Source organism: Symphalangus syndactylus, chromosome 1 (assembly GCF_028878055.3).
Source record: "Symphalangus syndactylus isolate Jambi chromosome 1, NHGRI_mSymSyn1-v2.1_pri, whole genome shotgun sequence".
NCBI lineage: Eukaryota > Metazoa > Chordata > Mammalia > Primates > Hylobatidae > Symphalangus > Symphalangus syndactylus.
Window position 1 is genome coordinate 61,999,458 of NC_072423.2, and position 72,089 is coordinate 62,071,546.

At 41.4% G+C, this 72,089-nt stretch overlaps 2 protein-coding genes and 1 long non-coding RNA gene across 3 annotated transcripts in view; all 3 read right to left on the bottom strand.

The window, feature by feature from the left end:
* Positions 1-22,760: 22,760 nt before the first annotated feature.
* LOC129489652 (uncharacterized) lies at positions 22,761-55,753 on the bottom strand. The gene is made up of 3 exons (XR_008660066.2): positions 55,672-55,753; positions 24,841-25,200; positions 22,761-24,626 (listed from the first exon to the last, which is right to left on the bottom strand). It is a non-coding gene; the product is annotated as an uncharacterized lncRNA (long non-coding RNA).
* A 10,954-nt stretch (positions 55,754-66,707) lies between these two features.
* On the bottom strand, positions 66,708-69,752 carry LOC129459271 (serine/threonine-protein kinase N2-like). Its single transcript, XM_063614221.1, is given in 5 exon segments — positions 66,708-67,811; positions 67,814-68,332; positions 68,471-68,961; positions 68,963-69,659; positions 69,662-69,752. Coding segments are annotated over 5 exon segments (2,805 nt in total). The 3' UTR covers positions 66,708-66,804.
* A 1,548-nt stretch (positions 69,753-71,300) lies between these two features.
* Positions 71,301-72,089, bottom strand: part of LOC129459276 (serine/threonine-protein kinase N2-like) — a 3,313-nt gene continuing 2,524 nt past the window's right edge. The window contains 1 exon segment of the mRNA XM_063614267.1: positions 71,301-72,089. This exon segment is cut by the window's right edge and continues 315 nt beyond it. Within this exon segment, the coding sequence (XP_063470337.1) occupies positions 71,398-72,089 (692 nt within the window). The 3' untranslated portion in view covers positions 71,301-71,397.

Below are 72,089 nucleotides of genomic sequence, written 5' to 3' on the forward strand. Positions count from 1 at the left end.
TGCACTCCAGCATGGGTGACAAAGCAAGACTTCACCTCAAAAAAATCACAAAAGGGAACATTACAGATGTACCTGTTCAATAAGCAACCATCTAGAACCTTCTCTTGGTGCTCCCTTTGTCCCTCACTGCACTGCTTACTCCACACTAGCAAGGTGAGCACCACCCATTCTTTGCACGGTGCTTGACACACAGGAGGCCCTCTACAGACCTATCAAACTCTGTAACCATGTGAATGAATGGTTTACCCCTGAGGTTAAGAGTTCAGAAGTTCTGGCCAGAGCAATCAGGCAGGAGAAGGAAATAAAGGGTATTCAATTAGGAAAAGAGGAAGTCAAATTGTCCCTGTTTGCAGATGACATGATTGTATATCTAGAAAACCCCATTGTCTCAGCCCAAAATCTCCTTAAGCTGATTAGCAACTTCAGCAAAGTCTCAGGATACAAAATTAATGTACAAAAATCACAAGCATTCTTGTACACCAATAACAGACAAACAGAGAGCCAAATCATGAGTGAACTCCCATTCACAATTGCTTCAAAGAGAATAAAATACCTAGGAATCCAACTTACAAGGGATGTGAAGGACCTCTTCAAGGAGAACTACAAACCACTGCTCAATGAAATAAAAGAGGATACAAACAAATGGAAGAACATTCCATGCTCATGGGTTGGAAGAATCAATATCGTGAAAATGGCCATACTGCCCAAGGTAATTTATAGATTCAATGCCATCCCCATCAAGCTACCAATGACTTTCTTCACAGAATTGGAAAAAACTACTTTAAAGTTCATATGGAACCAAAAAAGAGCCCGCATCGCCAAGTCAATCCTAAGCCAAAAGAACAAAGCTGGAGGCATCACGCTACCTGACTTTAAACTATACTACAAGGCTACAGTAACCAAAACAGCATGGTACTGGTACCACAACAGAGACATAGATCAATGGAACAGAACAGAGCCCTCAGAAATGATGCCGCATAGCTACAACTATCTGATCTTTGACAAACCTGACAAAAACAAGAAATGGGGAAAGGATTCCCTATTTAATAAATGGTGCTGGGAAAACTGGCTAGCCATATGTAGAAAGCTGCAACTGGATCCCTTCCTTACACCTTATACAAAAATTAATTCAAGATGGATTAAAGACTTATATGTTAGACCTAAAACCATTAAAATCCTACAAGAAAACCTAGGCAATACCATTCAGGACATAGGTGTGGGCAAGGACTTCATGTCTAAAACACCAAAAGCAATGGCAACAAAAGCCAAAATTGACAAATGGGATCTCATTAAACTAAAGAGCTTCTGCACAGCAAAAGAAACTATCATCAGAGTGAACAGGCAACCTACACAATGGGAGAAAATTTTTGCAACCTACTCATCTGACAAAGGGCTAATATCCAGAATCTACAATGAACTCAAACAAATTTACAAGAAAAAAACAAACAACCCCATCAAAAAGTGGGCAGAGGACATGAACAGACACTTCTCAAAAGAAGACATTTATGCAGCCAAAAAACACATGAAGAAATGCTCCTCATCACTGGCCATCAGAGAAATGCAAATCAAAACCACAGTGAGATACCATCTCACACCAGTTAGAATGGCCATCATTAAAAAATCAGGAAACAACAGGTGCTGGAGAGGATGTGGAGAAATAGGAACACTTTTACACTGTTGGTGGGACTGTAAACTAGTTCAACCATTGTGGAAGTCAGTGTGGCGATTCCTCAGGGATCTAGAACTAGAAATACCATTTGACCCAGCAATCCCATTACTGGGTATATACCCAAAGGACTATAAATCATGCTGCTATAAAGACACATGCACACGTATGTTTATTGCGGCACTATTCACAATAGCAAAGAGTTGGAACCAACCCAAATGTCCAACAACGATAGACTGGATTAAGAAAATGTGGCACATATACACCATGGAATACTATGCAGCCATAAAAAATGATGAGCTCGTGTCCTTTGTAGGGACATGGATGAAACTGGAAAACATCATTCTCAGTAAACTATCGCAAGGACAAAAAACCAAACATCGCATGTTCTCACTCATAGGTGGGAATTGAACAATGAGAACTCATGGACACAGGAAGGGGAACATCACGCTCCGGGGACGGTTGTGGGGTGGGGGGAGGGGGGAGGGACAGCATTAGGAGATACACCTAATGCTAAATGACGAGTTAATGGGTGCAGGAAATCAACATGGCACATGGATACATATGTAACAAACCTGCGCATTGTGCACATGTACCCTAAAACCCTAAAGTATAATAATAAAAAAAAAAAAGAGTTCAGCAGGTCAGTGGCTGAGCCCAGATTGATAACCTCATTTTCTAGTCCTCAGCACCTTTCACAACAAAACAGCCAAAGACAGCAGCCTGCCTGTCAATATTCATTCTGCAAAATTTTTCATAAATGCGGCTTACTAAGACCTCAGAGAATTCTTTTGAGATAAACTCAGGCTACAGGGGACACTTGCTAAGAAGCAATGCTTAATGTGTTATTGAGAGGATATGTAATCATCTCTGGCACACAGCACAGGTTGAGAGAAACTGCAGTTTTCCCTCACCACAAAAACCTTTCTGAGTGCTTTGGGAACTGACCCTACTCTGTTCTCTGAGGCCAGGAAAAAACATCTCTCCAAAGTCACATTTCCTCGCACCCTGCAGATGTTACACTTCCGAAGAGTTGGACAGTCAAAAGGATCTAAATATATTTCCCCTATTTTTTTATTGATACATGATAGATGTATACATTTTGGGGGTACATGTGATAATACGTTCATACAATTTGTTAAGATAAAATCAGTGTAATTGAGATATCTACCACCTTAAATATTTGTCTTTTCTTTACGCTAGAAACATTTGAATTATCCTATCTATTTTAAAATATACAATAGAGTATCGCAAACTATGGCCACCTACTGACCTATTGAACACTAGATCTTAATTTTCTCTATTCTTAACTGGTAAAGTGATAAGCTACTTCTTGGGTCATCAAGCCACCTTCCTCTAGGGTCATACTTTGAGTTACTCATCCATTTGTGCCTTTCCTACAGTATCAACTTTATATTAATAAAGAGTCCCAGTACATGTGATAAGAGGGGAAAGATGGTCCACAACCCATGACATAGCAACACAGATGTGATCTCCTCTCACCTCAACCCTCCGAAGCTCACCAATTTTAACAAGACAAACTTCTAACTCATTGGCTAAGGAGTGAGTATCCAAAAAACCGGCATAATCAGATCACAGGCTACCTTTCCAATCTCATCTTCCCTCATTCTCGCTATGCCCCGGCCTCATACCTTGTAGTTTCCCAAGCTCAGAGACTTTCATTCTCAGTGCTCCCTCTGGTAGGATGACTCTGAGAAACTTCCCTTCCTGCCAAGCTCCTACTCACCCTCCCAGGCCAAGACCTGATATCATTCTCACTAGGAAATCTTCTACCAAGCCAGAAATAATCACTCATGTGTCCCAGGAAACCATCATGGCGTAAGGTTGAATTATAATTACCTGAGCATGACTTTTCTCTCCGTAATAAATTATAAGCTTTTTGAGGGCAGGGACCATGTCATATTTGTTCTTGCATCCACAGTGCCTAGCACGGTAATGCAGGAGCTCCTTATATTCTCGTCAAATGACCTTGTTGAGTGTCTACTAGTCGCCTGACACAAAACGGTTGTAATCTGATGTAAAACTTAGAGTAATCAGAAGAACTAACAAGATCACCTTATAACCATGGGAAAATGGCACTCATGAGGAGAAAAATCGAGGGCAATACCTTCTGAGACTGGCAAGAAGAGACGATTCCCAGATCAAATGTGAAGCCTGAGAAATGTAGTCCTGGATCTCATTGAGAACATTTCTTTCTGCCCTGATTCTCTGATTCATTAGTCGATTTGGTTTCCAAAGTAAACTTTCCTTCAGGGGAGACAGTGGGTGGTATGAGCCAATTCTTTTGATTACCTAGTGCTGTGTAACAAACTACCCCAAAACATAGAAGCTTAGAAAATAACTATTTTACTTGCTCACAATTCTGTGGGACAGGAATTCAGACAAGGATAGGCTGAATAGTCCTGCTCCCTGTGGCATTGGCTGGTGGCCCAACTGGGCTAGAAGTTCCAACAAGGCTTCATGTACCTGCCTGACACCTCAGTGTTCCCTGGTGGCCAGTTTATCTCTCACTCTCTCCACATAGCTAGCTTGGGCTTCCTCACAGCATACTAATCTCAGGCTAATCACACATCTTGCATAGATGCTGGCTTCCAAGAGGGCATGTCCCAAGCCGTGAAAATGGAAGCTGCAGCTCTTTTGAGGCCCCAGCCTCAGAAGACTGGCAGAGACTTCTACCACATTCTACAGGTCAAAACAGGTGCCAGAGCCATTCTGGACTCAAGAGGAAGAGAATTAGCCTTCATCTTTCAATGGAATGAAGGTTAAGAAATTTGTAGTCATTTTTAATCCACCACACTCATTTTTCCTGGGACCTGATAAACTTTGGATAAACCAAATATCAAAGGTCTAAGCCTACCAAGATGAGAGTATAAATCTTCACAATCAGACCATTCTTTAGCATAAATAAATTACTCATCACTATAATACATAATAGGTATACTTAACTTGGCACTTAGTATGTGTTCCTGAAACATGTCTATACTTCAGCATTTTGAGAAATGAATCACATTTTAAATGCATCAAAGGAGTTGGCTAAAGGAAATCTATTCTTCTGCAGGAATTTCTTTGCTTGTTTCCAAACTGATTCCAATTCTGCTTATCTCTATTTATTTCACTAAAGACTATTCAATAAATGTGATACTGAATATATTCCTAAATACCTCATTAAATAAGATGTAATTTTATAAATTGTAAGCATTTCACATAAGTTCGCAAAGAAGTAAAAAAAAATACTGCCAGAATTACCACAGATACACTAATATTTTTGCTGAGACTCTCCCAGAGTTTGGAATTTTTACAGTTACTTTTGAAAAATTCTGATAAAATCAGAGATGTGACTTGTGGCCAAAACATCTTTTTAATCAAAGCCTCAAGCATTTACTTGGCAGAATCTTATGGTTTTGAGAGAGGTACTTTGGGAATGATTGATAAGAACTGTCACTTAATCTTTGCTCTCTGGCTAGACAACAGCTAGATATCCAGTGTGAAATTGTTAAGGCCTGAGAGCTATGTAATATAGGGTTAATTAACGTAGACAGGATGAGAAAAGACTATAAGGTTTCCAGGTCAAGTTCAATTTTCTCAAAAGATTCAACCCAGTTTTTCTCAGTAGCTGTGAGATATGTCTCAATTTTTTGTGAAGTTAATTAGTGAATGAATGCTTGAATGAATATATCACTTGCCCTTTTCCTCAATATGCTCTCAAGAAACCCACAGACATACTGGAGGACCCATTAAAATACATAGGACAGTGACAACAGGAATGAGAAAGAGGAAACAGATTTCAAAAAATGTATTTGGAGGACCAAATGAAGATGTGATGATCCAGTTAGATGTGACAGGTGAGGGAGAAGAAACACGTGGCTTTTGAGTCTGGGTGTCTGGGCAGATGATGGTGACATCAAGTGAACTAAGAATAATATTGAGGGTTCCAGTGTTGAGTGGTAGGAAGGATCACTCAGCAGGAATGTAGAGGACTTCTGGGGATCCATGGGAGATGCCCTGCAGGCAGCTGGTATATTTTTCTGATGCTTGGGGAGAGGTCAGAGTTAGAAAATCCGATTTGGGACATGGTGCTGATGCCCTGAAAATGTACGTGATTGTCCAGAGTGTGTGTGAGAGAGAAAGACACATAGCAGAGTGAGCCCCATGGGGCACCAACACTTACCTGGCAGGTAGAGGGGACAGAGAAAGAATAATCAAAAGTATACAAGAAACATGCAGAGTGACGTAGTGCAGGATTCAAAGAACCAGAGTCTCTAAACGGAGGGAATGACCAACCCAGTATTCCTATTAAACCCACATGTGAAATCTACATTGAATGACACTCATTCAAGGAATGAGTCTTCTCAGCATTGGAATATACACAAGCACTCATGGTCCAGGCAGTTCGAAAGACCTCAATTTACATGGCTCAATCTGCCAATTAATTAGCTTTATGACTTAGAGCTAGTCCCTTCACTTTTCTTCACCTCAGCTTTCTTATCTGAAAAATGGGGATAATGTTCATTAAGCCCCTTCCTTCGGCTTCATAGGTTTTTGGATTTTGATGAGAAAACGCATGTGAAAGCCAGCCCATTGGGAACTAAAAAGCATGTATGGATATAAAGTTATTTCTTAACTTTGGTAGGCAGATTAATGATTGTTCATAAATGCTTGAAACTAACAGTATATGAGAATAACATAAATAACTCTGCATTGATGAAGCTCTTTAAACCATGAAGACTGAACAACAACAAAGTGTTCTATGTTCTGGGAACTCGTAAGTCCCCTTCTAGCAGCAGCAGTACTGAGCTGGGATTCAGAGTCCTCCACTCAGCCCTTTGTCACCACCTTGTGCCTGTCTCCTTTGTCCACATGCCACAATTGATTGTTACTATTTGATGCTAGGTCCACTTCCCTTCCAAACTGTGAGCTCCTTAAAGGCAGACAATGCCCTATCTATTGCTCTTCTATTTTTATCTGTAGCCCCCAGAACAATGTTTGGAACACAAAAGGGGCTTCATATGTATTCACTGAAAGAGTAAATTAATAGTAACCTCAGATTGTCATTTCACCTTACCCCCATTATAAGAAAACAAAGTGAGATTACATTTGCTCTAAGTCCTTAACATTAATATTTTCTTCAGTCATATTAAACAATACCAAGAAATATTTGACATGTTATTTGGAATAGATAATTAGGAATACACATAGAGATGAAAGTTTCAAGTATTTGCAATCATTTGAATGGGTTCAAAACTCTTAAAGGGTGGCATTAGAATGATGTGATTTCAAGCATTTCTCACCAGAGGAACAGTTGCCTCCATGCACAACAGAAAATGGTAACAGCTTGGGCAGCAGATGGCTCCAGTCTAGAAAAGCTTTTTGCCCTTATGTCTCTCTATTTTGCTGGTTGTCCCTGAGCTCACCTGCATGCGTCAACCCCACCTCACGCTACTATCAAGTAAAAGATACTAGTTGGTTCTTACTCCCAGATAAAATATGCTAAGAACCTTAAGAACAGGGTGACTGCTGTAGAGGTGACTCTGGCCCCTCAGGATGGTGCATTTTTAATCTGGAGCAGCTGCAGCCTATGACTGACCACTGAGCTGCTGGAGGTGTTGCTGAAGGTCACAGGAGGACAAGCACTATTCATCATTTCACTATGGTTATTATCTGTAGGGACTTGTTATAATTGTTGCAAAACATAATTGTGCTGATTGATTTCTTCCACCTTATACTCACTGCTCATCTATATTTAAAAATACATTTCAGGTGTTTTTCCCCCAATATTATTTACCACCCTCAGAAATGTGAAAATAAGTGGCCCAAATTCAAAAATCAAATGTCACTTAAGAAATGAATAAGATCAGGGAGTAGCAGGCATGACTTTCAAATAGCCAACCCTGTGAGTCATTAGTCTGGGTTAGTGGCCAAATTCTGATGCTCCTCACTTTTTTTTTTAATCACTTGCTCATAAGTTAGACCCAAGATATGCCTCTAGATGGCCAAATAGGAAGTGTCTCTGTTCTAGGAATCTCAGGAACAGCTGGAGTACTAGAAAGTTCACATTTCAGCCACCTGTTTTGATATAGGTTGTGATAAGCTCCAATGCCAGCATTCACAATGGTGGGGCCACTCTCCATCAGTCCTCCTTTGGCTCCATGCTGGGTCTTGCTGGTGTCTCAGAGGTGATTTCAGCCTTCAGTGCAGAGTTATGCTCTACACTTCCATCACTGATCTGGTAAGCTATCAGCACACGATGTTTGTCATTTCTGCTTCAGCTATTCTATTTAAGTGCTAACCCTACCATTCAACTCTCCATTCTTGAGGGTTCCTTAAGAATCAACAAAAACAACCCAAAAGACAACTTTAGTTATTCATTTAAAGCACCCTGTTTTCCAGAAATGATTCAATCTCACAGAAAAAAACAAAAATAACTTTTAAAAAAGTATAACTTCATCAGTGCCATGGAAATAATCATACAGAAAAACATAATTCCACAGAGCTATGTTAGACCAAATAGAAAATTGCAGAAAGGATAGAGGACTGGCCTGGTTTCTGCACTGTTGCTGTAAGAAACTTGGCATCCTTGCCTAGAAAGGCCTCCAATTTAACACCTAAAAATACTTTTTATTTGAAAGACTCTCAATGTAAGATTTGTAGTTCACCCCAAAACACCAAAAGGGAACAGGACACTAACTCTTCAATAATGTTGCTACTAAATCTTAAATGGGCCTTCAAAAAGCTATCTTCTTAAGAAGGTAATCAGTGAAACTTCCTAATTCAGAGCACATCACAGAAGTAAAAGCTTAATCTCAGTATGACAATTAGATCCTTGGATTTGCTGAGCTCCTTTAATTCATTCTATTATCCAATAGGTTTCAGGTTACGTTTTGTCAGAGCACAGCTTTTCCTTATACTGATGACTTTTTTAAGGCGTATTTTTATGTCACTTTTAGATGTCACTTATAGAGCATGTTATTTAACTCGTTGCCTTGATTTCTTTTCCAGGAGTTACTGGATATTGACAGTGAACCAGCTGCTATGCTGAGTTCCTCATATGCTATCTTGCCAATCCTGATGACCACAACCCCGCACGGGCATCATGAGATTTCAGCAATGTTCAAGTTCAAGGTCACACAACAAGTATCAGACCTGTATTCAAACCTACCTCTGTGTGCCTGTAAAATCATTCCTTCTCTGGATATTCCTCCCTAAAGTTAAATGTCGTCTTCTCAATGTGAAATGTCTCCCCTTCCCCCCAACCTTCTAGTCAAGATGGAAGTGAGGACCTATTCCACCACAATTCTTTGGGCTATACTTCAAGTTATCTGCTTCAAGAGCTCCCTGCAAACTCATTTCCTCCTGTGCACTGATCACACTCACAGAACAATATATGACTGGTGGAGCCCAAGTTTCAGGTGGGCAGTAATCAGTGAGGAAGATGAGCTTACTTGCAACCTTTTCCCAGAAGTAGAAGGTGAAGCGTAGTGTTGCAGAGGAGAAACAGGAGAAAAGCGTTCATTGCCAGTGCCCCCAGGGAGCAGGTAGCCCCTGCTGGGTGCTGGAAAAGCCCAGGGGGGCAGCTCCCTCTGTGTTATGGAGCCAGGAAGTTTCCCCTGCATCTACCTTTTGCTCTCTTCCTCCCCTCCACACACAGTGTGAGGGCTTACTGCAGGGTAAAGTTAATGCAAAATGTGTCCTCTGACAGATCATATTTCCTAAACCAAAAAATCAATATGCATTGTTCTCACGACAGTAAATAATATTTGAAATTGAAATAGACTTGGAAAATCTGAGAATAAGGTCTCCCTACAATTATTGTTGCTTTCTGTGAACTGCTTGTTACTTGCAACCAATACACCTATAAATAAATATGTATCTAATTAATCTTCCCTAAATTTTATTTTATTAAAAAAGTAAACCCTATTTGTATATATACACAGACTACATTATTTGTTCTTCCTTACCAAGGCTGTCAATGTTAAAGTATATTAAAGAGGATTTACTTGTAAACATTATATCAATTAATGACACGCATTGCCTAATAAATATAAGGTACACTCTTACAAAGCATAGCCTAAGTCTTTCAGAAAAAATACCTACTTATTTATGATTATTAGTCAAAAAACACATTATCAACTCTATCTTTATGGCACATGGCATATTCTCATACCTTGACTCAAGATGACATTTGGGTGAAAATTCTTAAATATAATGTGATTACTCAGTCATCAATTGAAAACAATTTACAGTTCTTCTTGTCAATTATAATTATTGGTTTGCTTAAGCAGAGATATCAATCTGTTTCACTCTCTGCTTTGGAAAGTAAGAAATGCAAGTCTAAATTTCACAAGTATGTGAATCACACAAATAGAACATTTTACTCACACTGCCCAAAGTGGGTTCAATAGTTTAGCCCAAAAGGTTCCATGAACTTTTTCTTGTTCTATTTTCTTCCATGACAAAGATCCATGGATTACAGCATGATATGTCAGAACTAATTGGGATCTTAAAGACCTTCTCATTGTATTTAATTGCTTTATCAGCACCTGTCTTCTGATGGTGTTGATTTTTCAAAGACAATATTCTTGTTATACACTGTTTCAAATAGTGGTTGTATCAGTTAAGATGCTTTCGGTTCCAAGTAATAGAAACCCCAACTGAAAGTGGCTTAAACAATGAAAGAACTGTGTTACCTGATGTAGCAAGAAGTCTGAAGGTGGCCAGTTCCCAAGAGCAGGGTGCTTTGCATCTTTCCATTCTGCTGTGCTCAGCAGGTTGATAAAGCTTTCGTCTGTATTTGTAAGTTGGCTATAGCAATTCCAGATGGTACATGCAGATGCCACATCCAGCAAAGAGGAAGTATTCCTCCCAGGCTTCCCTTTATGGATTTCAAGAGAAACATTTCCTAGAGGCTTCCCGTGCACATCCCACAATTGTCTTACTGTAATCAATATTTGCCTCTAGGGCTAGGGAGGGGTCTCTGAAGCTCCTACAAACTCAGTTTCTAAACAAATTCAGTACCCTACTAAGAAGAAAGAAGGAACTGGTTGATTTGGAATAAGTAGTCAATAGTTTCTGCCACAGGAGTCTCCCAAAATAATCTGTCTTGCCCTATTCACCTTAGTATTAGTACGAGTTTATTATCTGTTCAATCCCCTTAACATTTTCACCTCCACAAATTGCACATGCTTCCACATTTCTGGGAAGTCTACCAAAATTTTCAACATACTTCCCTTTTCTATCCTGAGCCAATTTTCTCCTAGGGATTTAAAGAGTAACTAAATACAGAATCATGTGTTATGTGTGTAGGCCTACCCAGGAATCATGCCTCCACCATCATTCAATTCTGGAAGAAAATCTACCCAATTTTCACTTTCAGCAAGCAAACACGTCGACACACCCACACACTACCAGTCCTGTCTGGGAACGATGGAGGAGTGACCCATCCCCACCTTTCCCAACTACAACTTTCTTCAGAATATATGTACTCACGAAGCAGTGCAGATTAGCCATATTGCTCTTCACATCATTTGGATGCTCACAGATCTTCACCAAAGAAAACTAGAAAAGCAAAATGCCTCAATTGTGATTCTTAGCCAACCAGACTATTTAGCGGCTGAATCAGGTGTGCCTCATTCTAACATTCTCCCTCCTCCCCTATGTCTGATTTACTTCAGTCCTGGGGCACTTGGGCCAACACTTATTCTCCTAGTTAAGAAGTGAGTCTGCTCTAAGATTTCCAGCTTTTTTTCATTGTTGTTCTTCTTCTGTCTTGGCCCACAAATACAGGATTTGGCTGGTGAGATCGTTATTGGTAGCCAGGTGGTCTTCAAAGGAAAAAACCAGATCGCAGGGAGTGTTGTCATAATCTATAATTTATAAACCCTGTCACTGTGTTAATTGCCATTAGAAATTCATTATTGTCACCACCACCAGCATTCGCTGATGAGCCATAGGTCAGAGCTCTCTCCAGCTGCCAGAAGAGTAAAATGTGCCAAGACTGTGGTGGGGTTTAGCAGTGGGGAGAGCAAAGGGAATGGGTTGGGGGGAGGTCAAGAGACACTCCCAGGTGCCAGGGCTTGAACCTCATTGGCCCTTTCCCTGTGACTGTTTACACATGAGTGTGCCAAGATTGCATACACCTTGGGAAATTTCCACCTAAACTTGAACAGAGAGGCCCACAAAAGAATGATGGAGAGTACCATTATAGCAAGATTGTATGGACAGCCTCATCCTGAGGGGTCCAGATCACCTGCCTGCACCCAATGTTGATCATGTGGAACTCGTACACAGGAGCCCCATCAAATGTACAGGAATGTTCGATGATTCTGCTTGCAGGCATTTGTCCGCCTTTTCAAAGCTTTTCTATTTTCATATCCACACAGCCACAGCTACACCAGAGGGCACTTGAACCCCACTTTTACTGCAGACCAAGTCATTGACTCAGGTATTGGTGGTGCTTTTGGAAGGGGGGCAAGGAATGGGGAAGTGGAGGAGGGTAAAGGGAGGGGTATATTTAACATCTTCGATAAACCCATCGGTATTTGAGGAAGCTTCCAAGTCAGACTTTGGGGACCAAAACCTTAATTATACAATATAGTTGTTGTTAATGGAACGTGTACATTTCAACCCAGCACGATTGGTGGTGTTTAATGCCAGCATGACATATTTCCCAAATTGTGGTCTTTATTTGTATAAATAGGGAAGAAGCAAAAATTGCATCAGCTCTCTGCATAATGAAGAGGGAGGGAAGTGCAGCCTGTGCTGTGGTGGCCAGATGCTCTTTTATCTCTTTTCAAATCAACATGCAGAGCTGGTGGCCCTCAAATAGAAAGCGTCTTTCCTAAGGGATGGCAGAACTGTATATTTGGAATGATAACATTCCATAAATAAATTAAAAAGATTATTAAGAACGCTGTGTAAATCTCCCAGTCAAACACCCCTTCAAGCAACCATCATCAGTAATTCAGTTTGGTCCCTTAATCCCACTGTATACAAATACACAGCATAAATACAGTATTTAACAAGCACCAGAGAGAAAGCAGCGCTCTTGCAATAAAGACTCATTTAGGAAGAATGAACATGCCTTGCCCCCAGTCTTGCTGCCCCCCCCGCCAGGATTCGGTTCTTGATTTGACTCTCCCACCTGGATGAGATGTCCAGCTCACATGACTGAATCCCAGGCATAACCCCCTATTTAAATAAAACCTAAAAATATTAACTTGGGTCCCACATCCTTTTTGTTCCACTTCAGGGAATTCACAGGGTATCCATTAGAAACAATATCACATTTACAAGGCTCCACGGGCTTCCTTAAGCCTTGATGCTCCAACAGGTTACACAGGCTAAGAGGTGGGGATGAGTGCAGATCCGAAGTGGGTGGGTGAGGATCTCCCAGCCTCTCAGCCCTGGCACGGGGACTTGCTTTCCCCCAGGCTGTCTGGTTCTGTTTATTCTCTGCCTGCTTTCCCTGTGTCTCTCGTTGTTTCTCTCTAAATGTCCATCTTTCCCTCTCTGTCCCTCTCCCCCTCCCTCCTTTCCTCTCTGTCTTTGTAACTCTCCCTCAATTTTACTCATTTTAGTGGTTCACTGTTTGGAGCTAGGACCTTGGTCAGCATGAGCATTGCACTCACAGAGAGGGTGACACGTTTCCTGATGGTGAGTACAGGCTAAACATGATGCCCTGGCTTTTGTTGCTGGCTTCTGGAGAATTGTTACAACCTGCAATCTCCAGGCACGGGGCTACAAACAGGCCAGTGCTCAGCTGTTTCCTCAGCTGAGTTACTAGCCCAGATACAAGCACTTTGAGTATCTAGTTAAATGAATGCCGTACTTTTTCCTTTCTTCCTCAGCCTGAAAGAGAGAAATAAGATGGCCCAGGTGACTCCAGGGCACTCTGCCCATTAAGCATCTTCTATGTGAGTGAGAGGCCATTTCTCCAGCTGTCCATTGCAGCATTCCACAACCCAGGCTGCTGCTGTCCATGCTGATTGGTGTTTGAGAGGGCAGAATGGACCCCTGATTCACTTCCCATCAGGAACACTTGCCACCAGAAAACCCCCTCAATCTACTCTCCCCTTCCCCTCTAAGATCTTCTATTTCAGGGTCCTCCCCCTGCCAGATTGAAAGACGACAGACTGAGGACAAGCCCTGGGGGGATGGAGAATCTAAGGCTCCATGTTCCGACTCTGCAAGCCCCACCTCAGCTCAACTCAATACCTTAGACCTTCAGCTCACAGGTGATGGGGCCAATGTGATTCCATATGTGTCCAGTTTCTTAACCATGATCTAATACCTGATTTTTCAACTGTTAGCAAAAGTTGCCTTTTAGAAGCATCTTATTCTTACTATTTTTATGATCTTCTTTGTTATATCCAAATTTCAAATCAAATATGGTGGAAAATGAACTATATTAATATGCTAGGGCTGCCACAACAAAATATCACCAACTGCGTGGCGCTTAAACAACAGAAATTTATTTTCTCACAGTTGTGGAAGCTAGAAGTTCAAGATCAAGGTGTAGGCAAATTGGTTACTCCTGAAGCCTCTCTCCTTGGTTTGCAGATCTCTGCTTTCTTGCTGTATCCTTACAGGGACTTTCTTCTATATATGCATGTCCTGGTGTCTCCATGTCCAAGTTTCCTCTTCTTATAAGGACACTGATCAGATTGGGTTGGGGGTGAAGGTATAGGACACAATTCAGCTGCAACAGAAACTTTCATATTTCAGATAGCATCTAAATTCTTGCCAAGCTCAGCCTAAAAAGAAATGGAAGGCCTGTTTCTAATCCACCGTTGATGCATTGTATAACAATGACATTTAATGAACATTGCAGTGATAAAAGAAAAAAATAAATTGCAGTTACAAATCAATTTCTAATAAATCTCTTAAGGATTTTCAAAATTCAGCTGCTCAGAAGCAAGATTTTCTTCCCTAGTTAAAAAGAGGGAGAGAGAGGAGTTTTATCTGTGATGTCTTTTGTTTTGTTTGTTTGGAGGAGGGAGTTATCATGATTGTTTTGGTCTTACAATATTTTCTGCTTGGCACTTTCTTGACTGCAAAGCCTTTTGCTATTGTTTATATTTATCACATTCTTTTAATAAGCATTGCTCCTGTCCAGTTCTCTACAGGACACTTGTGAAAACTTGGAAAATATTAATTGCTAACAGTCCGCTTGCAAGTTGAACAGGCAGATAAGGAGGAAAAGCCTTACTTGTTTGACAAGCTTTCCATGAAACATAACCCCAGGTTTGTTTCTTCACTAATTTTTCCCTTTAATAAGTGTGATGGGGTAGTTTGGAGTGAGTCAGAGCATTGTGGTTAAATAGGAAAAAATGCTGCTTCGGATCTCAATTACATTGCACAAAAGCTATCCCAGAGGTCTGTCTCCCGCTCCCCTATGTCTGATGCTTCAGCAGCTGCTCAAGGAGAGACAATTCCCTGAGGTGCCTCTGGCCCTGGTGCTGTTGAGCCAGTGCAGGGGAGGCCAGGAGACCCCACAGCTGGGTGAGGCTTCTCCCTTTGAGGCAGCCTCCAAGACTTAAAGGAATTCTTGTTTACTACAAACTGGCTATGAACTACAGCCCCTGATGTTTTCTATGTCTGGGCCTCAGTGTGTGATTTCAGAAAGCCATGTAAAAAAAACAAGAGACCTTAGGTCAGATATGGTAAATAGAATATACATGTTTATCTGTTCTCCCGCCTGAATCCTGACTGAAATGACAATAAAAGAATTAAAAAGATGTAAACCCACAAGTCAGCAAGAACGGGAGAGGTAATAGCTGTGGGTAAGAAATGTCAGATTTGTGGAGCATGGAAGGGATGGGGAAATGGTAATTACCTCAGCAGTGGAGAAGAGGCTGTAATGGAAGAACACACAAGTTCACCCACAGAACCCTTGACAGACTGGACATCTGCATACCATAAGTTCCGTGGAAGCTGGCAGGAGGCCTGGGCTTGGAGCAGAGGTACTGACTAAAAGTCTGTATTTGTACACAGTATGTATCTGCTTCTTCCCTCACTCCACCCCAGCTCACCAAACACTAGCTCTTTCCCTCTGGCCTCTCCCAACCCATTCCCTGCTCCATCCTTTCCAGGCAGGTAAACATGTCTTCTTTACAGAACTTCAACCAGAGAATCTTCATGTTCTGGTAACAACAGGGTGTGAGGCTGAAAACAAGGCACTAGATGGAAGTCTGTCTTCCAAGTGCCCTTTCTGTCTCTGCTTCCAGAACACGAGTGCCCAGATGTATACCTTCCAGGCATGAAAATGAAGGATAATTCTCCAAAAAGACTGACTGGCCCTAGGGACAAGATTCACAGAGACTCCATCTGAAACGTTCTTCATCAATCAAGTAAGCCCACTCATCTCCTGATAATGCTTACTGAGGGGCAAGCCACCCCATGCACATAAAGTCTCCTCTTAGCTTTTTAGTGTACCACTTCTTAATCATAAATAAACATTTAAGGATCACCAGACATTTGTAGAAGACCTCAACTATTAAAAAAGAGAACTAAACAAATAAACTTTTTTTGGAGGGCTGAGAAGACATAGAGACAATAGAGGGAGCAGAAAAATAAACAACAAAAACAAACAAACAACCCTATAGATATTATTATCATCAGAAAGTTTTGAGAAAGTGTTGCATTCATGAGACAAGAATAAGATGCAATGAAAAAGTATAATCAGAGTGAAAAAAGGAACTAACCAAGATAAAAAATGTTCAATAGAACACTTGGAAGATAAGGTTGAGTAACTCTCCTTGAAAAGCCAAAGAAAAAGATGAGAATGAAGAAAAAGAAAATTAGGGGACCAAGCCAATGTATCCAACATCTGAAATTCCAAGAAGGGAAAGAGGAGATAATTATGGGGTGGAAATAATCTAATAAGTGGTTTAATTTTCCAGAACTGAAAGACATGAGTTTCCAGAGAAGGCCCAGCATCATGTATTTAAAACAACAACCAAAAATCTACCTAAACAAATATTATGAAATTTCAGAATATCAGAAATAGGACAGATTGTAAGTTGACAGAGAAGAAAACCTGTCACAAAGGATAAGAAATAAAAATGGCATCATGCCTCTTACTAGCAACACTGAGGCCAGATGACAATATAACAATTGATATTCTGAGAAAAAAAGCATGTTCAGTTTACATCTATACCAAGACACACTCTTAATCAAGTATGAGGGTAGAACAATGAACTTTCAGATAAACACAGACTAAGGAAATATACCTCTTATGCACCCTTTCTCAAGACTAACTGGAGTCAGTGTTTCCCTAAAATGTTTAATCAGCTAACAAGGTGCTATGATGTGGATATTTGACCCTCCAAATGTCATGTTGAAAATTGATCCCCATTGGTAGAGGTAGGGCCTGGTGGGAGGTATGGGTTGTGGAGGTGGATCCCTCATGAATGGCTTGGTGCCATTCTCGCAGGAATGAGTGAGTTCTCACTCTTAGTTCTCATGAAAATTCGTTGTTGAAAAGAGCCTGGCACCTCCTCCCCATTGCTCTTTCTTCCCTTCGCCATGTAATGCCTGCTCCCCTTCATCTTCCACCATGACTGGAAGCTTCCTGAGGTCCTCACCAGAAGCAGATGCTGGCACCATGCTTCTTGTACAGCCTGCAGAACTGTGAACCAAATAAACCTCTTTTCTTTATAAATCACTCAGCCTCAGGTATTCCTGTATAGCAATACAAATGGACAAAGACAAATAAAACAAAATTGGAATCCAGGAAAGGAGAGAGTGGAAAACAAACCCCAGAATAACATAGGAGAGGAATCCCAAAACAACTGTTCAATGAGCCTGAAGAGAAACCAGTGCAGACTCTAGGAGTTTGGAGAACTCTAGGAGGAAAGCCTCCAACCTGGGAGTAGGGGCCAGGTGGGAGAATGCTAGATTATTTAATATCTCGAACTTGGGGAAAACTGTTTGAGAAGTATTTACACAGCTGTCAGAAGATGCAAGGAAAATTAGTGATAGGTTCATAGAACACTAAGCAAATGGAAAAAAAAAGACAGTTATTAACTTCTGGGAAAAACATTGTATAATAGACTAGATGTAAATATAGTACTTGTTTGGCTCAGTAGTAAATGATATTTACATATCCACAATAATGTAAACCCTGAATATGGGCTATAAATATGAAAATGTTCTATAAATATGTTGAGAGGAAAGAGAGAGGGGAAGGGAATAATTAGAGAAGAGCTTTACAAGTATAATACAGAGTAAATAGATAATATCTAAAACAGATAAATCATGCATTAGCAACATTAGCAAATTATTTATGAATGTGCAGGTACATAAGAAAAAAACTAAGAGAGCTAGAAGTAGCTGGCAATGAATGGAGAGAAAATGGGATGCAGAAAAGTGGAACAAGGGTGCTGCTGGGTTTGATTTTAAACCTTTAACTGATGAATTGAATCACTGAATTTGTGTTGGAGGAGATTGTTCGTTCGTTTGTTTTAGAGACAGGATCTTGCTCTGCCACCCAGGCTTGAGTGCAGTGGCATCATCCTAGCTCACTTCAGTCTCAAACTCCTGGGCCCAAGCAGTCTCCTGGGCCTTGGCCTCCCAAATCACTGGAATTAAAAGCATGAGCCACCAAACCTGGCCAAATTGTTAAAATTATGTCCACATAGATGACTTTCATAACTATACAAATAATACTAAATAAATGAATATAAAGAAATAGATAAGAGAGAATGAGAAAGACAGCAGAATGGACAGGAGGTAAGGTTTGAAGGAATAAGCAGGAAGCCTGCTGTCGACACCAGAAACCATGAAGGGAGACCCAGGCTGAGCCAGGCACGGGTGCTGTTTTGCCAGAAATGCAAGACGAGCATTGGGGAATCAGGCAGAAAGAAATAGAAGATGGGCATCGGGGAATCAAGCAGAAAGAAATTGCTTTTTAGATTATGTAGGAAAGATTCTGGCTTGGACTGAGAGAAAAATAACATTGGAACTAAGGAAAATGTACTGACTCCTAGGAGAGTCTGGCAGAAATGAATCTGCAACGGTCATGAGCCAGCCTTGCATTGCCTAACTGCAGGGGACACTATCCCCATCAAACTCCACGTGACCCATGCTCCCTGGAGTTATGCATGTGGACGCACCAGCCCTGTGGGTGGACATAGGGATCCAGGATCTAAATTTTACTTCTTAAACTATACCTCAACTCTTTCAAATTATATTTGTTCTCTGTAACTACCTGACTGTATGAAACTATCTAATAATTCTTAAGACTTTCAGCAATGAAGATATGTTGCCCATAAGAAAGATATTACTGCCTTAGTCTTAGGAAAATATGCTCTAGGAGAAATAATAAAATGACAGGCCCCCAAGTGAAGTTCTTTTTTTTTTTTTTTTTTTTTTAGACAGGCTCTCACTCTGTTGCCCAGGCTGGAATGCAGTGGCATGATCACAGCTCACCACAGCCTTGAACTCCTGAATTCCTGGGCTCAAGTAATCCTCCTACCTCAGCCTCCCAAGTAGCTAGGACTACAGGTATGCACCACCGTGCCCAGATAATATTTTGTTTTTTTCTGTTGCTGTTGTTGTTTTGTAGAGACAGGGTCTCTCTTAGTTGCCCAGGCTGGTCTTGAACTCCTGGCTTCAAGGGATCCTCCCACTCTGCCTCCCAAAGTGTTGGGATTACAGGCATGAGCTTCTTGACTCAGTAAGAGGAAGTTCTTACGCCCTCAAGTGGTAGCAGAAGTGATAGCAAAGCAGACAGCTGGGCTTGGAATGGGGTCTCACAGCCATTCCCTAACAAAAGTGAGAGATCTCAGGCAGATCACTTCCCTAACCTTACCTAAGTGTCAAGACATTTACTGAGATGAGGAGTTGCACTAAACATGGAGTAGGGCCCATTCCAGCTCTGAACACTTAGCTATGTCTAAATCACACTACTAGAGGAGCAGCAGCTGCCTCGTGGACAGAAGTCCTCAGCCACCGCCACTCCATCAGGTTCCCCCACAGGGTTAGGTACCATTTCACAACAGTTCAGGTTCTGCCCAAAGGGCTTCTTCCTCTTTATGCCACAAAAGCCACTCTACTGAATGTTCAACCTGTATCTCGAGTCAGGTCTAATCAGATTTCCTTTTGTGTGTATTTTCTTCTGATTTTAATGAATTCGTGGTGAAGAACTAGACAAAATCCTCTACTGGCTCCTTCTGGAACAGGTGTTTGGTGGCAGAGGTCATCATGTGGCATCCTTTGGCGTGTCCCTTCTGGTTGTTCCATTTGAGTTGGAAGGTGGCTACAGAGACTTAGCAAAAGACAAAGTCAGGATATAAGACAATCTTCTATATAGTTGCCAAAAGACGTGCTAGGTGGTGAAAACATAAAACACACAGGGTTTGTAAGTTGGCCTTAAACTCAAGCTGTAGTCCTTTTGGTCCACACACCACCCACTGAGTTTATGGAAGCCCACTAAGTATCAAAGCAGTGCCCCAGCTGACAAGCAGTGTTGTCATTTCCACTTTCTTGGGCTAGGGTCATCAAGATTACTGCAATCTAATTCTGAGTCTTCTTTTCAGCCTTTTCTACTTCACACACTACACAAAAAGGCCACTCCCTGAGCATGCTTTATCATTTCTCATTTTCACCCTTTTTCTCAAATTCCAAATCTCTGGACTGTTTCTCCTTTACTCTATATTTGGAGTCCTTTGCACCTTTCTAAATTCAGACCCTGACCCCCACCCTAGCACACTTACCCCAAACCTCACTGGCTGAAGGGTTTCCTTGCCCACCAAGCTTCGAGACATTTATCCCCTTTAGGACTCCACAGCATAGACAAACCTTCATAGCCCTGCTTCCACCATCTTGAATATTACTTAATGATTCCTCTCTCTCTGCTAATCTCACCAGATTATAAGTGCCTTAAAGGCAGGATATACATCTTGTACTTCACAGTCCCTCCCACAGCAATTGGCCCACACCTCAATAATACTCCTTTAATATTATTACTGAATAAGAAGTGTTTCAATAGGAGACACCTCTCATAGGTCACAATGGACATGAATAACATGTCCATTTCTTCAACTCTAGGATCATTTTTACTCAACAAAACTTGTCACTCAAGTTTAATGACCTTCACTACCAGAAGCCCAGAGTTCTAGAGTTAACCGCATCCTACTTGACCCTGGTGTGGTATTGGCCAACAAAGAGGAAGCAGGACAAAGAACACACAATGGAGCTTGGTGCTCAACAACCTGGGATCTGGGGCCAGACTCCACTTTGAAACTTTGGGCAAGTTATTTCACCTGTTTCGGCTTTCATTTCTTCCTCTGTAAAATTATTCTCTCTCCCCAAAAATAACTCTTTGGTGGACCTTAACCTCTTTTATTACTCCATTCCATTTTAAATTCTTCCTTTAAGAGAGAGCTCTGCACAGGACTTTGAATGACAATCGAAGAGATGGATCCAAGCCTCAGTTGGGCTGATGAGACAATTTTCTTGGCCTCCCCATTTGCAAGCTCTGTATGAATGGTTTTGGTTGTTTGGCATAATAAAAATACTTCTAATAACAAATATGAGGTTCTCACAGGAAATTAAGAGTGTGATGGTTGAAGAGGTTGAAGATAGCTTTTCTTTCACCAAATGTTTCTGGTCAGCTTCTGCTCACTCCATGGGGAGGAAGAGTGGTACACAGGCTACTACTCCTGAGAGAAACCTATCTCTTGATCATCAGTGGGGGTTGAGATTTATGCATTTGAGTATCTTTTTTCTCATGAGGCTTTCACATTGTACAACTCTTTTTTTTTTTTTTGAGACGGAATTTCACTCTCGTTGCCCAGGCTGGAGTGCAATGGCACGATCTCAGCTCACCACAACCTCTGCCTCCTGGTTTCAAGCTATTATCCTGCCTTGGCCTCCCAATAGCTAGGATTACAGGAATGCACCACCATGCCTGGCTAATTTTGTATTTTTAGTTGAGACGGGGTTTCTCCATGTTGGTCAGGCTGAACAACTCTTTTCTGCCGGGCCTAAGAGTTATGTACTGAATGACCTTCCCCCAGGGCCTGTGAGCTGCCCTGCACTCTTGGTACTCAGTCAGAGAGACAGGAGGCTGCTGAAGTCTGCGACCAGCCTGTCTGCTGGCTAGAGCCCTGTCAGCAGGGCCCACTTTGACTGACTTCCATATCCGTGTAAGGCAAGAGGAATGACAGAATAGCTGCGCACTCAAAAATCACAGTGTTTGTCCGAGTCTTAAGAACCATTTGCTATCATAATGATCACCCAGTTATTTGTTCAACTGTCCTAGGGAGAAGCTTATATTTGGGAGATTGTGGAGAAGGAAAGAGTGAGAGAGGGAGAGATTCTCTTTCACACACACACACAAAGTGAGAGAGGAGACAGTGAAAGAGGAAAGAGAAAAAAAGGGAGAGAGAGATGAGAATTTGAACAACTAGAGTGGAGATTAAACAGAATTCACCCTCAGAAGCCTCACACACCGGTGACAAGCCATGCAGGGACCATCGTGTGGAAGGGCTTTGATGGCTTTATCCTCCAGCCCAAGAGCAGAGCTAGAGCTGCAGGGCCGGGTGTGCAGCAGCTGCACTCTGCCTCTACCTGCTGCAACCGAGATTTGTCCTTAAAGTGCCCACGAGGCGACGTTTTCATGAGCTGTCTCGGCAATTGATAAGTTGTTGGTTGGGAAGTGGAGACACTCACAGGTTCAGACCTGAAGCCTGGTCCTTAAAATGAATTGGAAGCATCTGGCTGTTTTGCTGTCTGTAGGTAATGATGCAGCCGCGTCACACACCCAGATGTGATTCTACATTTCTGCAGCTGTTCTGGTGGGAGTTTCAACACCCAAAACATCTGCTGCTGGGACTCTGTGGTACAATTCTCACTCCATCTCTCCGGATTCTTATTCTTTTCCCAGAAAATGTACTTTCTTTCCGCTCAGTATTTTTTCTATTTTTCAGAGGAGTTATTCCCAGCAAAGGGATACCCACCAAATTCAATTTCACGTGGAAGAGAAATTCATATCATCTTCAAAATTCACAGGCAAACTGAGGGGGTATGATGCTAATTCATTTTATGAGGTTTGATGAGATAGAACATTAGAACCAGGCAAAGAATTCATAGTTTATTGCACATTTAGAAGAAATGGCTTTAATAAAGTCACTTCCGTATGTTAAACAAAATAGGCATCATGTTTAACATTAACTTCTGTATGTTAAACATAAACAGAACATCTTTAAATTAAAAAATGTTTATCTCCGGGATATCTGTCAGCATCATCAAACTGCATACATAAAGCTCTCTCAGTACTGCATATTTAGTCAATAAAATACGCTCGTAAAGCATGAATTCCTCAAACATTTTAGGTGATAATGTAAAGTCACATAATAGCTTTAAAGATCAACAAGAAATATCAAGAGTCATAAAATATTTATCCATTTTGACCCTGTAATTTCTAGGAATTTATCCTAAAGAAATTATATATAGAAAAGGCTTATTTATAAAGATACTTATCATGGGATTAATTACAGTGAAAAATGGATTTGCTCTATTGTCCCAAAATACAGAAATAGTTAATACAGTGTCTCTACTTCCATAGGACACATGGAAAGTCAATAAGAGGGACTGAATTGTTCCAGCTGTTTGGGCAGCAATTAAAAAGATATTTAGGAAGCTAATCATAACATGGGGAAATACTTCTGACATAGATTAAGTGAAAAAGCAACATGTAAAGTTGTTGGTACATTATGCTTAGAATCATATCAAAACTCAGTATTTGAAAATGACCCAAAGTAATTGCTCCAAAACAATCATTGTGTTTGAGCAGTAGAATTATGAGCAATTTTCTCCTTTATTTTCGTAATTATTTATGAAATGGTTATATTGCTTGAATCAATACAAAGACAAAGCAAAGTGAGTTCTTACAGTATGGCCAAGACACAGAATCTGCCAAGGCAAGGGAGTCTGGAGAAAAAGCAAGACCACTTAAATCTGAGCCATGTCTTCAAACACAATCTAGAGCAAGCTGACTTCAGACAGAGGCCCTTTCCCCACTACAACCGCAGCTGCCTATTTTCTCCAGCATTTTAAGGAACCCAAAGTGAAATTAACCCAAGATTCTGACTTTCACCTGACAGAGCTGGAAATACAGTGACCAACTATGAGAAAACCAACCCAGCTTCAGATGAAGGCTCAAGAATAACTACATATGGGGAAACTTATTTTCCTTCATTTCAGTGATCAAAAAAACTTGGAACGCAGTTCCTCTCTTTGGTTCCACCAAGTAACTTTTCCAAGCTCACAAAACTTGGGAAGGGTGAATATAGTACTTGTGTCTCACCGCACCCAAATGCCTTTGCCAACTTCTATTAAACTCGGAGGGGAAAACAGACAAGTGAATATTGCTTCGGGCTGACTTTTTTTTAAACACTCCTCTCAAATTTTAAAATAATACAATTGATTTTTTTAATATCCAAAAATAGACCACTATTTCGTAGAATTTTGGAGGACAGTTTTCCTTTAGAAGTGAAAAGGGATGATTGAGGGATAGGAAACTGATTAATCTCAGGATTTCACAAGGAAATGCCGACCCAGCATCGGGCCCTCACACACACCATTATAATTCTTTGATTTCCTGTCACTGCAGACAGTTTAAAAAGTGAAAGTAAATAGGAGACATGGAAAATCAATGTGAGGTGCTGAATTGTTCCAGCTGCTGCAGCTCTGTTAATTACATCATATTTTTATGGAGACACTCGGCTCAGACGTGCCAAGTGACCGCATCTGGAAGCATTGCCTGCCATCCTGTTGGGGGAAACTCTTCTCCCCAGGCATCTCAGTTAACTGCAAAAGGACAAGCTACCCAGGAAAGCAGCTTGTACAGCCCAACTCTCTGAGGCAAAATCCGGATGATCAGCTTGTCTTCCGTTACCATAGCAATGAGGTGCTGGGCACTGGAGAGGGGCCACGCCTGTGCAGGAAGTGGGTTAGTCGGCACACCTAAGGAAAATGAAAGTCTATTCTACTCGGATGGCCAGGCCTGGGTGGGCTAAGTGGGAGAGAACCGAGAAGAGACCGCAGGGAGCAGGCAGAGAGGAACAGTGAGAGCAAAAGGACGGGGCTTAAAGTGCCAGGCCCGGGGGAGCCACAGTGGGCTTCCAAGACAAAGTCCTTTGAGCACCTACCTCCTTGCCAGGACAGTAAACTGAAGCTCTCGGCACTAGCACAGACTTCGCAGACTGTTTCAATAAAGGCTGTTCTTCATTTCCTTGTAATTTACATGCTTCCGAAGTGCTTCCTAGTTTCTCTTCCTCCTCTCCATCTCATTTCCTTGCCTTTTTCTTTCCTCACATTCTTCCAGAAGTTTCCAAGGCCCCACTTTCTTTCCAGCTTTATGGGTGCTAGGGCCAGCTTCTTCATCCAGGCATCTCTATCTCGGCACAATTCATTCTCCTTTTCTCTCTCTGTTTTTCTCTCTGCAGCACCTCCTTCCTTCATCTATCTCTGGCTATTTTTTTTCTCATTGTAGCTTCTTGCACAAGTAGCTAGATGAAAGAAAAATCCAGTGTTACCAAAGATGCTCTGAGACATTCCTTAATGTCCAGTCCCTGCTGCGCACCTTATCCTTAGTGATGGGGTCTTAGGCGCAGTCTTGGCCCAAGCCTCTGATTTTCCAAATCCTGCATTCCTCAGAAAGCATCTAAGGGCTCTATACATATTTTGTTTTAATTTCATTATTTAAATATGTATTTCGAATGTATGACACCTATCTCCTATTCTCTAACCCCCCACCTGAAAAAAAACTTACACATTTTTAGTGTAAATTAAATGTACATTATATTTAAATGTCAACGCATGAAATGCGTACATACATAAATTTAACACATGTGGAAGTGCATTCCATTTTTAATATAAATTCAATATAAATTGTATGTTTTTAAAACTTACAACCTTTAGCACATTGTGACTTGTGCCTATCAAGTAAATCATTTTGTACATATCTGGGAATAAAGGTTCTTATAGTTTCTAAGAACTGTCTCCTTGACTAGGAATGTGGTACGGCTGCACTGATATTTGGATAAATTCTGGCCTGTGCCTGGCGGTTCAAGTAAAATTGCCTAAAAGCACACCTTACAGCACACGAGTGAAGGGCTTGATCCAATGCCAGCAAGGGTTCCTGCCTCTGCTTGGGGCTTTCTTTTCCTGTAGGGTAATCGCATTCGTGCAATAGTAAGCTAGGTTGTACCATGTCAGAGATTATTTAAACTCTTGTTTCAATGTCCTGGTTGCTTTCTGCAGTGATCTTTCAATGAGAGGAATTTGAACATTTACTAAATATCGTGAGTGATCCAACCTTAAAATATAAATTTCCTGTCACTCCTAATCCAGGAGTCCAGGTCATTTTGTCTAAAAGAATCTCCTAAAATTGCAAAGCCAGCTGCCAACAAACTTGTAATCTACAGCATTTATCTGAGCAAATTTGCTGATTCCAGATGATCTAAGGCTGAACTGTTATCTGTAGCCACCAATTTCTAATTTTTGTGTTCATTCCAACAGCTTCATCTATATAATTTATCATTATAAAGATAATTGTTATATATTTGAAATAAAATGTATATTAATACATTATTTAATTGGCTTTATCAACTGGAATTTCCACTTAGATTTCATTTGAAAAGAAATGCTTTGCCACCAAAAAAAAAAACAAAAACAAAAGTTGAGAACTACTGGCTTCACCACTGTCCCCCGGCCCCCTCCTCCTCTCCATCTCCCCCACTTCTGCTTTTGGCCCCAGGGGACCCATTGGCTATATTCTGCCTCCCCACCAACTGTCCTTGCTCTTCCAGGCTGTCCTCTGCTCCTTTGCCTCCTCCTTTCCAACTTGATCCATGAATCTTTCCATAGAAGTCTGGCCATCATCTCTAAGCTGTCTGCTCTAGTGTGATAAACAGACTCACACTAAGGGAGTCATTTCTAAAAATGATTTGAGGGGTTACAACTGCATGGTGGGAGGTGGGGGTGGCAGACTGACATCTTACTCTGAACTCCTTAAGTCTTGTGAGTTGATGTAAAAAGGCGAATCACCCACAGTGAAATTTTAGGCACTTTGACATTCAGAATAATCTATCAGAGGCAACCCATGGTCCATCTCATACTCTTTCAAAGTGTTTCCCAAACTATCAACTGAGCACACTAGTATCAGAACCACCTGTGAAGTGCTTACTAAAAAGGCAGATTCCTGGTATCTAGGCTGAACTCTTTGGAGGCTAAGACCTAAAGCTGCCTTTTTAGCCAGCTCCTCAAATAACTCTGCATGTTGAAGTTCAAGGGTCCCTGCTGCCACCGTCTGCACGTGGACGTCAAAGGCAGGGGCTGAGTGGGGACGCTGCCTCTGCCTCCATGGGAAGATACAGACTAAATGGCAAGCCAGGGAAGAGAAGTACACAGCAAGTTGAGGACCACATGGAGACAGGACATAATACCTAGTGAGCATCCTGAAAACGAAAAGAAAAATAATGCAAGTTCCCTTGTCTCCAGCTCCAAATTAATTGGTCAGCAGTGGCAGAGCAGAAACAGATGGGGGACGTCTGAACCACAAGGCAGCCCAGCTCCCAGCACGTCCTGGAGGAAACAGCAGCAGGAAGGGGAGGGCCGTGCACGGCAGTGCTTGGAGGCAAAGCCACAGGCCATGGGGGCCCGGTGGAGGCACCAAGCCCTTCTCCCTCCGATCTGCCTACGTGGAAGGTGTTTGTTGCTGGATGCACTGCCTTTTCAGCACTTCTCCAGGGCAGGTCCAGAATTCCTGGAAGGCCCAGGCAGAAAGCACTTGAGCAGAACAAGCAGAGTCCCACTTCCTCAGGCTGTCGTTTGTACCTCTGTTCTTCCTTAATAAAAATCCACCATGCACTCCAAAAGAGTAACTAGGACACTTCGTTTTTATTCCACATGCATCTCATTTGTCTTCAGTAGGTTATTCCATAATCTCATCATTATTGCTATGGCCCTCAGAGGACAGCTGACTTGCATTAATCAGGCGAGCCCCTCATCGCTCACCAGATTCTTTACACTTTTACCATGCCCTGGGGCATCCTAACTTACTTGAAAAATTAATAAACCTCCCCCCTCTTATCTTACCTTATTAATGTCTGTCTTTGTAACCCATTATCCCCGCATATCATCAGAGATCACTGGAGGGTGCGGTGAACACCAGCTTGCTCCCCTAATTCTATTCCTGAAACTGGAACACCCCTCTCCCTGAATGGCCAGAAAGAAAATGGCCTTCGTGGGCCAGCAGGGTGTTTGTTTACCAGCTCAGATGGCACTGTGGACCACAGGCAGGAGAATTCTTAGGCTTCCACTAAAGGCTATTAAGGCCCATTAAGTTGTTCTCTCCTCCTCCACATCCCTCTCCCCCTCTCTTGTGCACCCTAGTAAATCTGACTCATTAGCTTTAGATGTTTTGAAATAGTGGTACATTAATCACTTGTGTTTGCACACTGTTTATGTGGGTTGTTGGTCATGGTCTGTAGTTATACTGGCTGTCTCCCTTGCTTACTTAAAGGTACAATCCAGTTGAAAATAAAGATTCTTGCAGGTTTGCTCATTACACACAGTGTCGGCAGCTGGTGAGTGTCTTTTGCAATTCATCAGAGGCCTCCCAGACCACCTGCTCTCGGCATCCTGCAAACAGCTGGCTCTGGGTAAGTACCATAAGCTATTACCTTATACAACAAATAAATAAATCAAGGGATGGATGGGTAGACAAATAAATAAATAAGTTGAATTTTCAGCCCTGAATCATTGCTTCTGGAAGGAAAAAGTCCATTTTTAAAAAGGGAAAAAAATATATCTAGCCCAAACCTTTGGGGTTCCATTTATAGGAAAAAAAATAGGGGGGAGTTGAAGCTCCCAAAACTTTGAGTGGAAATATTTTGTCATTTGGGTCACAAGGCAGTCAAGAAAAGAGCTCTATGACAGGCTGGCAATTTGGCTTGGTACAGAACATGAGAAGGGGTGGGGGATTGAGTTTAATTGCCTGCTGGATTTTTTTTTTTTTTTCTTTTTTTCCAGAAAAAGCCACAGGGAGGCTTTGTGGAGCTTGAGCTAAGGCCACCAGATGTCCCAGGATTAAGAAGCCAATCCCAGTTTCCAAGGTCGTCACCACTTTAGTTTTTTGTAACGTTTGCCTCAATTTTTAACCCTGAAATGACCCTCTTTGTGGCCATGCCCTACTCCAGTCCCTGAAGAAAAGCTAGAGATGGTGGGAGCAGGAGCCGAAAGCTGGGCACTGGTAAGAAGGAAGGACAAGGTTAGAGAGGAGACACATTGCAGGTCAGCCACATTGTGGCTAACCTTGACAATACAGAAACCAAAAACCAGGTGAGCGTCTGGGAACGGGTGTCATGTTGAGAGGTTTCCAAAGTTTATCACAGGCAGCCAGAAACTTCTCTGAGGTCTACTGAGAAAGTTCTTATGATTTGAAGCTGATCCTGGATCACCCAACACAACTACGATCCCCGTGAAGGAAAAAGTTATTCACGATACTTGTTAAAGAATGGCGAGGCAAACTCTATTCAAAGGGGCTACTCCGGTGGGTTTTTGTAGTAGAGAAGAGAAATTGGGCTCAACTCAGAATACAAGGAAAAGAGGGAATTTACAGGCAAGGAGGTCAAGGGGCAGGCTGGGAAGCAGTCCATGGGAAATTACTAAGAGGAAACCTCAGGGTTGGATGTGGTGGCTCACACTTGTAATCCCAGCACTTTGGGAGGCCAGGGCAGGCAGATCACTTAGGGTCAGGAGTTCGAGACAAGCCTGGCCAGCATGGCAAAACCTCGTCTCTACTAAAAATACAAAAATTAGCCAGGTATGGCTACATGGCATGCCACTACAAGCACACACCTCCAGACCTCGAAGGAGGAGTCAGGAGGCTGAGGCAGGAGAATCGCTTAAACCCGGGAGGTGGAGGTTGTGGTGGCGGAGGTCACGCCACCACTGCACTCCAGCTGGGGCACCAGAGCAAGACTCTGTCTCAAAAAAAAAAATAATAAAAGGGGGAAACCTCAAGGGTAAGGGGGACCCTGCCTAAACTGACCTAACAGGATTCTTGCTGACAGCAGGCCAGGGTGGCCAGACATCACCTGAGGAGCTGGTGGGTGGAGGATGAAGAACCCCATCAGATGTCAAGGGTGATCAGGTATCATAGATACGACAGTCTGTCTAAACTGACTTAACAGGGTTCCTGCTAAAACTGGACAATGCATGGAATTCAGTGAATATGAAAGTCCAAAGGTCAGGGCCTAGTTGGATTCAGGGCCTAGTTGATTAGAGTTTAGTCCACAAGAGAATCTTTGTCATCCCCCAGAATGATTTAGTGTGGTCTCCATGAATTGATCAAAATTTGGCTGTATCTTTTTACCTTGTCCTTGTAAAACTGGAAGGGAATTCTCGCATACGATGGGTACCTAACTGACTCACTGTTTATGAGCTTCGTCAATCAAATGCCTGAATGAAGCTCTTAGAAATTGTTATTTTTATCTTATGGCTGGTTAAAATCTGAAAAATTCTGCAGCTTTATTTTTGCCCCCCTTTTTAGTGTGTTTTTAGTGTGTTTTTAAAGAGTGTTTGTGGATTGAATTAATGTAGAAAAATGTTTTGCATTTTAACACATCGAAAAGTTGGAAAATAAAAAATCAATATTCCTAAATTTTTCTTACTTTGATTCTTCAAGAACCTTGCTATTAAGAATCTAGCTACTTTGTGAGGCTGAGGAGCAGTAGCATCAGCAGCAACTGAGGGACTTGTCAGAAATACAGACTCCTAGAATCAGAATCTACATTTTAACATTTCTGATCCCCAGGTGACTTGTTTGCACATTAAAGGTTGACAAGCTTCTCACCCTCTTCTGTGCCCTTGATTCTTTTAGATCAACTGTATCTGGTGTAGATTGCTACCACCCACATCAATACTAAGGGTGATCATAAGAATTTGAATAAGCAATTGCAGATGGAGAAATTTCCTCACCAGTTCTTTGGAGAAGCAGCACAATGTGGTAGGAAAGAACGATGGAGTCAAAAATCTAGGTTGACTTTGACTCTGCAACTTAGTAGAATCCTGACTTTGGGCTGTCACTCCAGTGAGGCTTAATTCCCTCACTTGACAACAGAGAGAACAGCAACTCCGATACCTCCCTTCAAGGCAATTCCAGAAATAAAGGAGTTCCTTTATGTGGAATCATATACTAAGCTCTAAACGTATTACACATGTACAATTAAGTTGTAGTAGTAATAGGAGTAAGTGATAAGGGTCTTGGAGCTGGATCACTCACCAATTGCATGAGAATGGAGACCCACCCTGGTGGAAGGTGGAGAAGAGGTAGGCCCTGGCATGCTGCAGTGCTGCCACTGTTCACATTTTCCCTGATGGAAGTGGATGCAACCACTGGTGAGATATCTCTGGCCCTTGAGAAGAATGTGGGATATGTAAAATAAAAGGAATTCCTCCAGACGATTGATTGATTGAAGAGAGATTATAATCAGGACGGTCATTCAACAATTCAAGCAAACTTGTGAAAGCCAGAGGGCCTTCCGGGCAACATTTAAGGAAATGCTGATCTCAGGTAGCCAGTGGATGTACAGAGAGAATGATCAGGCTCACAGATAGCAGAGCTTCAGAGAAAGCTGAATTCTCATCCTAGAAGGTTTCCTATGCTGAGATCAAGCTCTAATAGGGAAACCATAGGACCCTGAGACTTGGAATGGGGATATCTGAGTAACGCCATTGAGAATTTCAGCTCCCAGATTCTCCTGAGGCCTTTGGGTCTGCAAAAGAGGCCCACCCCACTTTGGTAGAAATAGTGCCCTGCAATTTGCGTTGAAGCAAGTGTCTATATTAGTGTGTCGAGTCCCCAAGACCACTCCAAGTTTGATTATTTGCTAGAAGGACTCACAAGTCTCAGAATACAGTCATATTCACAGCTGGTGATTTATCGCAGCAAAGGATACAAAGCAAAATCAGCAAAGGGAAAAGGCACATGGAGTGAAATCCCAGGGAAACCAGGCATAAGCTTCCAAGAGTTCTCTCCCAGAGGAGTCACACAGGACGCACCAAATTCTCTCAGCAATGAGTTGTGACAACACGTGGAAAATGTTGCCAATCAGAGAAGCTCACTAGAGACTCAGCACCCAAAGTTTTAACTGGGGGCTGATCATGTAGGCAGTCTCCACCTGGCAAGTACCAATATTCCAGACTCCCACAAATAAACCACATTGTTTTAGTATAAACTATGTTGTTTGCACAGACAATTTAGGCACAGTGAGCCACTCTTACCATTCCAGGAATGGTAGGAACCCTCCCAAAACCCAAGTTACAATACTAGTCAAAGGCTGACCTTATCAGCAGGCCTTTCAAAGAGTAACAGCCAGGCCTGCTATGTTAACTGTTTTCTACAATATCAGTTATAATTTTTAAATTTTATTTTATTATTATTAATATTATTTTGCTCTGTTGACCAGGCTGGAATGCAGTGGCACAGTCATAGCTTACTGTAACCCAAACTCCTGGGCTCAAGGTATCCTCCCACCTCAGCCTCCTGAGTAGCTGTGGGAGGTATGTGCCACCACACCTGGCTAATTTTTATTTGTTTTGTTGTTGTTGTTGAGATGGGGTCTATATTACCCAGGCTGGTCTCTAACTCCTACCTTCAAGTGATCCTCTCACCTTGGCCTCCCAAAGAGCTGGGATTACAAGCACGAGCCACCCTACCCAGCCTTATAAATTTTATGTAACAAGTCACCCCCAGGACTTAGTGGCTTAAAACAACAAACATCTATTTGCTCACAATTCTGTGAGTTAGCATTTGTGGCTGGGATGAACTGAAATGGTTTGTCTGTGCCTTGTATGCTGTTGTGGGATCCTCTCCTGAGCTTGCAGTCAGTCAGTCATCTGACTAGGATTGAACTGTCCCCACAAATCTCCTCACACATCTGGCAGTGGGTTGGTGGGCTGTAATGCAGGACCACTAATTTCTCCTACATGTGGCCTCTCTACATGGCAAAGTTCACAGCATGGCTGTTGGGCTCCATGAAGAAGACAATAAAAGTTGCATGGCTTTTTGAGGTGTCAGTTTGTAAGTATCACAATATCACTTCCCAGTCTCCTCTGTCAGTCAGAGCAAGTTACATGATCAGCCCAGGTTCAACAAGGCAGAGAGATAGACTCTACCTCTTGATGGGGGGCATGGCAAAGAGGTACAAGCGGACTTTGGTGCCACATTTTCCAAATTATCACAGTGCTTGTGCCAGTCATCAATTTATTGCCCCTCAGTTCCAATCCATCCTCCTCTGCTCTGCTTTGTGATCCTAGAGCTAGCGCTTGTAATCATTCCTTTCTTTTCTGGTGGTATAATATCTTTATCAACAAAGGGCACTGGGGTGACACTGCAAGGTCACAGCCAGAGGAAGGAGATTCTCATACTGGTTCCATGGGGCCATTTTTCTTTGTCCTGGCTGCCAGCATATCAGCATGCAGGAGGCCTGGTAATGCTCACCTTACCAGCTCTTGTGGACCAATTCCAGCCTCCCTGCACCCTCCAGCAATTTTCTGCACCACCCAGTGGGCTGTTTCCTGCAGACCAGCTCCATCTGTGCCTTCTACTAAGTTTCTTCTTCACCAACACACTGTGCGTTCCCATGGCAACCACACCCTCTCCAAGGGAGTTTGGACCTCAGCCTCAACGGAGGAAGATGGAGAAGATATCTTTTCTAAGTTCCTGGTCTCTCCCTCAGCTCTGGCAATGGTAGCTGCTTTCCACATGTGCTATTTTTATCTTCCTTAGACCCCTCTTTTATGCCTTTTTGTAGTTAAATATATTTTACTACTTAATACTTCTTAGGTTAAATTTTCTCTGTTCAAATTACTGTGTGATTTCTGTCTCCTGATTGGACCCTGATTCATGCCATGCCTTAAAAAATAATGTTTGCCTCCCCCTACTCCTGCAGCTCCTCTTAAGCAACAGAAAAATAACAAGGTTAAATTTCAGCACACCCTAACCAGAGATGTACTGGGCTTGCTAAGAGGCCAGGGACTGTATACCAAAGAAGCTGTAAGCTCTGGCTAATATGTGCCAGCAGAAGTTGGGAAAGTGTGCGTGAGAATAGATGCTGACAGGTGGGACTGTAGGACACAAAGTTAGACAAAGGAGAATTAATCAGTGTGGGAACATTCTCCCATGATACTCAAGTCTAGGCAAATACTCCAGAGAGAGTACTAATACACTGCAAGGATGGCTCTCAAAAGCGTTTGGCCCAATGAATTAGAAATACCAAAACCGATATGACAAATGGTCTGAAAGGGGCATTTAAAGCTCAGAGAAGTGGGTATGCTAAAGAGGATATACCAGTTAAGTCTAGAGAGCCCCCAACCAGCCAGAAATGTGCCAGAGGAGGACCCCAAGGACAATCTTTTACAAAAGGGGTAAGAAATACATTCATGACAATCAAAGGTGTTGCACAAATTATCCAACTAAAAGAAATTTAGAACAGATGATCAAGAGCCTGCAAACATCTGCCTGAATAAGAAGTCATGATTGTTTAACAAGCTTCTGAACTTGAGCCAGTTCTCAGTTCGAGAATGACTGAAGAAAAAGCCAGGTCCCCATGATAAAAAACCGTGCAATACCACAGAAGTGTATTTAGTAGTAATTCTCCAAGTTCTTTCCCAAAGAGATCAACAGCCATTTCCTCAGATAACTGTCCAGTGGAAAAATGGGAACACCCAAAACTTACAAGGATTTAAGTGTAAGTTGACTTCGATTCCCAGGGACCCAAAGCACCATTATACCCCTCCATCTGAATAGAGAAATATGGGGACCAGTCATGACCCATGTCCAGTTCACTAAGGCTACACTGGGTCCATTAATCCAGCCAGTGATCATTTCCCTGTACTGTGCTCAAAACTTACAAGAATTATTGGAGCCAGGGTCTGAATTGACTGTGATATCCAGGGACACAAAGCTCCATTGTGATTCCCATTATAATAGGGTGAGGTGAAGGCTAATAATGACCCAGCTCCAACCTCCCGATGGGTCCAGTGGGTTCATGGATCCATCCAGTGATCATTTCCCTGTGCCCAAATGTGTAATTGAAATGGATATACATGATAAATGACAGAACTCTTACATCAGGTTCTTGATCTGTGGTGCAAAAGCTATTGAAGTGTGGAAAGCCAAAAGAAGCCACTGAAATGTCCCCACTGTCCCCTATCCAAGGCAATAAATAAAGACAATACTATATCCTAGGGGAAATGGCAAAATTTAGCACCCTCTTCAAAATTCTGAAGAATGCAAAACTGGTGATGGCCATGATAGCCTCATTTTATTCACCACTCTAGCCCCTACAAAAACTCTATTGATTATTCACTAGGAGGACTCACAAGACTCAGAATACAGTCACACTCACAGCTGTGATTTATTGCAGCAAAACAAAGCAAAATCAGCAAAGGGAAAAGCACATGGAGCAGAATCATGATACATGATAAATGACAGTGGACTACCACCAATGACGTGCTGGTAAACATTTAACAATGGGCTCTCCAGGGGTCAAGGGATGATTGCTACACAGCATTTGCCAATTTCCAGAGTATAATGCTCCCACTATAGGTTTAACAACCAGCTCACAAGGTTCCTGAAAATTGAACACTTGGCTCTTACAGGTTACTATGGGCCTGCTTTAGCACCAAAACTGTCACAGCCTTAACCAAAGAGAAGTCTCAATTGCAGCTGCTATGCCAATGTGATATCTTTACTAGAACAAACGGTTTGAATGTGTCTCCTCCAAAATTCAGATATTATATTAAGAGGTGGAGACTTTAAGTGGTAATTAGGCCATGAGGGCTCTTCTTTCATGAATAGGATCAGGGCACTCATAAAAGAGGCACAGTGTTTGGCCAGTTTGCCTGTCTGCATTGTGAAGACACAGCATTCCTTCCCTCCAGAGGATGCAGCAATAAGGCACCATCTTGGAAGTGGAGAACAGCCTTTATCAGACAACTGAACCTGACAGCACCTTGACTTTGGACTTCTGAACCTCCAGTACTGTAAGAAAATAAATTTCTATTCTTTATAAATTACCTAATCTATGGTATTTTGTCTAGCACAAAACAGACTAAGAAAATTTCATCATCATAGCCATAACTATGTAGTTGGCTAACTTTTTGTTTCCATTTCCATCTGAAAGAAGAATGAGAAAGCACTTCACATTCATATGGGATGGTTAACAATACACTATTATGGTCTTCCCACAGGGCTTCATTAACGGAGTTAACTCTCTGTAAACTGCCCTCACAGCCTCTGTCATAAGATGGTCCAAAGGGACTTGGACATTTCACTAAACACCATATTGGTTCACAATATCAATGACAGTATGCTAATTGGACTTGATTTGTAAAAAACGACAAGTGCTTTGTAGTATCTCGGTAAGAGATATGAGCTCCAAAGAAAAAAAGCCCTATGAAGATTTAGGAATCTCTTATATTAATGAAGAGTTTGTAGGGACCAAGCTGACTAGACATGTTAGATCATCCCTTCCAAAACAAAAGACAAATCATTAGATTTAAAAAGTAGCATTATGCAGGTACAATCCCAGCACTGTGACATGGACCAAAGATCCATCACAGCATCTGTGACAGGAAAAAAAAAAAAAGAACACCCTGCAAAGTTGTCGACACAATATCCCACTGGAAACTGGCACTGCCTTGTCCAAGGCTGCTCTCCCCTCGACAAGGGGACACCCCAAACCAACGTTGCCGATGTACGGGCATAAAGGCGTAACCTTTGCTTCAATTTGGGACAATTCTCAAGACCTTCCACCCCCACCCCAGAAATTCCCCTGCAGAGATCTGTGGAGAATCAGCTCGGCCCTCAGTTGGAAATGCTTCGCAGATCAGCCTCCCCCTCTACCCAATGCTGTCTTCCTCACTTCTGAATAGATGCCTCTCAGGAGTATCCCCCAGTAAATAATCTGCATGCAATTCTCCATCTCAGGGTCTGTTTCCAAGGAACCCAATCTAAAACAGCATACAATGGAACTCAATTTCACTCTCTCTTTATTTGTTTCTTTCTCTTTGCTTCTTGTTATCAGCATCACTGTTACCTGGTAAGATTTCTTCTGAAGGGAAAAAATTGCGAAGCAAAATCAGTCAATGTCTCAGTGAACTTGAAGGGACTCCTCATTTTCATTGGCTTGTAACAAACCATTGTCTGCTAAAAACTTGAACTGAAGTTTAGACCTTTCTACCAAGTCCAGTATGTCAAATACATGTTCTTTTCACATGCTACTGGGAGTGACTTGAAGCATAATTTTAAAAAGTGTTCTAAGGTCGTTTTCATCAGAAAATGAGCATAATCAATTAATCATAATTATTTAATCAACTAAATCAATCAATTAATTAAATAATGAACTAAATAAATCAACCTAATCAATTAATGATGTCAGCCCTGAGTAGGATGTAAGAAATACTAGTTGCCTATGTGACATATATTTGCAGAACCGTTGTAGAAATTATATAAGATGAAGTACTAGGAATGGGTATGAGCAGAGGAAATTACTGGTATAAACCCCATAACTGCTACAGAATTGGGTATTCTGAGGAGAAGAATAGGCTGTTTTACTGGGAGCAGAACTTCTGGGTTAGAAGCAAGGCAAAAGAGTTCTCCCCATAAAAGAGATGACACTGCAAGTATTTAATCCAAATGGCTATTAGATTGGTGGGCACATGCCACCTTGACCCCAAGGGCACTGAACAGGTTGTTCTAGAATTCAGAGACAGCTGGGACACGAAACACAGAATTCTTCTGAGACTGTGGTAACTTAAAGAGTTCCCAAGAGCAGGAAGGCTCACAGGACTGGCTATAGAAATCACAAAGAAAGGAAAATCAGTCCTACTTGTGATCAAAAGGAATCAACTAAAAAACCGAAAGTGCTTGGGACTCCGAAAATCCAAAAAGATGACTACTACAAAATAAATGGATAAAAGTTCATAGCATTTAAGATGTAATATAAAAAAGTAGATCTTACACTAAATGTGTGTATATGTGCATGTTGGGAAAGGGGCAGGGTGGGTAATATGGTTTGGGAAATAACCTTGCAAAAGACTCTACATACCTGCAGAATCTCTATGGGAGGAAAAACCTTTGCCAGTCTTGACCTCAGATCCATTCCTCACTCTTCCTCTGCTCTGGTCTTAATATAAAGGGCTGACAACTCCAGGCTACATTTTTCCCGCCCCTGTATCTGTCAGGATTTGGTGAATGGGAGGCACTTCTGGGAGATTTCTTCCTTCTAGGAAGAAACTCAGGATTTCTTCCTTCTAGGAAGAAATTCAGGATTTCTTCTAGGAGAAGGAAGAAATTCAGGTATTTTGCCCCCTCTTCTGTGCCTCAGGTAGCATCTCAATAGAGACTATTTTCTCCATGGCTCCAGCTGCCACATAAAAAGTGCTTCAAGCATTCAGCTGATGCCAGCCACTGGCACCAATAACATTGTCTCCTCCCTGCCCCTCCAGCCTAAGGTGTAGGGATTTCCCATTTCTGCTCCTCTGCGGGTTTCCACACTGTCCCCTGTTGGCCTTCTCAGCTCATTTCCCACTCATATAACCAATTAATAGCATTAAATTCCCTCTGTTGAAAATACTCAAATTGATAAAAAATAATAATAATAACACCATTAAAAAGTGGGCAAAGGACATGAACAGACAATTTTCAAAAGATCACAACATGCAGCCAATATGCATATGAGAGAAAGCTCAACATCCCTGATCATTAGAGAAATGCAAGTCAAAACCACAATGAGATACCATCTCATGCCAGTCAGAATAGCGATTATTAAAAAGTCAAGAAACAACAGATGCTGGTAAGGTTGAAGAGAAAAAGGAACGCTTTTACACTGCTGGTGGGAGTGTAAGTTAGTTCAACCATTGTGGAAAACAGTGTGGTGATTCCTCAAAAACCTAAAAACAGAACTATCATTTAACCCATATACTAAAAAGAATATAAATAGTTCTATCATAAAGACACAGGCACACACGTGTTCACTGCAGCACTATTCACAATAGCAAGACATAGAATCAACCTAAAAAGCATACAGAAAATGTGGTACATATACACCATAGAATACTATGCAGTCATAAAAATAACAAGATCATGTCCTTTGCAGCAACACGGATGGGGCTGGAAGCCATTATCCTCAGCAAACTAACACAGGAACAGAAAACCAAATACCATATGTCCTCACTTATAAGTAGGAGCTAAATGATGAGAACATATGAACACATAGAGGGCAACACACACGCTGGGGCTTATCAGAGAGTGGAGGATGGGAGGAGGGAGAGGATCAGGAAAAATAATGAATGAATACCAAGCTTAATACCTGGGTGCTGAAATAATCTGTACAACAAACCCCCATGACACAAGTTTACCTATATATATACCCCTGAACTTAAAATGAAAGTTAAAAGAAATACTCAAATTGTTTTTCTTGCTTGCTTAGACACTATTACAAAAAACAAAAAATTTACTGCTGAGGAACAAAAAGATTTCATTATTGAAAAGACCAGTTTCCTGCTGCAGCTTCTCATAACACCCTCCCTTCATTTGTACCCTCCTCTGGGATCCCAGCAGCTAAGCCAGAACATTAACACTGATCATCCAGGCCTCAAGATCAAGATGGACATGGAGGATCCAAACAATTGCTAAATTGATAAAGAGTAGAGAAAAATGCTACAGAAACTAGTATTCAGAACAAATAGCCATCCGGGATAGAAATGTCCCTACTCAAAGATGAACAACATGATACCTAAACAATAATTCTGTAAAAAAAATAAAAATAAAAAAATAAAGAAGGAATATTTAGCTGGGCATGGTAACACATGTCTTTAGTCCCAGCTACTCGGGAGGCTGAGACAGGAGGATCACTTGAGCCAAGAAGTTTGAGGCTGCAGTGGGCTATGATCATGCTACTGTACTCTAGCCTGCATGACAGAATGAGGCCCCATCTCCCCCAGCCCCCCAAAAAAGAAATGGAAAATAGTAATGAATTAAGAACTGTTTAGATAATTCTTAAGTCTAGAAAACCAAAGAAGCTTTTAGTTGACAGCTACTTTGCATTCCCAAGGTAATCAAAGAAATAAAATGAAAGATGGTAGAATTAAATATACTGGGATGAATAGGAAATTAGAAGAGTTAAGTGAAAAATATTTGATAGAAATGATAGCATAGACTTTAAGGCAGTCTTAGAAGGAGAATTAAATCTATAGAATTATGATGATGGCATAGAGCATAGGTTTGCAGAAATCACCCAGAACAATAAGGAAAAGAATTAAAATAATTAATTACCTCTTGAAATAAATAAGTACCTCTTGAAGCCTCTTGCTATGTGGGTTCTGGGCTAACTGACACCAGGTAGCCATAAAATGCCATAAACTGGGCACCATAACTCGTACCCTATAGTTAAACAATGTATAACTATAAGTTAAAAAGAAATACTCAAATTGTTTTTCTTTCTTGCTTAGACACTATTAAAAAAAAATTACCTCTGAGGAATAAAAAGATTTAGTTATTGAAAAGACCAGTTTCCTGCTGCAGCTTCTCATACCACTCTCCCTTCATTTGTATCCTCCTCCCTTCATTTGTACCCTCCAGGTATCTAAACAGTTCTTAATTAATTACTATTTTCCATTCCTTTTGTGGGGGGATGGGGTCTCATTCTGTCATGCAGGCTGGAGTGCAGTAGCATGATTATAGCCCACTGCAGCCTCAAGCTTTTCCTATTTGTTCTGGGTGATTTCTGCAAACCTATGCTCTACGCCATCATCATAATTCTATAGATTTAATTCTGCTTCTAAGACTGCCTTAAATTCTATGCTACAATTTAGCACTAACCATTGTTATTTCTGAAAAACAGTGAGAATTTCTGTCAAAAAACTGCATCGGCCCACTCCTTGTTCTCTTTTGCCTTTAAAAACTTGCTTATAACTGGCCAGGCGCCTCACGCCTGTAATCCAGCACTTTGGGAGGCCAAGGTGGGTGGACCACTGAGGTCAGGAATTCGAGACCAACCTGGACAACATGGTGAAACCCTGTCTCTACTAAAAATACAAAAATTAGCCCCTCATGTTGGCACATGCCTATAATCCCAGCTACTCAGAAGGCTAAGGTGGGAGGGTCGCTTGAACCTGAAAGGCAGAGGTTCCAGTGAACTGATATCCCACTGCACTCCAGCCTGGGCAACAGAGCAAGACCTTGTCTCAAAAAAAAACTTGCTTATAACAAAAACTGAAGGGAGCATTCTCCAAGGCAACTTGGAGGTATATCCCAGGCTGTAGTCCTTAACCTTGGCCCAGATAAACTCTCTATGTTAATTTTGCCTGTTTATTTCTTTAGGTTGACAGAAGGAAGGTTTCTACCTAGACCTTAGAGGGCTCACTCTATATTGGCAAAAATTATCACCACCATCATTATCATCATCTCACAGCAAACGAGATTGTTACAACTCAGACATTTTGCATGAGTCTACTTGTTAGACAGGGTTAGGCTGTTTCTGCTAGGTGTTTTAAGGTCAAAAAACTATTGTTCCTGTAGTAAGTTTGATACTTGCTTACTTTGTGAGTTAAAGCTGTAACAGCTGACTACTGGTCTCCTCCAAACCCCTACACATATATTACTATGAACTTGTCTTTATCATGAAGCATCTAATTTTGGGGTCTAGACAAGTGACCACGGTGAGGCCTGAGAAAAACACCTGGGCCTCATCCTCCTTGGACTGGCTGTGCCTCTTGTCCATACTGGAAGAGATTAGATCCTCCAGGAATTGTCCTGAGCTCTGCGTCTGACACATAATTAAAATTGCCTACCTCCTAGATTTTTACTAAAAATAAGGGTTACTAAGAGTAAACATTACAAAATTATATACAAACATTGTATATAATTAAAACTACTGAATACAGGAGAAATAATTCTGTATACAAAGTGTATAGAAAAAGTAGAATATGTTTTTGGTTTTTAAAAAGTTACAAGAAGGCATAAAAAATGTGTGTTGTGGGAAGTCAGGGACCCCAAACCAGGGGACCAGCTGGAGCCACGGCAGAGGAACATAAATTGTGAAGATTTCATGGACATTTATCAGTCCCCAAATAATACTTTTACAATTTCTTATGCCTGTCTTACTTTAATCTCTTAATCCTGTTATCTTCGTAAGCTGAGGATGTATGTCACCTCAGGACCACTGCAATAATTGTGTTAACTGTACAAATTGATTGTAAAACATGTGTGTTTGAACAATATGAAATCAGTGTCCCTTGAAAAAGAACAGAGCAACTGCAATTTTTAGGGAATGAGAGAAGACAACCATAAGGTCTGACTGCCTGTGGGGTCGGGCAAAAAGAGCCATATTTTTCTTCTTGCAGAGAGCCTATAAATGGACATGCAAGTAGGGAAGATACCGCTAAATTCTTTTCCTAGCAAGGAATATTAATATTAATACCCTGGGAAAGGAATGCATTCCTGGGGGGAGGTCTATAAACGGCCGCTCTGGGAATGTCTGTCTTATGCAGTTGAGATAAGGACTGAGATATGCCCTGGTCTCCTGCAGTACCCTCAGACTTATGAGGATGGGAAAAACTCCGCCCTGGTAAATTTGTGGTCAAACCGGTTCTCTGCTCTCGAACCCTGTTTTCTGTTGTTTAAGACGTTTATCAAGACAATATGTGCACCACTGAACATAGACCCTTATCAGTAGTTCTGCTTTTGCCCTTTGCCTTGTGATCTTCATTGGACCCTTATCAGTAGTTCTCCTTTTTGCCCTTTGAAGCATGTGATCTACTCCCTGTTCTTACACCCCCTTCCCTTTTGAAACCCTTAATAAAAAACTTGCTGATTTGAGGCTCAGGTGGGCATCACGGTCCAACTGATACGTGATGTCACCCCCGGCGGCCCAGCTGTAAAATTCCTCTCTTTGTACTCTTTCTCTTTATTTCTCAGCCAGCCAACACTTATGGAAAATAGAAAATGAAACATAGGTGGCAGTTTCCCCCAATAAATGTGATTTTTTGTTAAAAGGAAAGTAATTTTGTCTAATTTAGAGGATTTTATAAGTTGCAAATTGAAGGGAAAAATGACAAATAAAACTAAAGGTATATAAAAAGTTAAGAAAAGAATGAGGCCAGGCGCAGTGGCTCACACCTGTAATCCCATACTTAGGGAGGCCAAGGTGGACAGATCACCTGCATGTTCTGCATATGTATCTCAGAACTTAAAGTAAAATTTAAAAAAATAAGAAAAAAAAGAAATTGAAGTTGACTTTATAGAACTGATAAAAATCCCCTTGGAAAAACTGGGCTGGAACCTGTCTACATGGTTTCTTTACAAGGTTCCTGGCCTGCGGTAAGTAAAGAATGATAGGATCAGAAACCTCAAGTAATTCTGGGACCTCAAAGAGGAATTCACCCAATTCATACAAGTATTACGGGAACAGTTTGATGACAAATCCTTGGCTTCGTTAGCCTCAGGAGGCTTTCAAAAGTCTTATCTGAAATTCCTTATAAAAAGTTCCAGAAAACCCAATTTAAAAAGACCATATGTGGCCAGTCACTATTTTTGCCACACTTCATGCAAACAATCAGGCCAAGTAAAGTAAGACTAGGACTTACTTTTCAAATAAATTGTACTATGATTTGTCATTGGTAGAAACAGAGGACTGGAGGAAAATTATGTTTCAGAAGAAAACTTTAATATATCTGTTATTAGATCTGTTATTAGATTCTAGATTCTAGCCTTGTCCACTGTTTTTGAGTTTTTATTATTTGCATACAATTTGGACTGAATACTGAACTTTTTACTGGCTCCAAACTAATGCTTACAATTTTTTTTACTTAAAATCACTAAAATTAAAACTGCTTTTTCCTAAAGCCTTATAAGCTAAAACTAGATAACTTGATAAAAAAAAAAAAACTTTGAAAAATCATTACAGCAACTTCATGTATGAGCAGCCTTTGTGCCTGCTGGTCTACAGACTACTCAGAAAGTTCACTGGAACACCTGATGCAAACTGCAAACCAGAAAAAAAATCTGTCAGATTGCCACTGTCTGCTCTCACTTCATCAGAAGATGCTTCAAGCCCAATATCTAAAAGTCTTCTCAACTGGTTTCCCTCTGGACTCAGAAACTAAGTTTATAGTTTGTTCTAACCATTAGCCTTTGTTTTTCTTTTGTTTCCATAGGAATGCTTCTTATTAAATAACTGACTGCTCAAATCATAGAGAGTCCTGACTGTGGTGGAAGCCCACCTGCAACACTGCTGCCTGCAATGAGACACAACTATTAACTGTGTAATTGGACTACCTTATCCTCAGGACTGAGAGGCTGGTTCAATGGATTATGAAACAATTCACCAACCCCATATCTGGACCGTGAAACTTTTTGGGGAAGTTTCAGACTGGGGAATGTAGGGGCTCAGAAAACAATATCCTAAAATGAAGGCCTCAGAAGCAGCCTCAGAAGCAAAAGCTTTTTACTGACCTTCTCCTACCTTCCTGTCTCTCAGAACCATTCTCCCACAAGGCTATCCATAGAAACTAGAATCCCTCTTCTCCAAGGCAGGTCACAGAAACCAGAACCCCTTCCCGAAAACCAACCATAAAACCTAAAAATATTAATCTAACTTTCCCTTTGTCTTTCTGTATAAAAACTGACCACAAAAAATTATCTGACATACCTTGTTTGACTGTAGCTCATAAGACTTCCATTTCAGAGGGCCCTGCCCCATACCCAGAAAAAAAAAAAAGCAGCTCAGAGAGGCCGGGAATAATCTAGACAGACAGATCTTGCTGGGTTCCCCCACTCAGTCCATTAGCCTTAGATCATACATTTTTTTTTCCAATTATATTCCCACAAAGTTGTCCATACTTTCACCTAAGTATAAAAATGGAAAATTTCCCCGTATCTGGTGGTTTTCATTGTGGAGGCTCCCATGTATACATGTTAAATAGATTTGTATGCCTTTTCTCCAATTAATCTGCCTTGTGAAAGTTGATTTTTCAGCAAAACTTCAGAGGGCCAAGGAGAAAGTTTCTTGGCCCCTACATATGTATACATCACACGTCTTTATGTGTGTGTGTGTGTGTGTGTGTGTGTGTAAATCTGTAAGTTCATGCTGGTACCTCCAATTTCAATCCAACACTACAGGGTTTATTTTATCCAAGATTACCAGATAAAATGCAGGATGCCCAGTTAAATTAGAATTTCAGATAACAAATAACTAAAAGTATAAATCTGTCCCAAATAGTGTCCTGTATTTTTATTTGCTAAATTTGGCAACCCTGATTCTAGCTGTCTCCATTTCCATATTCCCAACAGTAAGAGATCTGACTCCCATTATCCTCAATGCATTTCTCAGTCCTCCAGGACATAGCAAATCGCTTAAAACAGCCCCATCCCCTCCTTGTCCACAGGCCTTGATCCCTGCTTGGCTTGCCTATTTCATTCTGGGCTGCTAATGGTTTTCAATGATGCATAGATGAGGAGAAGGAAGAAAGAAAATAGTTTTAAAGAATGAGTGCGGTAAAGGAAGGGAAACATGATAACTAAAGTAGCAAGCAACCCCAAATCTCAACAACTTCCCCCAACAAATATTTACTCTTGCTTACAGGTCTTCAGGTGGGCTGCACTTCTGCTGGGCTCAGCTGAGCTCTGATGGGCTACTTGTGTCTTCTCATTATATGTCCCAAGGTGAAGGGGCAGCTACCTTCAGGGGGTTCTTGTGCCAGGGGACAGAAGCTCCAGGGACAAGCCAAACTCATGGTGTTTCTTAAACCTCTGATCAAAACTGGTCACTGTTCCTTCCATCTACACTGCATTGGTCAAAACAACCCCATGGCAAAGCCCAAAGTCAATAGGGTAGGAAAGGAAAGTACACTCTGCCTGCTATAAAATACAACTAAGTGGGGAAGTGGATAAATAATTGAGAACAATAATGCAATCTATCACCATTGCAAATTAAATAAAAACAAACATAACCAACATAACAATCATACATAAAGAATAAAGCATCAATGCAAAAACAAAACAAAACCTCTCATACTGAATCAAAAACTGAAACTCAACTGAATTCTGTATAAAAGAAAAACATGTAAAATAAAATGACTCAGGATGCTTGAAAGAGAAAGAATAATTGTAAAAAGGGCAAAGAAGCTGTGATTATTGTCTGAAAATTTGACCGCATATCCCTGTGCAGTTAATCAAGCAATTACTTAATCTAAAAGTCAAAGGGGTCTCCTCCCCAACAAACCAAGTTCCAAACTTCAAATCCCTCTTTTAAAAAAGTTCCAACCCACACTTAGCAGTAATAGAAATTACAGATGAGAGAGAGAAGACAGAGGTATATACTATATAGAGATTGTATCAATATCTTCTTGTGACATTTACAAAAATTGAACCATATTATACTACAGAGAAAACCTCAATAAATTCCAACGAATAAGTGTTATTCAGACCATACTCACTGACCACAACAGAAAAAAAAACAGATACAAATAGATTAATGTTATAGAAAGAAACAAGGAATGAGACCCACTCCTGAGAGATTAAGCCATTCAAATTTCACTGGTAAAGGGAAAAAAGCAAAACTACACTTGTAGAATATTTGAGAGAATTACAATAATGGGAACACTACATATATATAATAAAGCTGGCATTTCTAATTAAAGAGGAAAAGATGTTGGAACAATTAGCTGGCCTTCTGGGAGAAAATAAGTAATTTTTTTTTCCTTTACTGCATAATTCTTTAAGCTAGATGAATTCCAGATGGATTAAAAATTAAAACATAAAGAAGGGAATTCATACTTAGCCATAGATTTTTTAATATATTTTAGGGGTGGCCAAGACCTTTTATTATGTTGAACCAAAGGCAGAAACTAAATAGGTAATATTGGCGTATTACACACCACTGAAATGTAAAGTTCTGAAGAGAAAACAAAATGGCTAAAAGAAATTAAATTCTGAGATAGATACTGCTAAAATTTTAAAACAAAATGTTTAATAGCCCTAATATGCTAAAATGATCATATAAGTCCATATGAAAATATTGAAACCCAATCAGAAAAAATGCAAATTACATAAACACTTTAGAAGTGAAAAAAATTAAAATATGCAGTAAGTATATAAAGAGATGTTTGGCCTGGGTAGTAGTAATATGTGTTTAAGTCTACATGGCCATGTGTATCGATATACAGGAAAATGTCTGGAAAGATAGACACTAAAATGTTAACAAGATTATCAAAAGATTATCTCTGAGGTGGGGTGAGATTATAGGGTGACTTTTCTTCTCTCCTTTTTGAAATGGCCTTTTTAAAATTAGCATACATTCATTGTTATGACTAGATTACTCAGCACACTTAAAATATACAAATAAAAACTGATGAATCCCCTTTTGGTTTTTGCAAAGATTCTTAACATCCATTTTTAGTTATGCTGTAGAAAAATGCTACTGACAAGGGGTAATACCCACTTTATATTAGAGGATAGAAAAAATAGGCTACAAAATGATTATTTAATTTGTATTTTATAAAAGGGATATAGTAAATGACAGTGATTTTTCTTTAGCAATAAAATTGTGCATCATTATATGTTCTTTTATGTTTTCCAGTTATCTACAATAAATGGTTTTTTAAAAACTCAATAGTTTTTAAATAATGAATGTTATAGCTGCTACAGGTAATAATCCCAGATAATGAGGCCCCCATAATCGTTGCAAAGTTTAGGGATCCCAGTTTTATTTTTCAGGTACAAAGCAGGGGCCCCATAATAAATGCAGAGCCCTGAGCGATCCTCTCCACATATTCTATAAACCAGGGACAGAAAGAAAAATACTGCATGATCTAATTTATATGTTGAATCTGAAAATACTGAACTCACTGAAATAGAGAGTAGAATGAGGGTTGGCGGGATGGGGAATGGAGAGATATGGATCAAAAGTTAGAAAGTTTTAGTTAGAGGGGAAGACTAAGTTTTAGTGATCTACTGCATAGCATAGTGACCATAGTTAATAATAATGTAAGTATGTTTCAAAATCACTCAAAGAGTAGATTTCAAATGTTCTCACTACAAACAAAATAAGTATGTGAGGTGATGGATATGTTAATTAGCTTGATATAATCATTCCACAGTGTATACATCTATCAAAACATCACATTGTACCTTGTAAATATACACAATAACTACTTGTCAAATAAAGTAAACATTTAAAAAATAAATTTTAAAATAAGAGTAGAGCTGTTTATGCAGCATCTAAGCCTTGAGTAGCAATTCCTGCTCAACAAATTTTCACGGGGCACTTTCTAATACCAGGCATGAGGGGAGATGAAGAGGAACAAGATAGGGCCCCTCTCTTCATGGAGCCCACAGCCTCACAGAAAGGTGCAGTGAATATACAATGTGAAGTGTGCAATGACAGGCCCAGAACGGAAGAGGGTGTGAGGGAGAGTGACCAGCTATCTCATTTTACCTGGGCCTGAAGGGACATGGGACTTACTTTCAGTGCTAAAACCAAGAAGTCCTGCCCAAACCAGGACAAAATGATCACCCCAGAGTGAGGACTGGGACAGCTTCCAAGCTCAGGTTCATCCTAAGTGGGATTCTCAAAGATAACTGGGCATATTTGTAAGAGACAGAAGTCCTGCCCCGTGGTTTCGTCCTTGCCCAGGTCTTTGTTGGGAAGGCAAAAGATTGTGTTGGAGAACAGAATCGGGTTTACAGCAGGTCATTTTCCGCTTTTGGGGTTACCAAAGCCCTTTCGGAAATGGGATGAAAATGGATTTTATCCTTGATAGAGTCCTCGAATCCTGCTTCCTATAAAGAAGCTGGGCCAGGTGTGGTGGCTCACTCCTATAATCCCAACACTTTGGGAGGCCAAGGCAGGCTGATCACGAGGTCAAGAAATCGAGACTGTCCTGGCCAACATGGAGAAACCCCATCTCTATAAAAATACAAAAATTAGCTGGGTATGGTGGCATGTGCCTGTAGTCCTAGCTACTCGGGAAGCTGAGGCAGGAGAGTCACTTGAACCCAGGAGGCAGAGGTTGCAGTGAGCCAGGATCATGCCACTGCACTCCAGCCTGGTGACAGAGCAAGACTCTGTCTCAAAAAAAAAAAAAAAAAAAAAAATGCAGAGCCAGGCATTGTCTGTGATGGATGGGCCTGCTGGTCCTCTCGGAGGATATCAGGTGTAAGTCCCCCATGCTGCACAACTGCATGGACAGCAGCTGTCCCTGTTATGAGTTAGGTAGGATGCCCTTCAGGTCCTGCAGGATATTGAGGCCTTCTTTCCTGCAATCTGGGGGAGTTTCCTGGAAAAGCCCCACAAGACACTACAATTCAACTCTGAGTAACCCATTCATCCTTGCCCATGGAGGGGTCCTCTATTTGCAGAGAAATAAAGACAAAGCAAGTTCCTCCACTCTGTGCCTCTGGAGAAGAGAACAGATTGACGTAAGAACCAGGAGTGATTCAAGGCCAAGCAAAAGCCAGGGAGGCAATTAAGCACCAGCTGGTGGTGACCAGTTCAGTAGGTGATCTGAGCAGAGTTCAAGTGGACAGTGAGTCACAGGACGAGGGCCTCATGGGGGACTCCAGGAGAGTTACAACGTAGCCAGCTCTACAGAAAGCAGGGAGAGAGAGACAGCTGGCCACAAGGTATGAGGGCTCCGCTGTGTTCCCAGGGCTCCATGACACCGTATTCACCCAGCGCTGCTACTGATGCACGATACGGACAGGGACGTGCATCCCGGACATCTTGAAGAGGCCACTCGGCCTCTGACCATTACGCTCTGACCACAGGGTTACTGAAAGGGTAAAGTGCGCTCCTATCTTTTCTGTTTCTAAAGGACAAACAAATTCAGTGATGTTCAAGCCTTTTTTGCCAAGTCCTTCCTCATCCCAGCATGCCTACCACACTAACACTTACCAAAATTACGGTAAGTTCACTATTTCTCGAAAGAGAGCTCTGGCATTTCTATGCCTTCCTCTGAGACTCATCTTCCTGTGATCAGAGAGGACAATGACGTCCCCTCACTTCTGAGTGGACAGTGCAATTCCCTGGGAATACCAGAAAGCAACAGGTCAGAGTTCCTAGCATAGGAAAAGGAACCCCTGGGATATATTTCAATAGCTACAATAGCATCTTCCCACCCAGCCAAATCAAGCCAAGATTTGCTTATACATTGTTGAAGAGAACAGAGGTGAAGAGCAGTGTGTACTGAGGCACACTTAGGGACTTCTCTAAAATATACTGCAGCCATCTGCCAGGCCAGGTGGTTCCAGCATGGCCCAGATCAGCCTCCTAAATACCTGCTATCAGCAAACCACTGAATGTGCTCCATCCCTCCTGAGATATACTCTGCTCTAGGGCTTTTCAAAATGGGTCCTTTGTAATACTAATGCCCTGAGATTCCCTCCACCAAAAAGGGCTTCTTGGCTACATGAGCCTGGGCAAAGGGCCTGCTGGGCCCCCTGCTCTGATCCCAAGGGAGACTCCCCAGCTGCGGCCCAGCTGCGCTCCTTGTCTTTCAGGGGAAGGAGGTGGCAATGACACACTGTGACCGCTCTCCGGTATTTTCATGTGAGGGACCTGTGTACGTTTCCTGAAAATACACTCTCAGTCAGGGTCCAGCAAGAAAGAGGACCCAACTCAGAAGGTTCCAGAGGCTTTAGCCACTGACGGGACTATTTGCAGAGCTGTGGGAGGAGTGAAGGGAACGCCCAAAGAGAGGTTGAGGCACCTGGAAATTAGCAGCCGTGGGAAGCCTTGGCCACCCTAGGTCAAGGGCAGGGGGAGGAGAGAGCTTCCCCCTCCCCCTCCCCCTCCTCCTCCTCCCGACTGGGGTCTGGAGCCACGGGGAGGGGCTGCTCATGGGAGGTGGGGTCGGTCGGAGCAGGACCGGGCTCTGGAGCAGGACCAAAAAGGGAGGGAGGTGGGTATGGAAGAGAAGGGTGCAAGGTGCACGTGGCACCCCCTACAGCAGCGAATCTCCTGGGTCCAGAGCTGGGAGGGAAGACGTGGGCGTGGGACGTGCCGGAGCTGGGATGTAGCCAGCATGGACTAACCAGAGCAGAGCTTATGCATCAGCAACAAAGAAGCAAAGCATGAAAAGTGTGCCGTTTCCCCGTGAGACTTTTAAAAGTTGTTTTCTTTTGAATGTCTTAAGAATAAAGGGAGAGGGGACCTACTCCTAAGCGTCCTAAATGAGGTAAGAATGTTGAGTTTTGCTGTCACCCTTGTGGTCTGCAATTTCTTTCCTGAGGAAAGCAGTGAGAAGCATTGAGACCACATTTCCCTTTTTAGAACGGTTGCCCTTTTGTGCTGGCAGGGACATGGCTGCAGGCAGAAGGCACCTCTCTGTCATCCTTCCCTAAAGACAGTGAACTGAGCCAGTTCTGGGCCCTGAACACTTCTGAGAGCCAAAGGCTTTATTCACCTTCAGCCAGAGGCAATAATACCCTGGTGGTATTTAGCACTGCATCATATCGGAAACAAAAAATCCAGTCTCTTTCAGTTCGTTTCTATCTCTGGATGTCTTGAAATTTACATTTCATTGCAATAAGAAAAAAGAAATCAAAAGAGAGCCTGCCTCAGAGAGGAGAGTTACGCCTAATTTTGATGGATCATGAAATATCCCTTCTTGGAGATCTAAAAGATACATCATTAAAATCTCTAAGTAGTCCCCCAGAAAGAAACCTGTTTAGCTCTGCTTAATCCAAGATTTCCCACACTTACGTGAAACTAGAACGCATTTTTTTTAATCCAAGTACCCTTTGGAAAGTACTGTGATCTTCTGTAAGCCATATTTCTACAGTCTATGTTTAGCAGGAGACTTAACAGTGCAGTAATTTTTTCAGACAACTGAAGAGTAGAGCTAATAAGATGATGCTCAATGCAGAAAGGAAAAGTTATCAGCAGGCAAACTTACCAGAAAGGATAAGATTGGCCTCACAGCCTGCTAAAAAAAGAAAGAGTTTGGTAACCTGCATTCTGTCCACTTGCATTTAGGGTGACAGAGACACACCCACTCATGCCAAGAAGTAGCTTGCCTGATCCTAACAAGAAAGACCTCTAAAAGAAATTTGAGACAGATGTGGGAAAAGCAGAGAAAAACGGCACTTTAGGAAGCCGTGGTGCCAACAGCTTTTCAGAGGTGGCTGCCATAAAATTGAGAGGTGACAGCGTGCTGGCAGTCCTCACAGCCCTCAATTGCTCTCGGCGCCTCCTCTGCCTGGGCTCCCACTTTGGCAGCACTTGAGGAGCCGTTCAGCCCACCGCTGCACTGTGGGAGCCCTTTTCTGGGCTGGCCAAGGAGGGAGCCGGCTCCCTCGGCTTGCAGGGAGGTGTGGAGGGAGAGGCGCCAGCAGGAACCGGGGCTGTGTGCAGCGCTTGCAGGCCAGCTGGAGTTCCGGGTGGGCGTGTGCTTGGCGGGCCCGCACTTGGAGCAGCCGGTCGGCCCTGCCGGCCCCGGGCAATGAGGGGCTTAGCACCCAGGTCAGCGGCTGCGGAGGGTGTACTGGGTCCCCCAGCAGTGCCAGCCCACCAGCGCTGCCCTCGATTTCTCACCGGGCCTTGGCTGCCTTCCCACGGGGCAGGGCTCGGGACCTGCAGCCCGCCATGCCTAAGCCTCCCACCCACTCCATGGGCTCCTGTGCGGCCCGAGCCTCCCCGACGAGCGCCACTCCTGCTCCAGGGCGCTCAGTCCCATCAACCACCCAACGGCTGAGGAGTGCGAGCGCGCGGCGCCGGCCTGGCGGGCAGCTCCACCTGCAGCCCCAGTGCGGAATCCACTGGGTGAAGCCAGCTGGGCTCCTGAGTCTGGTGGAGATGTGGAGAACTTTTATGTCTAGCTCAGGGATTGTAAACACACCAATCAGCACCCTGTGTCTAGCTGGAGGTTTGTGGATGTACCAATTGACACTCTGTGTCTGGCTGCTCTGGTGGGGCCTTGGAGAACCTTTGTGTGGATACTCTGTATCTAACTGATCTGATGGGGTCGTGGAGGACTTTTATGTCTAGCCCAGGGATGGTAAACGCACCAATTGGCGCCCTGTCAAAACAGACCACTTGGCTCTACCAATCAGCAGGACGTGGGTGGGGCCAGATAAGAGAATAAACGCAGGCTGCCCCGAGCCAGCAGTGGCAACCTGCTCGGGTCCTCTTCCACACTGTGGAAGCTTTGCTCTTTCGCTCTTTACAATAAATGTTGCTACTGCTCACTCTGGGTCCACACTGCTTTTATGAGCTGTAACACTCACCGCGAAGGTCTGCAGCTTCACTCCTGAAGCCAGCGAGACCATGAGCCCACCGGGAGGAACGAACAACTCCAGACGTGCCGCCTTAAGAGCTGTAACACTCACTGTGAAGGTCTGCAGCTTCACTCCTGAGCCAGCGAGACCACGAACCCACCAGAAGGAAGAAACTCCAAACACATCCGAACATCAGAAGGAACAAACTCCGGACACGCCGCCTTTAGAACTGTAACACTCACCGTGAGGGTCTGTGGCTTCATTCTTGAAGTCAGTGAGACCAAGAACCCACCAATTCTGGACACAAAATGGTGTGTGGTGTACAGCAAGGCTGTTTGCCGACAGGAGCAAAACACGAGTGGGTGGCAGCAGGGGGCAAGGACGCCTGAGGAGGGCCATGACCGAGGCAGAGCCTGAACATCCAGGATCAGGGTTTTAAATCTGATTTCAGGAACAACGGAGAGCCATAGAGGCTTTGGAGAATCCTGAAAATGACGATACTGTGCACTGCAGTGCACAGAATAGTTGGAAGAGGACCAGATAGATTTCAGAGCACCAGTGAGGAGATTATACAAGTCCTCATGAAAGAAGACTGACAGCAAAACTACGACTGTGACCTTAGAGCTAGAGAGGCAGGGATGGATCTCAGAAGTAACAAAGCTAGAAACTTTATGTCTTACTGGTAAATTGTTACAAGGGACTAAGGAAACAAGGGAATTGAAAATGAACTAGATTTATGAGCCTGGTATGGAATGAGCCTTTAGACTACAACCTACCCCAGCTTGAATTTCTTGGCAATTCTTCCTCTCCATCTTAATGCTTCATTATACTCTGGGTCAGCTGGCTTCTATGCTTTAACACCTTCTGTGCTCATCAGCGCCAATGCCAGAAACAAAAGCAGCTGGGTAAAGAAAGTATAGCCAGAAATAATAGAAACTCAATGAGAAAGGAAGTCTGGAATGAATTCTTTGGAGCTACAAGAAAATCAAAAGGATGCCTCAAGATAACCTTACAAAAACCAAACTAAAAGTCAGTTGTATCCCATGATCTGGGGTCCAGACTCCTTCCAGGACCTCAGAACTTGGCTTCACAGCAACCCTGTCTCCACTTTGGAGACTGAAAAGCTCAGCTGTCATTCTAAATGACCCTGAAATACATTGGTGCACAAGTGGATGATGTTTAAATAATCCTCTGACCATGCCCGAAGAACATCTCTTTCCATGACAGCATCTCACAAGCACATTCTGATGGCGCCTAAACTCAATATCATCATAGAATCTAAGAAGCATTAACTCAAGTTCAGCTTCATACTCAAAAACATGGAGGCTGACCTCAGCTGGATAAGGCAGGAGAAGTACCTGTCCTGGTGCCTCAATCATTATTGTACCAACACATCTTCATTATTAGCCCAAAGTCCTTTCATCCACCAAATTGTTGGCATTCACCTGGCCATCCTCCAGGTGGCCCAAACTCAAAAGCTAGTGGTCATCTTTGACCTCTCCCTCTTCTTTGTTCAAGTTTTGTTAGTTCCGTATCCACAATGTTACTGAGAAGTGTTTTCTCCTTTCTGTTTTCACAGAGCACATCTTGAAAATTTAGGCTCCCATCATTTCCATCATGTTCTATTGCTGCGGCACCCCAAAATTGTTTATATGACCTGCTTCTTGTCCCCCAAGTCGACTCTGCAGCCAGAGTAGCTACCTAAAGCAAGGGTAAGGCCAAGCATGTCTGGCTCAACCATAATTGCTTGATTCCAAAATGTTCAAAGCCCCCTTTGCACAAGATATATTTGCATGGTATTAAATGTTACCATTTCGTGTGCCAACATAGTGCTCCCAACATATTATTGAAAGACATATCTCCCCTTTGACCTCCCCTTCACCACAAATATACTTCTATCATTTCCTATTTGGCTTGATGACATTATTTGTATACCATATGGCTTTTTCAAAAATTTAAGAACTCACAAGTAGAGAATTATTATTATCTCTACCTGTCAAAAATCTTGTCAACATCAAAGCTAGAGCCCTTCTCAAATGCCATAGATTCCCAGGCACTTCTGCTAAATCCCTTTTGTTAGAAGTAATTTCTCTCTCTTTTGACCTCTATGGAAGGTTTCAACACAATCTGCATTGTATTAGAGTTAATTACATTCCTATCTCATCTCCCCTATTTGAACATAAGCCCCCTGAGGGCCAAAACAGTGCCTTACTCATCCTTACAGCCTCATGTCTCTTAGCTTAGTGCCCTGCTCGACAAATCTTTACTGTTTCATGCTCAAATAAACAAACAGTCTTAGTTAGAACCTACATCCCTTAGCAAACTGGAAATAAATGGAGAATATGGAACATCAATGGGAGGCATCACTCCAGCTGCTGCTCCAACACTGTTAATTACACAATACTTTTATTGAGCAATTCAGTGGTAATTCCTGCCGCTATTCCTCCTTAATAAGATCCATTGTGCACCATAAAATAGTAACTGGGACACAGTTTGTATTCCACATGCATCACATTTCTTTTTAGCAGGTTCTTCCATATCCATAATCTCATCATTATTACTATTACCCTCAGAAGACAGTTGACTTGCATTAATCATTCCTGCTGCCATTCCCTTGCCAGATTTTCTGTAGTTTTATTGTGCTTTTGGACATTTTAATTAACTTGAAAAATTAATTTTAAAATCTTACCTTATTAATGCTCTGCTCCCTTGGAAATCCCTCCTTCTTGTTTATTATCACTGACCATTTGAAGATGAGGTCATTAGTGATTAAAGCTGCAGACAACTTCCACGCCCATCCTGCTGCAGATTCTGTGCTATTTTTAAACAGGATGTGAATAATAACTCCAACTTTTAAGCAGGTGGGGAGGGAGTTCTGTTGCTTAGGGAGTTAAAAGACATAATTTCAATTATGCCATAACATTTACTCCACAACTACTGCTCTCTACAGAAGCTCAACAACATTCGTTTATTAATACCATCTACAGAGTTAAGTTTTGTTTTACCCAGTTGACAAACTGAAATGAGCAAGGCACCAGATTTGGTGACTCAAGAACACTAACACAAAGCCAAATAAGCAAGACGTGTCTGGTAAAACTAACTGGTTGATTCTCAATGCTCTATCTGGACCCTAGGAAAAATCACAGGATGGTCATTGAACAACATGAGTTCTTCATTCTCTAAACAAGAAAGGCAGCATCTCACAGGCTAACTCCAATCGTTTGATAGTGGCTGCTTGAGCATCATAATGAGAGTGTGAGGTTGTATTGGAACCTGTCAGAAAGTGTGTCCTTATCAGTGAGAGCTGCCTGCTATTTGGATGGGATTAGTGAATGACAGCAGCATATCTGCCTTCCCCATTATAAAGGCTTGATACCCTTTTTAATATAGTTTACAGTAGTGATTCTGCAATAACTTCTAATTATGAGGATTTACTCTCAATTTTAGAAAAAAGGCAGACTCATATATCCCTTATTTATAGTGTCTGTTGATACAGAAAATATCTGACAAAAAGCTAGTATGGGTTCAGTAATTATTTTACAGGAATCCTTGTTTTATAGATATTAACTACTTCTCCATTTAGAACACATGGTTCACATGTGTGCAAGATAAATTATTTACTCGGTTTACAGACATTTCTTGATATGCCTATGTATTTGCACCCTCCTTGTCTAAACTCTGTCAGCCCCCTCCCAACCCTACCCCTGTGGCCAGGGCTCAGGTGCCCACAAAGGACGAAACCACTAATTTTAGTCATACGACTGAAGAAATGAATATTCAAACCAAAACACTCGCACAAATGTCTAACTTTGAACATTTTCAAAAATGGGGCTTATTTTTGCTACAATTCTATTTGAAGAATAATAGAAAAATAGAGAACTACTCTGTCTACCTGCCTGCAGTCTAAGCTAAACATAGCAAGCTATCTAATCTACCTATTGATTGGAAGGAGCAGACACCCAGTAAAGCTAGTTTATTACAAGGATATTTTAGGAATACAGAGTAATAAGATGAGATCAATTTGCAAACAGTATAGTCTGTAATTCAAATTCCTGTTATGTCATTTACTGGCTGGCATTCTCAAGTAACTCACCTACCATCTCAGAGCCTTCACTTATAAAATGGAAATAATATAAGTGTCTCGATCATAAGGGTATTGAAACTATTAGATGCACGTCAAGAAATTTGCCTAGTGCTTGGAACATAGTAGGTACTTAATAGATGTTAGCCAGTAATAGCAACAACAATAGCAATAGAGGTAGTGGTAGAAGCATAGTTGGGCCCCATGGGAACTATGTGAGCTCAAATCTCCAAATCTCCAAGTCTGTCTTTCAGAGGCTGCAGAGTCTCTTGTCAACCTGCTCAATTCTCTTTGCTGCAGCTTGTCTTCTCTTAGCTTCCTAGTTTCTGCTGTTCTGTAATTTTGCCTGACTATAGCTAAAATGAAGCCCTGCAACTAGAATAGAGGATCCATGAGAACAGGTGTTTGAGCTGATTTTTTCCCCTATTGCCCCATACAATGATGGGCACTCATTAGGCCTTCAATCAATCAATATTTGTGAGAAGTGTGGGTTGTCATGGCACCCACTCTGAATGCAACTGTATGTGGTCTTAGTACCGGTAACCCAGCACCATCTTAATGACCCGGTCTCTGTTTTCAATTACATATCCCAAGAAAAAGGATATGATTGGCCCTAATATGGGTCCAGTGTCCATTGTAATCAACTCAGCAGGGGTCAAGAAGGCAAAGTTACATATAACTGCCCACTCTAGAGTAAATTCTTCAAGAAGGGAACGGAAATAAGTAGAGCATTAGACCATCTTTTTTTTTTACATAGCATAAAAATTCAAAGGAGAGACAATTCAGGACTGGCAAGGGGGATTAAGGATGGCTTCATGGACTAAGTGGTATTTCAGGTGGGTTTTAGAGGATGGGTGAGGGTTTGATGGGGAATTGGTTTATATTTGTAATGCTTTTTAATTTTTGCTTAGTATTTTACAGTGAGAAAAGACACACTCTATCATTCTAATACAATTTTTGCTGAATATCTATTAGTACTATGTGCAAAGCTCTGTAGTGAACACTGCAAGATATGCAAAGACATAAAAGCAGATTATGCTTTCAAGATATTTCTGTTGGTTGAGGAGGGAAGACCTAGACACAGGAAAACAATAGCTGAGTTCAGGGTCTGAAGAAAACTCGTTAGGCTAGAGCAAAAGTAGAGCTTGGCTTCCTGGAGGAGGTGAGACTTGTGCTGAGCATTGAGCTTAGCATGAGTAGGCAGAGTGAATGAAGGAGGAAAATGTGGCAGGCACTCTTCACGGCATACAGAAACTCCATTCCCAACCTTCTTCTTCCTAACTCCATTAAAGTGATTGAAAAGCTACACACGCATTTCCAAGCATCCCTTGGAGCTCAGGGGGACATAGGATTTCTGGTCAATAAGACATAAGTGGAAGGCAATGTGGATTTTGCTCTCCTAATAAAGAGACAGGCATCACTGGAGCCCTTACTTCTGACCTGAACAAGAATGTGATGCCTAAGACTGCAGTAATGTTCCTGCCACAGTGAGAGTCTTTGTATGAGAAAAGTGAGCTCCCTTAAACAATCCCAGGCACAGAAAGTTAAGGAAACCTCCCTACCAGCCTTTACAGCTTTCTTTGGATAATTCGTCAGAATTTTTCCTTATGATCCTATATGTTTAATTGCTTCATTTCCAAATTTAGATCCAGACTTTGCTTTGCTTTTCTAAGTAAATTAATATGATCCTCGAGCTGTCACCTGGTATTTCATTTATGATTCACTGAAAATAGATTCAGTCCTCTCAAAGTGTCTCCCTCGCCAAGTCAATGCATGTTCTCTATCAAGGCGTAGTCCTCAAGCGCTCTTTGGGGATGAGCACTCTGCTCATGACTCATTAACTTTTTCTAAGTATGAAAGATTTTTAAGGAAGAAATGAATAGGTGGAAACGTCTTATTAACTTCGAGGAGGAGACACAAGAATGTCTAAATCTGGCTCAATATATGGAAAATCAGCCATGGTTTCAGTATTTGATGACAACCCATCACCTTGATAGGCTGACTTCATCTTTGTCTCCAGATTCAATGAACTGAGCAAAGTGAGAATTTTAATAGAAACAAAAAATGATCTCCGTGGCTAGCAGCCTTCTGCTTTTTAAGGGTACTAATAGTCTCTGTCTTCAGATGCTAAGTATGTAAGAGCTGGTATTATTTCACAGGATAAGAATAAGGGGAGGTGGCTTAGAAAATAAATGAAATTTGGCTGGGTGCAGTGGCTCACACCTGTAATCCCAGCACTTTGGGAGGCCAAGGTGAGTGGATCACTTAAGGTCACTTAAGGAGTTCAAGACCAGCCTGGCCAAAATGGCGAAACCCTGTCTCTACTAAAAATACAAAAATTAGCTGGGCATGGTGGCACATACCTGTAATTCTAGCTACTCAGTAGGCTGAGGCAGAGGAATCACTTGAACCTGGGAGGTTGAGGTTGCAGTGAGTCGAGATTGCACCACTGTACTCCAGCCTGGGCCACAGAACAAGACTCTGATAAAAAAAAGAAAAAAAAGAAATTCACTTGGAAATTTTTACACAGATAGGGTCACTGCTACTTTTCAGTTAATTCAACTACAAGAGACTGAATATTTGTGCCTCCTCCCCCCATCAAATTCATATGTTGAACCTTAATCCTCAAGGTGAGAGTATTTGGAGGTGAGGCCTTTGGGAAGTGATTAGGTCATGAGCGTGGAATCTTCATGCATGGGATTAGTGCCCTTATAAAAGAGACCCCAAAGAGCTCCCTCACCCTGCCACCACATGAAGACACAATGAGACATGAGCCATATATGAGCCAGGAAACATCCCTCACTATACACCAAGTCTGCTGGTGCCTTGATCTTGGACTTCCCAGCCTCCAGAACTGTGAGAAATACTTTTCTGTTGCTTGTAAGCCACCATGACTGTGGTATTCTGTGATAGTTATCCAAATTGACTAAGACATCAACATATATTTTTAACTACATAATCAGGGTTAGGATCCAGAGTTTAATGACTTCTCTAACTCAGAACAAGCAGGAAAGTTGTTCTGGAGATACACCCTTCCCTAAGTACTTCACAGGTGCTGGAGGAAGTGACATGCTGCTGAGGCTGTGGCTGAGACCCAGCCAGGTGGGCCAGGCTCAGTGTTGAAGGGTTTGTGGCCTGTTTCAGGCAGTGAATTGGTCCTATCCATGTGTGTACACTAGCGGAATGTAAGAGTTCAGGAGTCAGACACCAGCTCCTCCATGTCCTAACTGTGTGACCCTGAATCATATTACATAACCTCTGTGCAGGTAATGGGGCTTTCTCATCTGTAATATACAGTTGTGAAGATAAATTGCTATCATGCATCTAAAATGATTAGTTCAGTGCCTAGCACATAATAAGAACCCAACAAATATTAGCTTTTTATATTGCTATTATTATTTTTACCACCAGTAGTTTCAAAAGGAATCCCTAATGCCCAGAAGGCACTTGATAGGTACTAAACAAACAAACAAAGGAAGAACAATGGGACAATTGACAAAAGGTACTACGTGATTCACTGTGGATTCAATGGATTCTGGGGTAAATCATTTTCTTTCAGCCTCATCTCGCTTTGAAAATATGTGTTCATTTTCAAATCAATATCAGTCTTACAATCTGTAGAGTTTTAAAATATGTTTCTGGAAGAAAATTCCTTTAGATGGACAAAATATTACAAATGTTAGTGTTTGACAAATAACTGGTTACTTAGAAATGGGAAGCAGTGCTTATTAATCCTCATTGCAGGGAGATCTGTTTAAGATTCTCATTTGATTTGTTGAAAGGCTGAGAACTCAGGTTGTTACATTCACCCAGAGAGGATAGCTCTTATGGAGCACATTAGAAATTGGATATGCAGCTTCCCTTTTAAATGGCTGTTGAGACCTTCTTGAATAAAAGAAGAAAGAGAGAAGCTGCCCAGCTTGTCCATCTCACAGCAGGTCAGGTGTGGGAGGAGCTCTTTGAAAGAGAAGCTATTTAGAACCATTTAGGAACTCAGAGTGAGTAAACAGATGTGGGGAAAAGGTAATTAACACCAGCATCCTAGGTAGAAGCAAAGGCCAAGCTGGTGGAAAGGATCAGACAGTGACAAAAATGACCCAGGAAAACTAACAGACAGGAGCACCATAGATATTCTGGTCTTGGCTCAAAGCAAACATTAAGCCAGCAGCCAGAAATTAACTATTCTTGTGTATTTTTTAAAACATGTCACCCAAGTATTATGTAGATTATACACAGAAAAATGAAGCAAAGAAATGTACGTGCTGTTATCTAAAGTAAAGTACCTTAAGGTTCGATGGGGCACACTTATGCTTTTAGCCTGGTGTCATTCTTGAGACTTGGATCTCCTTGTTCAGTTCATCACTTCTGTCTCCCAATCGAGCCCACCCTAGAAGCCAGCCTTTTAGCCTTTGGCTCAAGCCAATTCAGAATGTATTTTTCTGTTACCACTTAACTACAGCCTTGAACTTCATCTATGTCAAGACCATCTTCTAGGACAAAATGCATGGCATATTCAAGAAATAGCAATGACTGGGCCTGGTAGCTCCCAACACTTTCAGAGGTTGAGATGGGAGGATCACCTGAGCCCGGGAGTTCAAGACCAGCCTGGACAACACAGTGAAATCCCTTCTCTACAAAAAAATTTAAAAAGTAGCCAGGCGTGGTGGTGTGCACCTGTAGTCCCAGCAACTCAGGAGGCTAAGTGGGAGAATCTCTGTTTTTTTTTTTTTTTTTTGGCTTTAAGTTTCAGGATACATGTGCAGAATGTGCAGGTTTGTTATGTAGGTATACATGTGCCATAGTGATTTGCTGTACCTATCAACCCTTCATCTAGGTTTTAAGCCCCACATGCATTAGGTATTTGTCCTAATGCTCTCCTTTCCCTTACCCTCAACCCACTGACAGGCCCCGGTGTGTGATGTTTCCCTCCCTGTGTCCATGTGTTCTCATTGCTTGACTGAGGTGAGAGGTGAGAGAATCTCTTAAGACCAGGAATTCAAGGATGCAGTGAGCTATGACCATGCTACTGCACTCCAACCTGAGCAACAGAGTAAGACTCAGTTTTTTAAAAGAAAAAAAAATGGCAAGTATACCAGGATGAGCTGAGTGCATAGTGCCCAGAAAGGGAGAGTAGGTAGTGAGGCTGGAAGGGAAGGTTTGGTCCAAGTGGTGGAGCTCATGAAGCCATGCTAAGGAGTTTAACCACAGGTCATAGGCACGAGTGAGGCCTGGTCTCTGCAGCACTGGAGGGTCTCTGTGCTAGATACTCCTTTCTAGAATTCACTTAGTGACTCTATAGTTTGCATGTAAGGCTTTGTTTAAAGTTTGTTTTTTTATGTTTTTTAATGTGGTATCCAATTTCAAAAATAATCGAATGACATTTTTACCTTGTATTATTAAATATTTTACAATAATGCTGCCCTTATCCACATGCTTGCCTCCTAAGAAAGACACATTTTTAGTTTGTACCCTAATTGCTCACCTAGTTGACTCTTGTTTTATTGCCTCCCTCATTTTGACAAGAAAATATTCTTTTCTGTAAAATTCCACACTGCTCCCCTCTCCACCATACAGATTCTCCTCTGTTTTATTGCTAGTGCTGTTCCTTGATCTCTACTGTCTGTCTTCATGATTGTCTTTCTCTCTAGGCCGATAATCTCTCTCGTTCTCATGAGGGAAGTATCACAGCTATCCAGGTTCCTGGACTTCCAAGACCTTCCATCCTAGGGATCATCACTACTGAGAAGCTTTCGAGTTTCACAGTTCAGTATTTTGAGAAAAAGAATCTGATTGGCTCAGCGTGAGTCAGGGGTCTACCTCCTGTCCAATCAGATTAGAGGAGCTGGGCCATCTGGCAGACACAAGTCAGGAAGCCCCCTCTTCAAGCCAGGACTGTGGGGCACTTCCAAAGACAGGAGCACAGGCTGGTCACAAACCGCAAGCTTGCCTACTTCATGTTCCTTCTTCAAACATGAATGCTTTTCTTATGGGGGCAGTTTTGTGGAAGCTAAAGAACTAATAAAGAAAAAGAAACCCATTAACACAATTTGATTCTAACTGCTTTGTCACTGATTGCGGTTTAATTCTGGATGGGTTGTTATTCTTAGTTAACCGGGAAGAAAAGATATAACAGTTTAGGGTAAATGAGGAGATAGAACATAATTCACATTTTTTTTTTATTAAAGTCTCTAGGCCTGAGTTAAAGTGATAATACCAGGAAAAACAGTATGTTTTGAAAAGCAATTCAGTTTATCATATATGTAATCAAGATATTAGGATTTCCATACTTCTTAAGATCTAGACGCCATGGCCTCACTCCCATTTCACACTTGTAAAAAGTCCAAAGTCTACTCAGAATTCCTGTGGGTTTTTTTTTTTTTTTTTTTTTTTTTTGAGACAGAGTCTCGCTCTGTCGCCCGGGCTGGAGTGCAGTGGTGCAATCTCGGCTCACTGCAAGCTCCGCCTCCCGGGTTCACGCCATTCTCCTGCCTCAGCCTCCGAGTAGCTGGGACTACAGGCGCCCGCCACCGCGCCCGGCTAATTTTTTGTATTTTTTTAACAACCTTTGTCTCCAGGCTTCTGCTTTCACTGATTAGTGCAGGTTATGGATCAATGCACCACCTGTATCTGCTGCCCATATCCCTTCCTTTCACACTGCATTCAATTCAGATGTTGACTCTGCTTCTTTCTGTCCTCCCACCAAATCAGAAACAACTCATGTAAGCAATAGTAGACTGCAATGAAGAGAAAGAGGGTGGCACCCCCAAACCACGACCCTCCTACAGCAGGCCCTGCAGGTGCTCAGCCCAGAGAGACAGGGCTCTGCCTTGAGTTTAGCAGCAGCCTCCAGAGAAGGGGAAGCTGGAAATGGAGAAGTGAAGGCTGGGAAATGGCCAGGCCTGTGGATGCCATTCAGCAGAAGCCAAGAAGGGAGGAAATCAGATGGAGGGGCCTCCAGGGTTATTGACATCAGACATCTGGAAATCAGGAGAGCAACATAGCAATAGGAAACCCAGGCTAGGGTTAGACCTAGCCAAAACTCTTTAAACCATCCCCCTCCTGGCTGACTGTTCTTTATAAAGCATTCTATACAATGCCCATGGCATACTGAAGCCCAAAGGCCAAGAGGCTACACACTGTAGTAGCTAAACACCTAGCAAGAGTCAGTGTGTTTGTCCCTAAACCTGTTTATATCATGTACATGTATAGCACGTGACTTACAAGTGGGAAAATAAGTAGCACTAGTGTTTCTGTAAAGACTAAATTGAACTCTATGGAAAGACATGTTAATACAAATAACCAAAAACCTGGTGTCAAATAAGCATAAGGAAAGTTGCTTGTAAAAGATGAAAAAATAAAAATCAAAAACATTCTGAACCCAAACTTCTTTTTTTTTCAAATTTCAATCTATATAGACTTTAATTTGTGCATTTGTGATAATTTATGACTGCAAAAAACACTTGTATTTTTAGAATGACATAGTGAAAGGCACATTTCATTTGAATGCATAGTGTACCATTCTAAAATATCCAAATTTCTTTACAAAGTGCTTGAGCAGTCACATACACATACGGTAATATCAAAATATATTTACACTCTATAAAGCTTAAAATTTTAAATCTGACTAAAATATATATTTTAAACTACAAAAAATTAGTGCTTTCTTCAGCTTAATTGTGTAAATAGGCCCTGCCTTCTAATTTTTTTAGTGGTTTGACTTCAATTAAAAAAAATTCTGTACACTGTGTAGTTACAAAATGCTGTCAGGTTTTAATGCTAAAAGCCTATTTTAGACATTACTTTCTTTGCTATTTGAGAACCGAAAAAGTGAGCAGACTGTACCTCAAAAGTATTTAGTGTTTTATTTTAATGTTGTATTAACACTGTTTAAATTAAAGCCAGACAATTAAGCTAAGTTCTTCTATTGTCCTTTGCCAAGGAAATTAACTGGCATTTTAAAATAACTTTAAACCACATATTGTTCCCCCTTTCTATAAGATTTTCTCCCAAAGGATCTTGGGTAATAAACAATTTGGAAGGTAGTATAAATAATCTCTGGACAATTTTAATTGTTCTCAGAGTACAATGAAAAGATGCTAAAACGTCCCAGCAAATATTTATAAATGTTTTTAGCTCAACTCTCCATAAATCAGTGTGCTTTTTCGTGTTTCTCATAAGATTTACACCTGAACAATTTTTGAGAGATGAGCTCACTGTGATTAAATAGTTAATTCAGTATGGTTACTTAACAGCTTGCTATTCCTGAGGTATAATGACCCTAACATGCTAAGCATAGGATCAAAGATGCTATTACTAAACTAAGAAAAAACAATAAAGTCATAGATTAGGAGAAAAAAATATAAAATCAAACCAAACCAAAACAAACAAAAAACTACAGGCAAGTGGAAAGTCATGGTTTGCAAAAAGACAACCCTAGAAGAGTATAAATAGCCACAGATGGATCCTTTGAAGAGTTGTATAAAATATTTCATCAAATTATTTTTGAGACTTTTGAGGTACAGCTTTAGTGTTATAATTCTTTTTTTATAAAATGTAGACTGTTTTATCAAAAATATTTATATATTCTGTTACAATATATTGCTTTTGCCCTCAATAACTGCCAATATAAAGTCTGGATCCAGTGGCCTAAAATGTACAAATGCACTTAATGTAAATGCTGGAGTTTGAAGTGTCTGCTTGGCCACTGTACAAAAGTGATGAAGTGGTAAAATTAAATAATAAGCCTACAACATAGAATACATTAAAACTTGCACATATACATGTTCACAGCATGTATACAATGATAATCCCTACAGTTTAATCAAGTTATAGTTCCCTTCTACAGCAGACACAAAACCAAGGTGAACTAGGTAGGCAGATGTAGAGTGAATATCAAAAAAGGGGCAATCGGTTCACTGATTCTGGAAGATATGACTAAACATACTGAGCATCTAGACTTTGGGAATGCATACAAGTAACAATATCTCGGTTCAGCTGATTAAAAGTCGTCATTCTTAACATCTTAAGTAAATGCTGATCTTGTTTGTTTCAGCACTATTTAATAAACAAAAAAAATTTTTTGGCAAGCAGCTCTCTTGGGAAGCTATAAGCCTCTGTTACATGGTTGATAAAAAAGGCAATATAAAGTTTTCTCCTAATAAATATAGAACATTTATAAAATAAGACATCAATTCATTCTGTTTTTTAAAAAAAATCAAGCCCCAAATTGTATACAAACTGCCATGTTTTTTGATATTACAGTAATCTCTTTTTTTTAAAAAAAGGAGCATTTGCCTTATTCGAACAGAATCATATTTTATGTGAACAGTAATAGCATTCCAAGCCCTTTTTTTCCTTTTGTAAGACATAGTTAAGTGATTAATTTTCCTTCCACTTAAGGTGGGCATATGGCAAAGCTAGGGACTATAAAAAAGTGGTTTTTTTCTTTCTTTTTTAAAATAGACTATTGATCCAAAAGTGTTTGTGATGGATTTTCATGGCCGATGTTCACTCAACTTAAACTCCATGAAACTGTTTCCAGTGCTCATATTTACCCTGAAGTACAATGAGAAGCCACTTTTGAAGAAGTATTAGAATGGTACTTTTAAACAAATCTTCACGTGTTTCAATTAAAAAAAAAAACTCAGAAGCTATTGGTGGCACAGAGAGCAAATGAAGGGTTGCTATTTTTAAGAGGTCTTCTTGTGAGTCAGTCAGCTTGGTTTCGCAGTGTCTAGCAAATTAACACCAATCAGCAATGTAGTCAAAATCTCTGAACATTTCCTGCTCCTCTTCCGAAAGTATCCTTGGTTCTAGAGGTGGAGTCAGAATAGGTGCTTCTGAGGTAAATTCATCATCAAAATTACTAACATCTTCTCGTCTTATGGTATGTATAAATGGTGGCTTTACTTTTTTGTCCATCAGAGCGCTCCAATCAATTAGCCAGAAAAATGGGTGCTTTTTTACATCCTCTGTATCTTTCTCGCTAGTCCCAAGGCGCCGCTCAGGATTTCTTCTTAACAGCCTTCTCATTATAGAAATGGCTTCTGTAGATAAGAACCTTGGATACCTTACTTCATCATTTATAATATTGTCAAAAACTTCCTCTTTATCATAACCATGAAAGGGAGACTTACCAACAAGCATTACATATATAAGCACACCAAGGCCCCACCAATCTACAGCCCTTGTATAAGAAGTTTCTGTTAATACTTCTGGGGCAAGAAATTCAGGAGTGCCACAAAATGTGCTTGTTCTATCTCCATATCCCATTCCTTCTCTGCAAACACCAAAATCAGCAATTTTCACACAGCCCTCTGTATCTAGCAATAAGTTACCCAATTTCAAATCTCTATAAACAATTTTGTGTTCATGTAAATACTGCAACCCAAGAACTACACAAGCAGCATAAAATACAGCTCTTGGTTCAGAAAAGACGTCAGTATGAATGTGCATCATTAGGTCCCCAATGGCAGCATATTCCACTACAAAGCAAACATGCTCTTTGGTTTGGAAACATGCAAAAAGGTTCACCAAAAAGGGATGCCTTACACTATTCACAGTTTCAAAAATTCTTTTTTCAGACATCAGTCTGTCTACTTCATCTTGAGCCACAATATCTCCTTTCTTTAACGATTTTATAGCAAACATCTCATTTGTGTGTTTATATTCAGCTAAAAGCACCTTTCCAAAATTTCCTCTTCCCAAGACAGCACAACACCTGAAATCTTGTAGATTAAACTGAAACTTTGCTGAGATCTTCTGTCCTCAGGTTCTTGAATACCACTATATTCTAGGCCTGACTGAGGAATATCAGGCCTGTATTCAGATTGAGATTTTGGAAGTATACTATGTCTGTCATTCTCAATCTCAAAAGCAGTCTCTGAATCCTGTCCTGGTGTATCCAAAACTCTTAATTCAGAAGATTCATCTATTTCTCCAAGGGAAGAAGCTTGTGGTGGGGCTGGAGGAGGTTCAGGCTCAAGATCAAAGTCCAATTTGGTTACTGTAGAATCACTAGCTGGAGGTGCTAGTTCAGGGATGCGTACATCAACCACTGGCACTGTAGTAGGCACAGGAGCTTGAGGGCTGGAGGTGCCAGAATGATTTACTGTACGAACAGCTCTTCTTACTAGCCTTCCCCAAGTGGCAATATTAATATTCATTTGAGGAGCTCTGAGAAATGTTTTGCCTTGTTGCTTTGAAAAAATTTTCTTTTGTCTTTGAAGTTTTGGTCTTCTTTCAATAACTGGATTTAAAAAGGTAACCTCTGCAAATAAAGTACCCTGTGGTTCCAAATAAAAACACATGCCATGCCGTTGGTTGTCTAAAACATCTTCTAACCTCAGAAATTTTACAGCACACAGAGACCGCCAATCACGCCAATAAACTGAAATTTCCAGTTCACGTGACCTGTCCAGTTCCAGTGTAAACTTCTGGTCCCATGACTGATTGGAAATGGGTTTCCAGCTAGATTGGCCAACCACAGTATTATCGAGCTTCAAAACAGCACAGATATCATTGGACAAGTCATCGGTTTTTAGAAGATTTCGACTACTTCCGCTTTTACTTTTACTCATTCTGCTCATGAAAGATGATCTGGTTTCACTTGGACTTCAACCAGGCAGTGCAACTGATGTTGCTTTTGACTGTCCAGGGACATTCTCTAGGATATCTTGGCAGCCCATGAGACAAACTTCCAAAGTACTTGTTAATGCTGCTGGTTTGGATAGTGTACTATATGGATTTTGTGTAGATATCATACTTTGACGTGGACTTAGTGTTGGTGATGCAGCAACAAGTGAAAGTTCTTCAGTAATAATACCTCTTTCGGGATGATTCTTGGGGAGTTCATTTAATCTTTGCTCTAATGAATACTTTAAAAGGTTCAACTTCTGACGATTCATTAAATCTTACTTGAGCTTCTGAAAGTGCTTTTCTGTCTGTTACTTTTCCTGAGTCAAGTAATTTCATTACATTCTTTGCACCTTCTGCTACTGCAGAGTCTATGCTAAAATGATGCCTTAATTCTTCCACCCGAAGTTCAAGAGGACTTATCACAGGTTTTGCATTATCAAAAGCCAATTCATTAGTCTGGACTGCCTGAAGAATCTGCATTCGTATGAGTTCTATTTTTGTCTTGCTGTCCTGGAGCAGTTGCTGAGCTGTACCATGGAGTTTCCGATCCTTTGAAGATCCATTTGAATACATCTGTGTCATATTCTCTAGACCTTGTTTTACTTTAAGTTCTATATCCAATTGTTTTTGTAGAGCCTTCAATCTATTGTTGCTAGTAGAACAACAAGGGTCACTATTTGAAGTATCTGGAGTCCTTGGGCAATCTGTAATATCTTCTGGATCTGATACAATAATATGTGCATTTACTTCCTGCAGCTTGTGACGTAGTTCTTCTAATTTTTTATTTGATTTTTTCAAAATGTTGTCTACATAAGCCAAACTTTTTTTATCTGTTGTGACTTTCCTCAGATTTTCAGATCCTTCTTTGATTTTCAGTTCTTTCCTTATTTCTCTCTTAATTCGATCCTTGATATCATGCAATTTTTGCTGCACCATTGTATCTGAAAAGTCTAATTTTTAACAGCACTCACATTCTCAGGAAACGGAAGACTTCGGGAATCCCACTGCAGTTCCGTGAGCACAATCTCCCCCCATTCGGGGTTGGACGCCATTGCGCTCTGGTATGGAGGGTCCGCACCTGGACGCGGCCACCGCTGGCGAAGAGAGAAGGCCGGACGGGGATCGGAGTGGGGGTGAGGAGAGGGGAGAGAAAGAAAAAAAGAAACAACTAGGGATTCATGGAGGCGCAGCCCCTGCTGGAGGCGCGGCTTATTCCGTCGGGTTCATCTAGAGTGGCGGGGAGTGAGGGCACTCGTAGCGGGCTTCCTCTCGACACCCGCCGGCCGCCACCGCCGCCCACACCGGAATGTTGGTCTAGTCGCTCCCTGGGCGACGCCAGAATCCGCCTCAAGCTTCTAGGTTCCGGGCGCTGCGGCCACTGCTGCAGCTCCTCCTGTCCCACCGTTTGGCTGTCACCGCATGGCAAAAGCCCCCAAACTTCTTTGAAAGTCTTAAATTATCTTTCCACTAACAAAAAGGAAACAAAAGAAAGAAAGAAAAAGAAAAAGGCCAAAATAGCTGGAATGGACACACACTGCATCACAGGTGTGATTTATTCATAGAAAACTGTGGAAAAACTCCAAAGAGCAAAACCATGAAGAAGAGGTCTTAGCCCTACATCAACAACATGTGGGTTTACTGTTTGTACTGGCTTGGCCACTGTACAAAAGTGATGAAGTGGTAAAATTAAATAATAAGCCTACAACATAGAATACATTAAAACTTGCACATATACATGTTCACAGCATGTATACAATGATAATCCCTACAGTTTAATCAAGTTATAGTTCCCTTCTACAGCAGACACAAAACCAAGGTGAACTAGGTAGGCAGATGTAGAGTGAATATCAAAAAAGGGGCAATCGGTTCACTGATTCTGGAAGATATGACTAAACATACTGAGCATCTAGACTTTGGGAATGCATACAGGTAACAATATCTCGGTTCAGCTGATTAAAAGTCGTCATTCTTACCATCTTAAGTAAATGCTGATCTTGTTGGTTTCAGCACTATTTAATAAACAAAAAAAATCTTTGGCAAGCAGCTCTGTTGGAAAGCTATAAGCCTCTGTTACATGGTTGATAAAAAAGGCAATATAAAGTTTTCTCCTAATAAATATAGAACATTTATAAAGTAAGACATCAATTCATTCTGTTTTTTAAAAAAAATCAAGCCCCAAATTGTATACAAACTGCCATGTTTTTTGATATTACAGTAATCTCTTTTTTTAAAAAAAAAAAGGAGCATTTGCCTTATTCAAACAGAATCATATTTTATGTGAACAGTAATAGCATTCCAAGCCCTTTTTTTCCTTTTGTAAGACATAGTTAAGTGATTAATTTTCCTTCCACTTAAGGTGGGCATATGGCAAAGCTAGGGACTATAAAAAAGTGCTTTTTTTCTTTCTTTTTTAAAATAGACTATTGATCCAAAAGTATTTGTGATGGATTTTCATGGCCGATATTCACTCAACTTAAACTCCATGAAACTGTTTCCAGTGCTCATATTTACCCTGAAGTACAATGAGAAGCCACTTTTGAAGAAGTATTAGAATGGTACTTTTAAACAAATCTTCACGTGTTTCAATTAAAAAAAAAACTCAGAAGCTATTGGTGGCACAGAGAGCAAATGAAGGGTTGCTATTTTTAAGAGGTCTTCTTGTGAGTCAGTCAGCTTGGTTTCGCAGTGTCTAGCAAATTAACACCAATCAGCAATGTAGTCAAAATCTCTGAACATTTCCTGCTCCTCTTCCGAAAGTATCCTTGGTTCTAGAGGTGGAGTCAGAATAGGTGCTTCTGAGGTAAATTCATCATCAAAATTACTAACATCTTCTCGTCTTATGGTATGTATAAATGGTGGCTTTACTTTTTTGTCCATCAGAGCGCTCCAATCAATTAGCCAGAAAAATGGGTGCTTTTTTACATCCTCTGTATCTTTCTCGCTAGTCCCAAGGCGCCGCTCAGGATTTCTTCTTAACAGCCTTCTCATTATAGAAATGGCTTCTGTAGTTAAGAACCTTGGATACCTTACTTCATCATTTATAATATTGTCAAAAACTTCCTCTTTATCATAACCATGAAAGGGAGACTTACCAACAAGCATTACATATATAAGCACACCAAGGCCCCACCAATCTACAGCCCTTGTATAAGAAGTTTCTGTTAATACTTCTGGGGCAAGAAATTCAGGAGTGCCACAAAATGTGCTTGTTCTATCTCCATATCCCATTCCTTCTCTGCAAACACCAAAATCAGCAATTTTCACACAGCCCTCTGTATCTAGCAATAAGTTACCCAATTTCAAATCTCTATAAACAATTTTGTGTTCATGTAAGTACTGCAACCCAAGAACTACACAAGCAGCATAAAATACAGCTCTTGGTTCAGAAA